Source organism: Rhinopithecus roxellana, chromosome 13 (genome assembly GCF_007565055.1).
Source record: "Rhinopithecus roxellana isolate Shanxi Qingling chromosome 13, ASM756505v1, whole genome shotgun sequence".
In the NCBI taxonomy this organism is placed as follows: domain Eukaryota; kingdom Metazoa; phylum Chordata; class Mammalia; order Primates; family Cercopithecidae; genus Rhinopithecus; species Rhinopithecus roxellana.
In genome coordinates, this window is record NC_044561.1 from 52489881 (window position 1) to 52545008 (window position 55128).

At 44.8% G+C, this 55128-nt stretch overlaps 1 protein-coding gene and 1 pseudogene across 2 annotated transcripts; one reads left to right on the top strand and one right to left on the bottom strand.

Annotated features, from left to right (window-relative positions):
* The first annotated feature begins 3556 nt into the window (after positions 1-3556).
* LOC104678539 lies at positions 3557-5064 on the top strand (annotated as a pseudogene). The gene has a single exon (XR_004052656.1). The product of XR_004052656.1 is annotated as a Down syndrome critical region protein 9-like (transcript).
* A 332-nt stretch (positions 5065-5396) lies between these two features.
* Positions 5397-50670, bottom strand: VPS26C (VPS26 endosomal protein sorting factor C). The gene is made up of 8 exons (XM_010383795.2): positions 49797-50670; positions 21822-21965; positions 19781-19930; positions 14575-14655; positions 13589-13663; positions 10049-10199; positions 9492-9644; positions 5397-7589 (listed from the first exon to the last, which is right to left on the bottom strand). The coding sequence occupies exons 1-8, from the start codon at positions 49851-49853 to the stop codon at positions 7507-7509; spliced, it is 894 nt and encodes a 297-aa protein (XP_010382097.1). The 5' UTR covers positions 49854-50670; the 3' UTR covers positions 5397-7506.
* Positions 50671-55128: the final 4458 nt, after the last annotated feature.

Sequence of the window (55128 nt, forward strand, 5' to 3'; positions counted from 1 at the left end):
AGATTTGTTTTTCTCTCTTTTTATTTTGTTCTATTAAAGATCTGCCAACTGAAGTAGTCTTTTCAAAGTACCAACTCACGGACAATGAATTTTCCAGTGTTTTGCTTTCAGTTAATTGTTGCTTTGACCATTATCCGTTCCTCTTGAATTTGTTCTTCTAGACTTCTCATCTGAATGTCTAACTCATTAGTTTTCATTTTCTCTGGTGCAACACAGATTTAAGACTAGGAATTGTCCTCTGGTTGCAACGCTGGCCAAAGTGCAAAGCTTTTGTTATAAGCATACTCATTTCCACTAAAGTTTTGGTTTCCTCCTTGAAGTATGTTATAAAACTTACAAGTGGCTATACTAAGTTTCATTTTTCTTTTGGTATTAATTTCTAATCTTATTGTACTGTGGCATAATAGATTATGTGGCTTGGGCAACTGCTACTTAAAATTGTGTTGTGATTTTTTTGTTTGTTTTTTGAGACAGAGTCTCGGAGTCTCGCTCTGTCACCCAGGCTGGAGTGCAGTGGCACGATCTCGGCTCACTGCAAGCTCTGCCTCCTGGGTTCACACCATTCTCCTGCCTCAGCCTCCTGAGTAGCTGGGACAACAGGCGCCTGCCACCACGCCTGGCTAATTTTTTGTACTTTTAGTAGAGATGGGGTTTCACCGTATTAGCCAGGATGGTCTCCATCCCCTGACCTCGTGATCCACCCACCTTGGCCTCCCGAAGTGCTGGGATTACAGGCATGAGCCACCACGCCCGGCCAATTGCGATTTTCTTTGTTGCTATGCATGTAATTGATTTTTGCAGTTTCCATGGATTAAAAAAGATGTATTTGCTACCAGATATAAAGGAAAACGGTGGTAAAAGTACACTTACTTCTTAAGTTTATCTTTTTTATGTATGGGATTTTGTTTTTTTTGTTTTGAGACAGAGTCTCACTCTGTCATTCACGCTGGAGTGCTGTGGCATGATCTCAGCTCACTGCAACTCTGCCTCCTGGGTTCAAACAATTCTCATGCCTCAGCCTCCCAAGTACCTGGAATTACAAGTGTGTGCTACCATGGCCGGCTAATTTTTGTATGTTTTTTTAAGTAGAGATGGGCTTTTGCCATGTTGGCCAGGCTGGTCTCAAACTCTTGGACTCAACTGATCCACCTGCCTCAGCCTCCCAAAGTGCTGAGATTACAGGTGTGAGCCACTGTGCCCAGCCATGTAGGGGATTTTGAATTTGACTTTGACTTGTGTTCTCTTAATACATTTTGGTGTCGAAAATTGTTTTAAAACAAACATGAATATTTAAGATTTTAGTTTTTTGCTCCTTTCTCTCACCTTTCCGCAGCTAAGCCTGGGTGCGTCCTTTTTTGGTGTATCATGTGGCAGTACATCTGGGCTCTTGGCCCAGCCTCCCCAGGTGGCCCCATCAGAGGCTATACATCTGTAGACAGAAAAGCTGGTCCTCTTCCTTTCACTTAAGACCCAGAGGTTGTGGTCTAGTTCTTGAAGGTCTAGTCCTTGACCCAGGTGGGAGACAGTGACCCTTGAGAAAGGAAGTGACCACACCCTACTTTATGGGGCCTTTGCTGACCAAACCCTACCTCTCAGTAATGCTTTTCTTTTGAGTTGCTTTCTCCTTAAGTCTTCATGCTCAGCCTCCTACCACAGCTGGACATTTGTAAAGGGAACCAAAAACATCTTTTGGGGAAATGACTGTTGATGCAGATGACAGTAAACCATAATCTTTTGGTATTATCCTGACCCTTGGTCCTGATCAAGCACTCCCCAGAATCAGACAAGATCTAAGACATAGGTACAGATTCTGTCTTCGTGCTTTTCTAAGTACTTAACACCTCCACAGCATATGTCTTTTGTATGTTATACACAAGACTGTAAGGAGACTGGCTGGGGTTGGACGTGAAAAGCCCTACAAAGTCAATCCTGGCAACCTGGATGGGGGTCTATCCAAGGAATTCCCATCTTACCAGTGACATTCACAGTAAAGCACAGGGGATCCTTGCTGAGTTTTAATTCCTCGGTCTGCCTTTCCGCATCTTTTGAGTGATATACTCTAATAATTTGACTGCATTCTGTGTGAGGATAGCTGGATCCACTTTGATTCTACAAATTAGGTGCCCTTCTGTTTCTGAGTAATGTCACATTCTCTGACCACTGTAGCCACTTAAGATAGTCTCAAATATAACTTTCTGTGGCCACGGTGGAGAAGATACTGACCCAGGACGCTTATTCTCACCTTCACCTCTTCGACTCACATATGATTTTTTTTCCTCCCTACCAAAGTGGTTAGTTTTGACAGCCTTTAGGTTGCAGAATTGTTTATATTCGAAAGAAGATCTTACCTTCACAGAGCATTTTTTCCGGGCAACTGTTCTGCTTTGTAAGTTTTTAATATCTACTCTTATTTGGAGTCCCAAAATGAGTTAGCTTGGGTAGATCTCACAATGAAAACCGATTTCTTTGCATAAAACTTTATTCTACCTTTTTGAAAACCTGCTGGAAATGATGAATGGTGGCTTCAATAGCAATGGTTCACGAAGAACTGATCGCGTCCCCATCAATGAGGTCTTACCCATGGCAGAGCAATGGCGATCTACCGTAATTCTTGTTGGTTGTAGTAAGTTGGGGGAATATCAGGCCAAGAATCAACAGAGCTATGTGGCTTAGGCAGGTCAGTTTCTCTGTGCCTCAGCCCGCTCAGCTGTGAGATGGGAATAATAAACACCCCTCAGAAGGTACTGTGAGGTCACTCACTAAAGGACATTTCAGTGCTTTGAACGGGTCTGGAACATACCCCGGTATTTTTACTCTACATAGAAGAAATCAGTCCTAGAATATAATTAGATCAGACTTTCTGGTCCTTTAATCATTCACCTCCTTCCTAAACTGGATCCAGCTGCAGATGACTGCGTTAGTCTCAGGACTTCATTTTCGTTTGACTCAGCTGATCAAAACTGAGACCATTCTGAGGCAGGAGAATAGGGTCTGGAGGCAGTAAACCCAAGGCCGATTCACGCCAACTTCCTAGAACTAAATCAAAAGGAAAACCCCAACTTTCTACATCCAAGTAACAAAAGGACCAGAGGCTACTCCCTTTGCAACCCCCCTTTTTCCACGTGGCAGATAAGAAACTCTCAGTACCTCTGATTGGTCCCCTCCCACAGCCAATGAAGCTGTTCACAGGTCAAGACTTTATTTACATAGGAGTATAACTTTGTAACTTCAACCTCTGATTGGTTGCTTTCTGCAACTAATCAGATGCATAGGGTATAGCTTTATAACTTCGCTTCAGCCTCTGGTTGGTCCTCTCCTGCAACCAATCAGACTGATTATGGTCCACTACTTCATATACATAGGGTGTGCACCAAGTAACCAATGGGAAACCTCTACAGCGTATTTAAATCCCAGAAAACTCTGTAACCCGGCCCTTGAGCCTCATGGGCTGCTCCCACCCTGTGGGATGTACTTTCATTTTCAGTAAGTCTCTGCTTTTGTTGCTTCCTTCTTTCCTTGCTTTGTGTGTTTTGTCCAATTCTTTGTTCAAGAACGCCAGGGTGACAGTAACAATTCAAACCATGAAAAAGGTAACAGAGCCCTTGGGACGTCTCAACATGAGGTGACACAGCCAACCTGTGATGCATACACGGGAGCAAATGCATAGAAAAGCTTGTCAATGACACAGCAAAGTAAAACCCAAATGAAGCAAGGTGAAAGAATGGGCTGCACAGCAGGTAAAACTGCACCAAGTTACAGACTGCTCTCCTGGGATGGAACGGTGGGGAGGAGAGCAGAGGGATGGACAAGCGCCTGGCAAGATGGATTTCTTTCCCCAGGCTGCTAACGCTACTAACACTTCCCTCCTCACAAGGTCGCTATAACAAGGTAACATACAGCACTCAGAAGACGGCCTGACCCTGAGTAACACTAACGTTCACATGACTGGACTCTCAGACCAAAATCAATAGCTGGTATCTACTGAAACTTCAGCAAGGCGAAACCAGGGGAATGGCGCTCCTTTGAGTAGAGCAACGCGCATGACATCACATCCTCCGTAGGGGTAGGCTCGGGCCTCACTGGAGCAGCACTTCCCGGAAGAGCCTAGGATATTCGGGGACCGCCACCCGACAGCAGTCCAGGCCCCCTGGCGCCCAGCCTGCCGCCCTGTTGCAGCTCTCATGCCAAGACGTGCGCCTAACGGCAGGGATTCCGGCGGTCATGATTTATTCTTGGCGCTAAGCTGCCGCCTCTCTTTTCTATCACCACCGAGTAACGCAGACCCCACCGTTTCCTTCCATTCTCAGTCAAACGCTCCAGCAGCTACAGGGGCGCTAGGTTGTGCGGGGGCTGCACCACCCGGCCCCAGGCTTTTGAAGCCACGCCCGGGCGCGGAGGATGGGCAGGATTTGCCATGTGAACTCTCGCGCACGCAGGCTCCGCGCGAGTCCCGGGCGCCCAAGCGGGAATTCCCTTCCCCGTCACCAGCTCCAGGGTGGGGTCCCCCGGCTGGGGAGCCCAGACCCCGGCAGTCCAGCAGCCTATAAGACGATCCATGTCCGCCCTGTAACTCACCGCGCTGGGGATCCGCCTCCTCCCGCCAGAGCAAGGGCGTCGTCCTCCCGCGTATGCTGCGCAGGCGCGCCCCGCCTTCCCGGTCACGTGCTACAGTGCTCGGGAACGTGATCACGCCTACAGCCGAAGAGGCTGGGAAAATGCTGCCCTGTCCCTGAACAGGAAGCGGAAGCAGGAAGGAACTGAGAACACTGGCATCTGCTGCCGCCCTGAATCCGCGTTAGCATGTGGAGGCAACCTCAGCCCCCAGTTTTTTAAAAAGGTAATTCGGATTCAGACCCAGGAATTATGGTGAGGATAGAAATGGACTGGAAGGTTCCTTCCCCTTGCCCACCAAGACTCCAGAGCAGGTGGGTTCCTGATGTCTACTCTGCATGGAGCCCTGGGCTTTCCGGACCTCCTTACTTTTCCTCTGAACTCACAGCACAGCTGAGCCAAAATGTATTCCTGCCAAAACGGGCATTTCCCAAAAGAAAATACTGTTTTAGATTCATTGTTCACAGCCTCTTTCCTTCGTCTCCCCTTCCTTTCCTCATCTCTTGCTCTAATTGGAGAATTTGACAACTCTGAACCTCTGACCTTGAACCACCCCAACTCCAGCAAGCCCAGGCAAGAGTGGGCCAGTTGCAGCCCAAGGTAGCCAAACATGTGACTTTTGCTTAGTAACAGACCATGGAGAGGTCAGACCAAGAAGTGGAAGGAAGTGACTGGCCTGAGGCCTTTGTTTGGGCCACTTAGGGTTGAATGAAATGATAAAGGTATAGCCACATTGGCTGGAAGCACTTCAGGTAATAATTACTCTCTAAGGAAAGCAGTCATCATATTTATATCCATAAAATCAGTTTATTAAAAAGTTACATAGCAATATACATCCCAAACCTTTTCTCAGAATTGTCATTAGCTTTTTAAATTCATTAAATATTTTCATCTCATTAAAAATGGTTTCTTCCTTTAAAATTTCCCAGAAAGTGTGGCCTCTGTTTTCTGCTACTCAGTTTAAACACATCATCAGAGATAGATAATTAATAATGTCATGTGAGCATAAAAGGAGATTTATAAACTAGAAATGTATTTTCTGGGAACCAAGTTTCAAGTGACTCAGATGAAGCCCTTGGATAAAGCAGTGCCTAAATCAGGCTTGTTTACCCTTGGCATCATGTGACCAAACACTGTTTCAGGATAGTGGAAGTACAGCTTGGGAGGCCTTTGGCCTGAGCCTGTTTTGCCCAAGCCCATCCAGAATGAAAAGTACAAAGGAAGGCTAGTGTGTATGCAAAGCAGCATGGCTTATTTTGAGGTCCTATAGTTGTGGGCCAACAGAACAGTGGCAGGATCTGAAGGAAGAAATGTATTGCAGCAGACCATCTCCTTCAAACCACAAAGGGAGACTGAGGAAATGCTGGCTTCAGGCCAAAAAACCCTGGCTCAAAACACAGCTTCCTCCAGTGGCTCAGGGGCAGACCAAGTTCATCAAGTCAAGGACCTTTTCCTGCTACCGCCTTGGGGAGAGGGGCCTTCACCAGCCCGCCCTGCACATGGGTCTCTGCCGTTCAGAACCTACCCAGTAACAACAGCAGCAAACATCCATGTTTTCCCGTTATGTAACTTAGGAAACTGTTGGGCACAGTGGCTCACACCTGTAATCTCAGCACTTTGGGAGGCCAAGACAGGAGGAACACTTGAGTCTAGGAGTTCAAGACCAGCCTGGGCAACGTAGGGAGACCCGTCTACAAAAAAATTTAAAAATGAGCTGAGTGTGGTGGCACTCACCTGTAGTCTCAGCTACTCAGGAGGCTGAGGGGAGGGATTGCTTGAGCCAGGGAGGTTGAGGCTGCAGTGAGCTGTGATCCCGCCAGTGCGCTCAGCCTGGGCGACAGTTTGGAAGACTCTGTCTCTCTCCCTATATATGTATATGTTCAGGGAAATGGCAGCATGAGATTTTATGGCAGTTCTTGAGATTTCAGAAACACTTCAGCACCAGCCAAATCCCCCCATGAGAGCAAGGAACACTTTTCCAGTTGCCTAAACATTTTAAAGTTACAATGAAAAATGTGAAAAGAACTACAGAGGCTGGGTGTGTTGGCTCACGCCTGTAATCCCAGCACTTTGGGAGGCCAAGGCGGGTGGATCACGAGGTCAGGAGTTCAAGACGAGCCTGGTCAAGATGGTGAAATCCTGTCTCTACTAAAAATACAAAAATTAGCCGGGCATGGTGGCAGTCACCTGTAATCCCAGCTACGCAGGAGGCTGAGGCAGGAGAGTTGCTTGAACCTGGGAGGCAGAGGTTGCAGTGAGTCCAGATCACACCACTGCACTCCAGCCTGGGTGAAAGAGTGAGACTCCGTCTCAAAAAACAAAAACAAAAACCAAAACCAAAAAAACCTACAGAATAGAGCAGGGGTGGAAAGAAGTCATGCATTTCCAGTGGCTAGCACTTTGCGCTCTGCCTTGGCGAGTATGTGCAGACTCCCTGGCCATCGAGTGCGCCTGCAGCCATCCTGGATGTCAACTGGCCACAGACCCTTTGCTATGGGGAGTCCCCGGCTCCATCCATTAGCAAGTTGGAGAGAGGTTTTATTTTGTCCCCATGATCCCACACTCCGGCAAAGCTTAAACTGCTGTCACAATTGTTTGTACCTAAAAAGGCACACAGAAGGCAAGAGCCACAGTCAGTGTTTTTTGTGAAATGGTCTTACAAATAGCATTAAGAAATCTTGAATTTCAAAGAAAAGGTCTGATTAGAGGTGCCTGTTGGAAGCAGAAGCCTCAATAAATGAGGAAGGAAAGTTAATTTGAGGGTCTGTTTCATTTCTGATACAGAATAATCACAAAAACAAGTATATGCCGCTGGCTGTAGCTCCCCTTAGGATTTGGATAACCAGCTGGATTTCCAGATGGCCACTCCCGTTTCCTGTGCTTCCCTCCTCCGGGCTATATCCTGCAGAGCTTCAGCGGGAAGTTCTCTGTGATGAGGTGGTCCGGGTGAAGCAGCACCACGATGTTAACCTCAAATTCTGAGATGAGAAAAGAGAGTGGGTTTATGCTCACGGTCACTGAGCAGCAGAACCACACGCCACCACCACTGCAGGTGCAGGAAGCTCTGACGGCGAAGGAACACCCGCTGCGGGTGGGTTTCACTGCTGTCCCCTCAGCACCACCCCGACCTTTCAGCCAAACCAGTGGAGATGACTATGCTGATGTCTGACTACCTCTGTCATCTTTCTCTAAGTGAATTTTTGTCCTCTCATCTTGGAACATGAGTGATCAGGCTTCACCAGCTACACTTTCCCTGTCCCTTTGCTTTCCTAAAAAGGATATTCTAGAACCCTTTCAATTCATTTGTATTCCTTTGCCTTATTTTTACATTTCCCACGGTTCTTAATGAAAAAGCAGACCGTGAACCGGCCCGTAGCTGTCTGGGCCCATGTCCCCAATCCCCAGGTGAGAAACAGTCTTCAGATTGGATCCTATTCACCCATCACCTTTCAGCAAACAGGCTTCCTTCTCCACCGACCCTTCAGCTGCTATGGGTGAGTGTTGTTGATCATAACAAAAGGGGTGTGTGTGAAGAGGAAGCACGTGAAGACAAATAAGCGCCATGTCCTTCCCCAGTGTGACGAGGGGTGGCAAGGGCACCATGTGGGCAGAGGGCACCCTGTGCCGAGCCCCACCCTGTGGCAGCTCAGCTGCAGAAGGGGCCTTGGAGTCAGTGCCCACCTGTGGCTGGGGTCTGCAGGACAACATCCTCGTGTGGGCGTGTCCACCTCTGCCCAAACATCAGCCACGAGAAGAGTTGGCCACCAGCAGTGCCCAGCCTGTCCCTCCTCACTTTATTGTCACTACATTAGAGCCCTCTGGGTCCTTCTTCCCACCACTCCCTTCAATGGGTTCCCCATCTTTCTTGGTGTGCCCCCCGGGAGGGTGGAGGGTGTGGCTGGAGTGGACAGAGAGGGATGCGCAGCAGGCATGAAAGGGAGCTGGCAGGGGCTTTCCTTTTCAGCAGGAAAACAGCTGCATCGGAGCCGCCATGCTTCCCAAGCCGAGTGAGTTCCAGTCTCGGGCCTGACCATGCATTTGAGGTCACTTGCACAGAGTTGGAGGGACACGCAGAGGTGCTGCTCTTGATGCGGACGCAGTGCTCATTCCTGACCTCCAACCTAGAGGTCCCCGAGCCTTTCTGAATCACTGTCCCTTCCTACTGGGTCTCTCTGTTCCACTTCTTCACAGTGTCGGGTGATCTCCCAATTAACATGATTCTCATTAAGATGGATGTACCATTAAAATATTTACAGGAAGAGTTAAAAACATGGAAATGTTCATGATATAATGTTAAGGGGGAAAAGGCAGAATATAAAAAGGTGTCTGTGAGCTGATTCAGATCCCATGGTTACAATACGAACACACAGGTTCACGGAAACTCACTAGAGGCACCCTGGGCTGCAGGGCTCCAGGCCTTCCTGCTGCTGAGTGCTCGCTCTGGGGTTCTCACCGGCCCTGGACCTTCATTCGGAGCCACCCTCAGCAGCCACACCACGTGGTGCCCACTCGTGTGAGTTTTCTTCATGGAGCTCAGCGTCACCTGCCCTTGTCTACACTGATGTGGGTCTGTGTTTCCCCATGTGACGGTGGAAGTTCCACAAGCACCAGGACCGCCTGTGGGTGTGTCCCCTGTCCGACACAGCAGCTCCTTACCGAGGTTTTGTTGAGCGGCCGAAGGGCAGCAGGCTTTGAGCTGTGTGGTCTGCAGTAGGCCCTGGCCCTGAGGGACCGAAGGGCAGCAGGCTCTGAGCTCTGTGACCCACGGCAGGGCCTGACACTGAGGGACTGAAGGGCAGCAGGCTCTCGGCTATGTGCCCACAGCAGGCCCTGGCACTGAGCGGCCCTTCCCATGAGGGCTGGAGGCGAGTGCCACTTACCCACTTTGAAGTTGGTGGTCTCCAGCGTCGGGCAGGTGAACAGCCTGGGGAAGACCATGTAGATGGGGACAGAGAGGCCCCTGCACACGTCCCCGTCAGCGATCTGAATGTTCTGAATCTCCGTGGCGTCGCGGGCATAGCCTTCTGCACACCCTGGGGAAGGGAGGCCACATCACGCCATCAGGGCCAGCAGAGGCTGCGGGTCCATACCTGCACTGGCACCACCCCCTAGTCTGCTCCAAGAATCCTCCAGGGTCCCCTCACTTTCCTCAGACACTCAGTTACTACCATGAACAGCCATGCTCTTACTTTTGCTTCCCCAACATCCCGTTTCTAGAGTCAGGGTTGTGATCTGCTCTGTTGCCCAGGCTGGAGTGCAATGGTGCGATCTCAGCTCACTGCAGCCTCAGATGGTCTTCCCACCTCAGCCTCCTGACTAGCTGGGATTACAGGGGTGCACCACTGTGCCCGGCCCCCAGCATCCTCTTAACTACGGAACTCGAGGGTGGCAGTCGAGGGGAACAGGCAAGCGCAGGGCCTGGTGGCGCGGCCCTCACCGCATGTCTCCACGCGCACCAGCTGCAGCTCCACGCTTCTGATGGCGGCTTCCGAGCTCTCCACCACCAGCTCTCCTGTCAGCGGCTGCGTGATGACACAGTTTGTTGAGTTGAGATGTCCTCGAAGGAGAAATTTGGGAAGCAAAGCTCTCTGAAACAAAATGAAAACAAATACCTCAGAATGCAGGAAGCGGGGGAAACTGCTCCATACTTTGGTGTAAATAAAACCTGGAAGCGAAGCTGGGTAGTGGTTATACAGTCCACCAGGACCGTCTCACAAAACGGGAAGAAAGGAGCAAAGTACTGAAGTCTTGGACATTACCAGGCTGGGTTATTCAACAACTCTCTACATACATATGGCACCTGACTGACACTCCCTGTACAGAGAATGACTCAGAACCATCCTAATTGCCTAGACTCAGAGCTAGAAAGCTCCTTCTTACCAAGAAATAAGATATGAAAAAGTCTGAGGGAGTCGCCATGGTGTTCAAGACAACCTGACACACACACGGTTTAAAAAAAAAAGTCCCGGCCAGGCACAGTGGCTCAAGCCTGTAATCCCAGTGCTTTGGGAGGCAAAGGCAGGAGGATCACTTAAAGCCAGGAGTTCAAGAACAGCCTGTGTAACACAACAAGACCCCATCTCTAAAAAATGTTTTAAAAATTAGCTGGGCAGGCTGGTGCACACCTGTAGTCTCAGTTACGTGGGAGACTGGCATACTACTGTCCAACAGAAACATAATGCAAGCTGCAAGTGGAAGCCACGTGTATAATTTAGAATTTTCTAGTAGCCACATTAAAAAGGTAAAATTAACCAATATATCAAAAGTGTTATCACTTCCACATATAATCAATATCAAAAATATGAATGATGTTTTACATTCTTCTTTTCATCCTGAGTCTTTGAAATCTGGTATTTACACGTCCATCTCATCTACGTGGTCTAGCCATGTCTACAGGGTCAATGATGATGTGTGGCTGGTGGCCACCTGACCAGGCAGTGCAGCTCTGGACCTGAAAAGCCTGGGGCTCTGGACCTGGCAGTCCCCAAAGGTACAGACCTCTGAAAAAATGTCTGCATTCAAGATGGAGCTTTTATTTGTTTATTTATTTTTATTATAAACATCTTTAGAGACAGGGTCTTGCTCTGTTGCCCAGGCTGTAGTACATGGCTCACTGCAGCCTCACCTCCTGGGCTCAGACAATCCTCTTGTCTAAGCCTCCCCACACCCAGCTAATTTTTACATTTTTCTTCTGTAAAGACAGGTTCTCACTATGTTGCCCACGCTGGTCTTGAACTCCTGACTGTAAGTGAGGCTCCTGCTTTGGCCTCCCAGAGTGCTGGGATTACAGACATGAGCTACTGGGCCTGGCAAGACAGAATTTTAAAAATAACTAAGAGAAGCTATTTGTGTAGAAAAACAAAAAGCAGTAGCAGTTCACATTAAAATGCTTTTAGGCGACTGATGAAAAGGACGGCTTTCAACATCCAGCTCAAGATACTGACTAAACAATCATTGTCCCTCTCCACCCACTGACATGATATGAACATAGACAAATAAACCTATACTACTTTGCATCTGAGCTCCAGCCTTCCTGTAGTTCCTGTAAAGCTATCTTATATCCTTCCAATAAATCTCTTTTCTACTTAAAAAGCAAAACAAAAAGCCACTAGTGGCATTTTGTGAATAAGCAATTTTATTTTATTTGCTTTATGTGTTACTTTCTTATTTTCCAACAATAAACATGAATGGTTCTGTCAAAAGAAAAGTTCTTTACGTTTATAAATAAACCTATACCTAGAAAAGCCACAAGGAACGCCCTGTGGGGACCACCCAGTGAAGCGCTTCTGTGGGACAGAAAGTGGACAGACAGTCTGGCTCCCAGGGGTTCAGGGCACCCGTCTTCCAGGTGGCACGGGCCCGGTGAGAGCAGGTACACTCAGGGGGCGCGTGTGGTCAGCCTGCCATCAGGCGGGGCCTGCGAAGGGCAGTCGGCAGGTATCACAGGTGAGCTCAGCAGACGGGGGAGCTGCCACAGGCTGGCACCGCAGCTTCCCACAAAGGGGATCTCCCAGGCGGAAAAGCAGACTCGGGGCAAGGTAGGGCAAGTGTCCCGGGTCATTCACGGCCGCAATGCAGACAGCGAGCCTCTGGACTCAGGAGACGAGCTGCCCACAAACACCCCCGCCACGTGCCACACCCAGGGCAGAGCACCTCTAACGAGTGTGTGCTGAGGACCAGGAGAACAGGTTGTCACTGGGGCTAAGGATACAGCCTCTTCAGTAACACCACACACACTAGATCCTCTTTCATAAATGTAAACTGACAACCAAGGATCAATACACATTTAAGGAAAACAAAAGCAAGAAAAAGACACACGCACTCGACAAGCAGAACCAACCCCTGAGAAACAGAATCAATACAGGAAACGGAGATGAAAGGCCCCTGCATCCGTAACGGCAGCAGCAGCTATCCTGAAGAAGAAACGGTGTCCAGAAATGAATCACATTACTGCTGAGGTCAGCGCTTCCACAGACAGGCTACAGAGGGGTGGGAGGCGGGAGTCTGAGTGGCCCACTGGGGTCGCATGCCCTCAGAACCCGGAGAAGCAAGACGTGCAGAACAGACAGAGAGTGCCTTTCCTCCCTCACCTGTCTGAAAGGCTCCCCACGACACACGTCCAGCCTCTGAGGGACAAGGCCGATGACCTCCCAGGGCCCAGGCCTCCCAGCTTATAGTTAACTTGATCCTAGTCACTGTGGTCCAGACAGCAGAATAAAGAATTACAGGAAGGCTGAAAAGTTCCATCCAGGAAGACCTACAGGACTCCACTGTCTAGGGGAAATGCATGGCAGTGGATGAGAGGGCAAGATCAGGGAGGCCAGGGCCAGGCAGAGTTTTGAACGGGCCCAAGTTCACCGCGCAGCTCGAGTGACCAGCTGAGACTCCACTAGGGGCTGCCACTGAGAGCCAGACAGCCCTGTCCTGACGCAGGACGTGGGAGGACTGGGCCAGCACTGCCCAGGCGTCTGTGTCCTCACTGTACCTGCCCCGGCCGTGAGGCGTCCACCACGGAGGCACTGCGGAATCTTTAAAAAGCAGGTGCTGCCCGGCCTCTGTCAGGTGGGAGTGCTAGGGGAAGAAACTGCAAACTAAACCTCTGTGGAGGATGACAAGAGGCCAGGGGGCCGGCGCAGGCTCTGGCTAACCATGAGCAATAAAGGGGCATGGCTGTGTCACGGGCAGCGGGGGATCTTGGGGGCCTGTGATGCAGTACAACTGAGGGAAAACGGTGATATGAATTGACATATACCCCTCCCTGAGAAACTCTTCAAAAAGCAGTCTTCTTTTAAGCTGCTTTTCTGAGCTTAAAAAGGATATCAAATTGAAAATACTGAGTAATTTGGGTACAAATAATCAGGAATCTCTGCTGGCTGTGACGTGATTTCCAAATAAAGACCACCCCGGCAACAGCCAGTCCGTGGGGTCTGGCTGCTGGGAAGATACCCACAGCATTCATCTGCGCAGGCTGTCTTACCTCTTTGACGTTCTGTAAGGTTTCAGGTGTAATTGTGAAGTCCACGGGACTGGGAGTAAATTTCCCCTTCTGAGGCTAAAATGAGAGGTGAAACCGAAATCAGTAGGTGAAGGCCAAGAGTTCTGCAGGCCAAACAGCTTGTCCCTTTCCAAAATGAACCAACGGCAGCCTGGCGATGCAGGAAGCACGGGGGACTAAGAGGAGCATGCCTGGGTCCCGAACACAGTTCTGTCAAATTTCCCCATCTCGCTGAAACTCAGTTTCCCCATCTGTAAAATGAGGGGAGGGATGTCTTAATCTCCAACGTGCCTTTCAGATTTGGAATTTTAAAATCAGATCTAAGGAACAGAGCAGTGTTATTGGCAAGTACTTATTTGAAACCTCTCAGCACAGTGGCCCTCCAAAGGGCTCTTCACACCTCCCAGATGGTCCCACTTCACAGACGAGGAAAGTGGGGCAGAGAGCTCAGTGACCTGCTCAGCTCAGTGGTAGAGCTGGGAGGCTGAGCATCAGGTTGCTATTAGCCTCTGAGCTATAGAGCTGTCTACCTGAAGAATCATACCTATAAAATAATTATAAATGTTACCAAAACAGCAGTTAACAGTGATCACCTCCACATTACATAATTTCAGAATCTATCGATACAGCCGAGCTTCATGAGAGCCTGCCTGGCATCTTTTATCCAGGGGCTGGGATGTAAAGGGCCACTCTACCACCCAGAGAGCCGGGGAGGAAGGGTCCTGCCCGATGTGCTGATGTGGAGTCCCTTTGGCCCGCGGCCTCAGCTGGGGGACTCCGGGCCAAGGACAATGATGCACGTGTGATGCTCATGCCACTGACTGCCTCTGACCCAGGAGTCTCTTGTCTTCTGCCAGCACCCATGAAACAGTAAGAGGCTAAATTATTAGCTTGTAAATAGGGTAAAATCTTAGACCCCCCCAGGAGATTCCTATCATCAAGCACCAGAGTCCCCGAGTGAAGCTTACAGCGGAATGAACGATAAATTCACAGGTCTTTGTCAAGTCCTTGGCCAACAGAGACCGCCTCATGTCGCAGCGCAGTGTGTACTAAAGGGAGAGTTGGAGGAAAAAGGTCATTTTAGTGGGATCTGCTTTCATCTCGGAATTATATTCAAAGAGACAAGTCAGTCAACATATTTTAGAGAAATGTTGTACAAACAGTGTCTTATAGAAAATTAACATACATAATACATAATAGGATAATGTTCAAAATAAAGGCATTTCTATTTTTAAAACGAACCACTTTAAGGTTATTGTTCAATCTGTTTGCACAGCCGTCCTGCAGTTGGACCCACTGGCAAACAGGTGCACGGTCCCACCCGTAGCAGGAGCAGGCTGGCGGGACAGAAAGGGCAGGGTGCTGAGGAGCAGAGGCTGGACCAGATCCCATTGTCTACCTTATTGTGCAAGCCCAGACAGATACACAACTAGTCTGAGCTTCGGCTTCCCTTCTGTAGAATGGGCTCTCAATACCCACCTGCAGCGAGACTCCAGTGAGATCATGTGTGACAAGCACTTAGCACAGGGCTGGCAGACAGCAACGCCTGGAACATAGCAGCTACTTTGTCAGTGGGATTAGAAAATCCATGCAGTAAGGACTGCAACCCTGGGATAGTACCCAGCATGTCACAACCCTTCCTTGCTGGGCACCCACTCTGAGTGCAGAGCACTGCCCTGGGCACCAGAGCCAAGCTCAAGGTCACACCTGGTCCTCAGGGAGCTTCTAGTTTACTGAATATGCAGTAACCCACTCATCCATCAACCAACTTCCACAGGGTCAACGCATGGCTAATCTTATTTACTGAAACATCTCTGAGTTCTCTCTCCACCTGCCAACACTCAGATGTAGCCTGCACCTCAAAGAAAAAGTGGGTTGGAGAAAAATGTAGCATCGCGCTTGCACCCTTGCTTTTTTAATGTGGCAGAGCCACGTTCCATTTCTCTGCTGTCCCTAGGTTCGTTTTCTGAGCTGGTTGCTACCAAGGTGCCTACTGCAAGGTGGGCTCTATTCCCCCAAGGGGAGCCCCACTGCAGAGCTGGATTGAGCAGGCTTTGAATGGGGACTGTTGCTTCCAATCCCTGTCCGTGAGCTGAGAAAATGTTTAAAAATGTGATTCTACAGCAAGATCACTGTTGTAATGCCAGTCTTAAAAAAAAATCACATAATCCACGTTTAATAAAGTTAGCTGTGGTTTTAATCATCCAGGAAAAACTTTAGAATTATGCCAAAAATAATTTTCATAACTGGGACTCTATGCATAACTGAATCTTCCAAGAAGCTATATTTGTATGAAAAACCTGTCCACATGAAATAAGAAGTTACCATATATTTAAGGTACTACTGGGAGAGTAAAACATTGTTTAAAAGAATCATCCCTTGTCTGCAAGGATCTTTATATAGAATATATATACAACATATATATTATCTTTTTAAGATGGAGTCTCACTCTGTCGCCCAGGCTTAAGTGTGGTGGAGTGATCTCGTTTCACTGCAACCTCCACCTCCCGAGTTCAAGCAATTCTCCTGTCTCAGTGTCCTGAGTAGCTGAGATTACAGGCACCCATCACCATGCCCAGCTAATTTTTGTATTTTAGTAGAGACGGGGTTTCACCATGTTGGTCAGGCTGGTCTTGAACTCCTGACCTCAGGTGATCCACATGCCTTGGCCTCCCAAAGTGCTGGGATTACAGGTGTGAGCCACCGCGCCTGGCCTAATTTTTGTATTTTTAGTAGAGACGGGGTTTCACCATGTTGGCCAGGCTGGTCTTGAACTCCTGACCTGAGGTGATCTGCCCACCTTGGCCTCCCAAACTGCTGGGATTACAAGCGTGAGCCACTGTGCCCAGCCCTGTCCACAGTTTTAAAGTAGACCCCTATAAAAGGAATTTTTAACTTTGACTAGGATCTCTAGTGCTGAATATACAATTTCAGCAGACATATTTTATGTTATAGTATAAACTCTTGCTAGCACAGTTACAAGAGTAGAACAAGCCTAATAAAACTTGCCTACAATTTAAATTATTGTAAAAAAAAGTAGTAGTTGCACAAAGGACAACTCCGGAAGACTGATGATTGTATGAAGTATCCAATAACAAAGACAAAAATGAACGCAACGTGACTGAGAAGAATGTCAAGCCCTTGATCTAAAAAATGACAAGCAAAGCAAGCCTCTGGAAGTCAGGAATGTAACACTTGCGTTTTATACATATACATATATGTGTGTGTGTGTGTGTATATATATGTGCATATATATATATATATTTTTTTTTTTTTTTTTTTCAATTGAAAATTTTTTTTCTTAAGAGATGAGGTATTGCTATGCTGCCGAGACTGGACTTGAACTTCTGGGCTCCAGTGATTTTCCCACCTCAGTCTCCCAAGTGGCTGGGTTTACAGGTGCACGCCACTGCACCAAGCATGTCTATCTTTTAAATCCTTTATTCTGCTTTATGATTTTTACCATTTTACATTGTTACGACACAATTTAATTTATAAATGAAAACTTTCTTGGCATATAATTTAAGAAAGATGATATTAGGGTTTAGCAACAGAAGTTTCTATCCAAAGAAATGTGCCTATGCTAACCTTTAGAGTAAGCGCAGTACGCAGTGGGGGCCGAGGAGTGCTGGTCTGGACCCGCAGGCTGAGGCTGGCCCGTGTGACCACAGAAGCCGCTGCCCTTTCTGGGCGGCACCTGCTCTACTATAAAACTGTAAGAAAAAGACCTGCCAAATAATGGCATGAATGAATGACTGGATGAAGACAAATTTTAAAAAATCATAATCTTAGTTTTTCTTAAGTTTATTTTCTCAAAAGAAGCAAAGACAAATTTCAATATGAATCAAGAATTAATCAATACTTGAGAATTTTTACAAATTCCGATAGGTGTACAAACGTTAACTGTAATTACAGAGATGAACGTCCTTAGTTTTTGGAGATGCGCAATAAGGTATTTTGAGATGAAGTATCAAGAGTCTGAAACTAACTTTAAAATGATTTAGAAAAAAATACAGGTGAACAAAGATGGTAAAATACTATTAAGTGCTGAATGACGATAAGTGTGATAAGCTCATGGAAATCAGAGGTTAAGCTAAGAAATCTCTTCATTGTTAGAAATCTGTGAGATAGTTGGGGAGGTACTGAATTCCAAATTGTAGTACTCTGAGGTTAACCCTCAAATGGTAAAATCTGATGATGAAAAGATGAGGGTAGGGGCAATTATTCCCTTTACTAAGGAACTGACCACCTGTTAACTCTCCTATATATTTTAAGTAGCCTCCAATTTACACATAGCTCTGCAGGAACACAAGCACACAAGTTTTTTGTTTTGTTTTGTTTTGTAGAGACGAGATCTTGCTTTGTTGCCTAGGCTGGTCTTGAACTCCTGAGTTCAAGCAGTCCTCCTGCCGTGGCCTCCCAAAGTGCTGGGATGACAAGCGTGAGCCACTGTGCCTGGCCAGCACATGTTTTCTATGTGTATCTGAACATCTGTCTTGGCAACATGTGGAAAAGGATGGGGTCTCCAATTTGACTTTAAACAAATTCATCTGCTTTCGGTAAGTCTTGCTAAACGCAGGAGTTAACAAATATGGTCACTGAAAACGTGATCTTATTCCAGTTTCTAATGAACATATTCTTGTATTTTTAAATAAACCACATTAAAGAACTATCGTGCAGATAAAGCAAGTCGATACTGATTCTGGGTAGATAACAAAAATAATTTTCAAAATGAAATGTTCAAGATATCTTCAGTATTGCCAGAAAGGCATTTTCATTCAGTTTCTTTCATGGTGGAAAGAGTCCCAACCTAGAAAGCTGATCAGAAGACTCCCGCCCACACGCCAGCAATTGGCATTTGTATGGCTACGTCAGCAGCTTCCTCTGAATCCAGGTACTACTCAGTCATCACTGTTGCTTCCCTGGGGTTGTCCAAAGCCTTTGGTGCTAACAATAAAGGACTAGGAACACTTTTTTTCTTCACGGAAAGATGTACATCACACTACATGTGTTTCTTCTGGACAGGTATCTTAGGCAATTCATAAAACTCACATACAGATGAATCTTTAAACATTCACAGGGGTTTGAGGTGCTTTTTTTTTTTAATTTTTTTTTTTTTTTTTTTTTTTTTTTTTTTGAGATGGAGTCTCGCTCTGTCGCCCAGGCTGGAGTGCAGTGGCCGGATCTCTGCTCACTGCAAGCTCCGCCTCCCGGGTTCACGCCATTCTCCTGCCTCAGCCTCCTGAGTAGCTGGGACTACAGGCACCCGCCACCTCGCCTGGCTAGTTTTTTGTATTTTTTAGTAGAGATGGGGTTTCACCAGGTTAGCCAGGATGGTCTTGATCTCCTGACCTCGTGATCCACCCGTCTCGGCCTCCCAAAGTGCTGGGATTACAGGCTTGAGCCACCGCGCCTGGCCTTTATTTTAAAGGTTCTATTATTTTCAGCAGGAGAATGTATCTACTAAGGCCAAATTATTGACCAAAACTTAATAAATCAAAAAAAATTCCCGACTTTCATCCCTGCTGCATATAAGACTGAAGAGTTTTGTCTCATCCAGCAAGAGAAGTGCTGCAAGGCTGCTATCACAAAAGTATCTTTCTTTCTGCCGAATAAAGGAAAGGCTCTCTCACCCCGCGTGGACGCCACACTGCTCCTCAGACAACAATAGCAGACTGTGAAAGACGCCCTTAACCAGCAGAGGTAGACAGGAAGTCATGAACCCACTTCCTCTCATTGACAAGGTTTGTTCAATCAAGAATATCAGCCTATGTCAAAGTAGTAGCCTTTGGGTGTTAAACAAAGAGATACTTACAAGTATAGAATAGACAAGTTAATGCTAGTGTCAGAAAGAAGTTGGGGCATATCTGTTACCAGACAATAAAAGCATCCCTTACAATGTCAATGTGGCCTGAAAAGAGCCCAAAAGAAACAGAGGAAAAAGAAGTTAGAGCATGAGTGCTTTGAGGCTCCCATCAAAAATAACGGCCATACATAAAATGTATTTATCAGAGAAAAATGAGAAATTAACGTAGAATACACATGAGCGGTCTCGGGAATAAACACAGTATTAAATTCTTGGGCCCATCGACTAATGTTGAGTGAAAGAAAGGCCACACCGTTTTTCAGAAGAAAACTTGTGAAGTCAGGCGCGTGGGACTAGGAAGCTCTCACCTGAATGTTGACAAACACGCCATGATACGTCTCATACAGAACTTTGTTACCCTTCGCGTGCAGAGGAAATTCAAACGGGATTTCTGTTTTGCCGCTGGGAAACTTCCCTGGCTTCACCATTTCTATGGTGCTGTTGATAATCTGGATAGGCTGTAAACAAAAATCAGTTCAGTCCATCAGCATGCCCTTGGAGATGTCCTTTCCAATTACAGTGTCTACTAATAACCTTCTGAAAGACACAGCACCCTGACCCGCTGGAGCCTACCATCCTGCTGTCTTGGGCAGCTCTGTGCTGGGTCTGGAGATGAACAGTGACTTGGCTCTGTTTTTTAAGACTCTGGCACAATAATGATTGATTTACAACACGAGACGCACAGGTGCTTGATACACATGGGAACTGAACTGATACATCCCTCTCTCCTCCCCAGGTATCTCATTTAACTGTTTTAACAACCCCGATCTTCAGGATCAAGAAGCAGACCCAGCACAGTGAGGCTGCCTGGCTAACAGGGCTGACCTGTGAACCCACGGCTCCCCCTCACCCAGCCCCGGGCTCTTCCGGGCAGCACTGCCTCTGCTCCTGACAGCCCACCAGCTTCCTCGGAGCCTTCCTGCTGCAGCCGCTTGGGGAGAGCAGGCCTTTCCTCCAGCCCTGAGGCCTGCACAGACCTCCTCAGCTGGGCCTCCAAGGAGAAGCAGGAGGGTACTAATATTTGGAACCTGCCTTCAAGGCAGGTATTCATGCTTTTTAAGTATTTATAGTTTAACATGGCTCTGAGAAGACCCATGACTTAGGAAGTGAATCTCTTAAGTACTAATGGATTAAAATAAAATTGTAGAAAACACAGGAAGCCCCTAAATCTGAACACTGTGAATGCACCTTTCTCTATCTTCACTCTTCTCCCCGCAAAATTTAGAGTTAACATGTCCTTCAGGAAAAGGAAACTATAAGAAGAGAGAAAGAGATTACATTCTGGAACACAAAACTCTACCCTAAATGACAAAAAGAACAGTTACTTACTCTATTTTCATCTTACCTTAGTGTCCAATCAACAGTAGCATAGACACAGCTAATAAAATAACAGTTTTGATTTTGGAAGGCATGTAACGTAAGCCACAGGCACAGCTTCTCAGAAGAGCTGTGATTTTTTTTTTTTTTTTTTTTTTTGGAGATGGAGTTTCTCTCCGATTGCCCCAGCTGGAGTGCAATGGTGCCATCTCAGCTCACTGCAACCTCCGCCTCCTGGGTTCAAGCGATTCTCCTGCGTCAGCCTCCCAAGTAGCTAGGATTACAGGCACACGCCACCATGCCTGGCAAATTTTTTGTATTTTTAGTAGAAACGGTATTTCACCATGTTAGCCAGGCTGGTCTTGAACTCCTGACCTCAGGTGATCTGTCTGCCTTGGCCTTCCAAAGTGCTGGGATTACAGGCATGAGCCACCATGCCTGGCTGTGATCTTTTTAATGGCTGAAATTAATACATTTATAGTTCTCCTAATCCTATTTATCAAATGGGAATATAAGCAGACTTTCAATAACAGGATATACTCAGAAACAAAGTATCTCCATTTTTGCAGGTTGTTAAGTAAATATCAGAAGTATAACTACCACCATCCCTTGCAAAACAACAACAGATAACAATAAAGGCACACAGCAAGTGAAACCCACCATAAACACGTCTTTTTTAAGAGACATGGTGTGTTGCTCCATTGCTGAGGCTGGAGTAGAGTGCTGTGATCATAGCTCACTGCAGCCTTGAACTCCTGGGCTCAAGGGATTCTCCCGCCTCAGCCTCCTGAGTAGCTGGGACTACAGGCACACACCACCACACCCAGCTAATTTTTAAAGTTTTTAGAGAGATGGGGTCTTGCTATGTTGCCCAGACTACTCTCAGACTGGGCTCAAGCAATCCTCCCGCCTTGGCCTCCCAAATTACTGGGATTACAGGCCTGAGCCACTGCACCTGGCCCTGAGCCACTGTGCCCACCCGAACATTTCAATATTAAACTAAAAACTTGCAATCTAAGCATTCTTTCTTACCTTAACAGAATTATAAAAAGCTTCAAACACACCCACACTTTTGGCACTGAGCTGGAGGTTTACAGTTCCTTCCATGGTCAAAGACACTCCCTGATGTTGGACTGAATCCTTACTCGATATGACCACCACGCCGGAGAGCACTTCCTGAGAGAAAAGATAGCCACCAATCAAATTAGCATGCTTCCTTCATTCACCTTGTTTATTAGCAAAAGTAAGTCTCCTTCACAATCAATTTGTTTACAGATCCAGACATTCACTGAGACACCTGGATACGAGGGTGGAGAAGGCCCAGGCCCTGGTAGGGGCCAGGTGCCCACTGATAATGACATGGCAGCCTGGACACACCTGACGGGGAGCACCAGAGTGTGGGGATGAGAAATCTCATCCCATCACTGCCTTTCAGACATGTCTTCATTTCTGGTTGGGGAATCTCAACAGATGTCTGAGTTCAAGAGTGCAAAGAGAAGGGCCAGGGCAAATGGTAAGTTCCCAGCGATATCACGCATGGGCATGGATGCTGTCCCTTCAAAAGGAACACAAGAACATAAAACCCTGTTCATTAGGCTCTTTCTCAGTAGCACTGACTAAAATGACAGCACATCTGCAAATGCATGAGTAACTGAACACAATGGTTAGCCTGGTATCCTTTCTGCCCAGAAATGCCTACTGTGGGCGAGATTGGAGGTTATTCATGTCATCCATGAGGCAGCAGCATGCCACCTTCCGGAAGGACTGCCCTGTCCTTGTAGTTCCTGCTCACACCGGGAGGCATCAGTGCCTCGATTCCCTTGGTTCACACATCGTTGAAAGACTTCACAGCAGATCATCTCTGCATTTATCTGAAGGTAATTACTGAGTAATAGATTACGGATAGTAACTACATTCGCTATTGGAGAGCAGTTTCTTCCTGTCACCATAGAACTGGACAGTCTCAATTTGTTACAGGGGCTTGAGTGGAAGAGGAAGTTGAGATGATGAAATAGCATCAACCAGAACAGAAAGGCTGAATCCACAATCCACACAGAATAACACATCTCAGGCTGGGCGTGGTGGCTCACGCCTGCAGTCCTGGCACTTTCAGAGGCCAATGTGGACAGGTTGCTTGAGCCCAGGAGTTTGAGACCAGCCTGGGTAATATAGCGAGACTCCATCTCTACAAACAATAAAAAAAATTAGCTGAGTGTGGTGGTACCCGCCTGTGGTCCCAGCTACTGGGGAGGCTGAGGTGGGAGAATTGCTTGAGCCTGGGGGGTTGAGCCTGCAGTGAGCTGTGACTACGCTACTGCATTCCAGCCTGGGTGACAGAGCAAGACCCTATCTCAAAAATCAACAGTAAAAATAAAAATTGGCCTGCAGATCAAACCATTAAAAAACATCTGTCCTACTGGTGTTTAAATCTGCTTATCTTTTTTTTTTTTTTTGAGACGGAGTCTTGCTCTGTCGCCCAGGCTGGAGTGCAGTGGTGCGATCTCGGCTCACTGCAAGCTCTGCCTCCCGGGTTTGCGCCATTCTCCTACCTCAGCCTCCCGAGTAGCTGGGACTACAGGTGCCCGCCACCACGCCCGGCTAATTTTTTGTATTTTTAGTAGAGACAGGGTTTCACTGTGGTCTCGATCTCCTGACCTCGTGATCTGCCCGCCTCAGCCTCCCAGAGTGCTGGGATTACAGGCGTGAATGACCGTGCCTGGCCTAAATCTGCTTATCTCTTATTTCTTGTAGTTATCCAGTGAAAAATTTTTACCAAGTTCTTTCTTTAACTTGAATTTTGGAAGCAAGAAATGTTCTATGTCCCTTAAACGTGCTATTTTGTTTTTGGTTCCACTCCCCAACCCAAAGCCTTGAAGTCTAATGAAAACAAACACAATCATCTCCATTTTAAGCAATCTTAAGAATAAAATGAGTTCTCTTTGAATTCTGCTTAAAATGGAGATGACTGTTTGTTTCAATGTTAATGTTTAATGTTTAATTTACTGCTCCTAAAAAATTCCTAAGCAGACTTAAACAAAAATTCCTGTGAAGTAACTTAAATTCTAAGTTTAATTAACATTAATTCTATTAATTTTTTGTATAGCCCAGATTCAAATGGAAATTTAATATTAAAAATTTAGGCCAGGTAAGGTGGTTCATGCCTGTAATCCAGCCCTTTGGGAGGCTAAGGCAGGAGGATCACTTGAGCCCAGGAGTTCGAGACCAGCCTGCGCGGCATAGTGGGACTCCTGTACAAATAAAAAAATTTTTTAAATGAGCCAGGCCTGGTGGTGTGCTGAGGAGGCTGAGGGCGGGACGATCACTTGGGCCTGGGAGGTGAAGGCTACAGTGAGCCATGACTGAGCCACTGCACTCCAGCCTGAGTAACAGAGTGAGACCCTGTCTCAAAAAGAGAAAAAGAAATTTCAATCCACTAGTATATTTTTAAAAATTTACTTGACAAATATGTCCCACAAATAAATGAGACAACATAATTTGTGAGCTTTATCAATTAAACAACACAGTAGCACTCGAGGATGCTTCCGTTCCTATGTAATCATAACACTTTCCAGTCAATCTCACGGGAACAGATCTCTGGGTCTCACTGATTGGCATATTCTAACTATGACATCAGTAAAGCCGTTTTCTTCCTTAATCCCTGCAGCACAGGAAGAAAAAAGTAGTGACATACCTCGGAAGTAAGCAGAGTAAATATTTTATGACTCAAAGGATTCTTTCATCATTCTTTCAGTGAGACACAATATAGTACAGAAAATACAAAATTAACGTTTGTAGATAAATTAGATATTCTTACAATATACAGGTTTATTCAACTCCTACCAATGAAAGGATAGGGAATTAGCCACCTGAGGCCGAGGAGCCAAGGGATTTAGAAACAGAAGACCGTTTAACGGAGAGGCAAGATCTGTCTACACAATGCCGGATTCATCCTGGCAGAGGAAGACAGGATACACCAGAATAACAGACATTAAGGAAAACCCGAGATCTCACCAAGAACTTCTCCCTCAGATTTTTGTCTAGACTTTCACCAGGAAGACATAAGATTCATGGCTCCAGATAGTACTAATACCTCGTCCAACATCACAAGCAGAGGCCTTCAACTGGGAGCATGACTACAAAGAGGGACCATTCACAGACTGGCAATAAACCCAGAAAGTTACACTGAAATCGTGCGCAGGGTGCTACCGTTTTGGGAGAAGAGCCGTAGCTTTTGTCTCATCATCAAGGAGGTGCCTGGCCTGGGAAAGGCCATGTTGTCAAGTGGGAGGAGGAAGAGGGGCAGCCCCGTGTGGTGTCCGTGCTCATCACAGAAGCCAGCACAGACGCTGGGACCCACCCGCATTAGGAAGAGTGGACCCCTCTTCAGGGTGAGAAAAGAAAAGAGCTTTCCTTTGAGGAATGTGAATACTTTTACGTTATCTAGTCCAGAGACACTGAAATGAGACGGTAGTCCCGTCCTCCCCTTCTCTGGGTTGTACTCATCTCTGGAAACTACCTGCTTTTGCCCCCAGCAGCTAAGCTATAAATTACCTCAATCACACCACATCCGAGACTAGAGCCCGCACCCTAGAGCTCAACAATGGAGAGCCAATCGCCCATCGATGTCATTTCTGTAAGCCAATGAGAATTCCTGACAAACAACTTTTATCACCCCACTCCCTGTCCCCCTTTCTTTGCCTTAACAACCTACTTGTAACACAGGTGAATGGAGTTCATATCCAAGGTCACTGAGTCCGTATCTTCTGCGCAGCTGTCCTCTCTTTTGTTCACGTCAGCTCTTTATTATACTTTGTGCCTCAGCCTCTTTGTTTTAGGTGGACGGAAGCGATGCAGCCAAGAACCACACCACTCAGAGTCTGCTTCGAGGGGGCCAAGTCCCTGCCCTGGAGGAGCTAAATCTGGAGAGAGCCCTGAAGCTGCCCATCTTCAACCTCAGCCCAAAGACCAACCTGGGAACAAGCATTCCAAAGGCTCCTGGCCATCCTTGCTCGTCTCAGCTCTGCTGGCTCTCACAGCAGAAACCACTGGCAAGTTTGTTTAAAGGGGGGCAAAAGCAACCACAGTTTCTAACTTTGTATTCTCTTTTTCTCCTCATTCACTCTGTCACCCAGGCTGGAGTGCAGTGGCACCATCTGGGCTCACTGCAACCTCTGCCTCCTGGGTTCAAGCAATTCTCCTGCCTCAGCCTCCCGAGTGGCTGGGACTACAGGCGTGCACCACCACGCCCCGCTAATTTTTTGTATTGTTAGTAGGGTTTCACCAATGTTGGCCAGGCTGGTCTCAAACTCCTGACCTCAAGTGATCCACCCGTCTCAGCCTCCCAAAGTGCTGGGATTACAGGTGTGAGCCACCATGCCCAGCCTAACCTTGTATTCTCTAAATGTAAAAGGCCACTACCAAACTATACAACTCTTTTTCTTATTTGTTTTCTGGAATAAAATGCCAAAACCATAATTGGGACTCTGGATTTGAAAATGGTGGCATCAAGTCAGCGATCCCCTCTTGGCTTCCTGGAAATCACCCAAAGAACAAGAACCAAAACCACCAACTGCATTTTCGGCAAAGCAAGGAGACAGCTAAATACCATGAAATAGGTGAAAAGAGCTGTTAAAAGAAGTGAAGACTGAGCAGGGGGACATGTGATGAAAAACGGAAACAAGGCCCCCGGCTCTGCAAATGTGCTTCTTCTGGAAAGTGAGGGTACACCTGGGAACAGCTGAGACCACACCCAGAGAGGCATCCTGTCAACCCGCCCCATGCTGGAAGCAGTCGGTCTCTGCAGCCGTGGAGACAACGAGCCCCTCTGCAAGGTGCAAACGCCCTGCAGCTGGTTACTGCATGGGTTCACGCAAAGTAAAGATGAAAGAAACTCACACGTAAATCCTCTGGCTATTAGAACAATCCAACCAGCCTGTTCTAGGAATAAATTCATCTCCTGCAAGGAGAGGTTAAAAGGAACCAGCAGAGGAGCACATGACATCTAATGGATTAAAACATGAGAGTGGGAAGGGAAAGGAAGGAGGGGAAGTGAGGAAGGAGAGAAATACCAGCGGCAGATGAATACGAAAGCCAGATCAGGTCACTATTCTACTTAGATTTTTAAGCAGCTCGCTGTCTCACGCACACAGTAAGAGCCACAGTGGCCTACAAAGTGGGACCCACCCTCTCCTTACCTGACAGCCCTCATGTGGGGCCCTCTGCTCCCTCACTCCTGCCCTCGCCCCCTTGCCACTCCTTTCAGAGGCCTGCACATTCCAGCCTTAGGCACCTGCCCATGCTCCTTGCTCCACCTCCTTGTTCTTCTCAGATACCTGCAGGGCTCGGTTCCATGAGCCCACATTTAAAACTGTACTACTCCCTCCCTAGCACTCATTATCCCTCCTCCCTGACTGCACTCTGTGACACACCTTCCAAAATACGACAAAAGTGCCTCCCTATTTTATTTATTGTCTGTCTCCTGCCCCTGAACATAAACTCCACCAGGGCAGAGTGACTGGCAACAGTATGCATTCAAAGAACACTTACTAAATGAATAAACGATCATTCACCAGAAAAAAAATCCATACCATCAAGCAGATGAAAATGGTGAATGTGCATTTCACCATGAATTTTTAAAGTCCAAAGAGACAGTTGCTTCTATAAAGGATGAACACAAAACAGAGCTATAAGAGCTCAGGGAGGAAATAGTGAGGCAAACGGGAGAGATAAAAATAGAGGAAAACTCAGAAGGGGAAGGAAAAAATCAAACCACCATAGAAAATAAAGTTAAAAGGGTCTAAGGATATACGCAGGGCAGAAATGACAAAATCCAAATAAATTAAATGAAAATTTAAGAAAGAATTCAAAAAGAACCACAAAGACAGAGATAAAATTGGAGACGGGTGACAAGCACACATCTGTGCCTAATTAAGTTCCAAATAAGAAAACTGAAACAACGAAGCAGAACAAATATTTACTGTGATAATTAAAAAAACACTCAAGGGCAAAGGAATTAGGAGCACTCGATGAAAATACTCTGTAGCAAAAGTGTTCTTATTAAAAAAATATATCCTTTAGGAGTCAGGAAAAAAGATCAAGTCACTCATAAGAGGAAAAGAAACCATATTTCTCCATAGCAAAATGGAATTCAAAACGCAAGTAGAATGATACAACAATGCTCAAGGAAATGAAGTGTGACCCTAGAATTTATACTCACCTAATCTGTCATTCCAATGTAACTGAAAGTTTTAAATGTGCAAAAATAAAAAAAATCCAACCAAACTAAAAAAACACATATACCAAACAATACCATATAAAAGTCTTTCTTGAGGAATGTACTAAATAGTAAACTATAGCTATCCACAAGATGGCTAGAAAAACTATGTCAAAAGCAGCAACTGTGAGGATTAACTCCATTTAATTGTAAGAAGAAGACTGAGATATGTGATGATTATAATGAAAGAAGAGAATGCAAAATATAAGTCCTGACAATGTAGAATGTAACTGACACTAGTTGGGAGACTAAGAGAACTAGAATCTAGGAAGTAGTAAAATGTACATGGCTTCCCCATTTTTGACAGTTGGGATTAAAAATGTATTATTCAAACCATACTTCCATACTTTTTTTTTTTTTTTTTAAAGACAGGGTCTTATTGTCGACCAGGCTGGAGTGCAGTAGTGTGATCATAGCTCACTGCAACCTCCACCTCCCAGGCTCCACTGATCCTCCTGCCTCAGCCTCCTGAATGGCTGGGACTACAGGCACACACCACCACACCCAGCTAATTTTTGTATTTTTTGTAGAGATGGGGTTTTGCCATGTTGCCCAGGCTAGTCTTGAACTCTTGGGCTCAAGCAATCCTGACATGGCCTTCCAAAGTGCTGGGATTACAGGTGTGAGTCAGTCGCACCTGGTCTACACTTTTCAGTATGGTAGCCGTGAGCCATATGTGACTATGGAAACTTAAACTTACATTAATAGTTAAAATTCAGGTCCTTTCATTTCAAGTGTTTAATAGCCACACTATGGCCAGTGGCCATCATAAGGGACAGAGCAGATAAGTACATTCACATCATCACAGAGAGCTCTACTGGACAGTGCTGATTTAAAATTAATAAACCAAATAATGTCATACAAATAAACTTAACAAGTAAACAACAACGAATACTGTAAGTGACTAAGATCAGGTAGTAGAGGGAAGAAAGGGAAAGGAAAGAGGAAATATGCTAATTTACCATTGTTCACAGTAGGAAATTAATAAATAATGTCTAAAATGTGAAGATTCAGGTACAATAAGAAGTTGCAAGGGTAACAGTTAGAACAACAGAAAATCATACAAACATAAAGCAAACAAGACAGACTGTAGAGAGAAAGATGTTTCAAAAGCTACTTAAAAACACATTCCCCCTCAACCAAGCAGGAATGACAGAACTAATGCCAAACATATGCCACATTAACAAATGAGCCAAATTAATGCCTATTCAAAAACAGACATTAATATTATATTACAAGGCAAAACTCAATTTTATGTTGTATGACAGAGAAGCACCTAAAATGGCAGGGGTGGAGGGTGGATTTGGAAAGGATAAAAAAGAAAGGATAAGCAAAGGCAAAGAAAGAAGGCATGGATTGTCATCTTAATATCAGACGATACTGAATTCAGAGAATGAAGGATTAAACAAGACAAAGGGTACTTTACAATTCTAAAGGAGCACTCGCAATGAAGACTTGTGAGGCGGGGTGTGGTGGCTCATGCTTGCAATTCTAGCACTTTGGGAGGCCGAGGCAGGAGGATTGTTTGAGCCCAGGAGTTCAAGACCAACCTGGGCAGCATAGCGAGATCCTGTCTCTAAAACAAGAAAAAGACATGTGGTATTATTATATTATTATCGGATCAAAAAGTGTCAACATTTGTAAAGCAAAAACTATAGGGAATAGATTTAAGGAGAAACTGAGTAAAAGAAATTCGTTGTGGGAGATGTTAATTTACAGATCATGACCAATAGAGTAGACAGAAAGAAACGAGGATACAGAAGACCTGCGTTACATATCAACAGGGTATAATGAACTTCCACACACAGATCTCTACACCCTGAAAACAGAGCATATGTTCTCTTCAATGTCCATGATATACTTTTAAAAACTGGCCAAACTGATCCCTTAATAAGTCCAACAGGTCTTTCTTCAGGGCAGGGGGAAGAAATGCAAATTATTAAATAATCTAATCAAAAAGAAAAACACAAATATCCAAAGTAAGAATTAACAGGCAACTACTAGAAAAATTGAGGTAATTAAAAGATAATACTCAACTTATTCAACTATATGTAAGTAAATTTGAAAAGCTAAGTGAATTATTTTTCTGGGAAAATATAATTTATCCAAAATCACTCCAAGGGAGACATGAAATCCAAGCAAATCAATCATCATAGAAAAAATAAAGTTCTAAATAAGGTCCCCAAACCTGACAGCTTCACAGGAGATCATTCCCTGAATTTCCCTGTGTAAAGAACAGAAAATTCCAATATAAAACTATTAGAAAGCAAGGAACTTAAAAAAAAAAAAAAAGCAAACATAACAATGACAGCAAAATAAGACAAAAATCTACACACTCAGAGAGACAGTGAGAGAGAAAGACAGGAGAAGAGAGAAAACTAGACTATTCTCATTTGTAAATACCAGTGCAAAGGTCCTAAATAAAATATTAGCGAATGCAATCCAGTAGCAACTTAAAGCAACACTATACATAACCAAGTAGAATTTAGTCAAGTAATATAAGCATAGTTTAATAAAGAGAAAACTAGTAGTACAATTCATATTAATAGCTATTAAGAGAAAAATTATATATAGTCATCTCCATAGATGCTGAAAAGGCATTTGATAAAATTTATGCATTCCTCATAAAATTCTTAGTAAAATAATAGAAGGATACTTCCTTAAAACGACCAAATATATCTACCTTACCCAAAAGCCAGCATCAAACTTAATGAGAAAACAAGATATCATCCATTTAAGTCAGGAATAAAAGAAGGATGTTCACTATCCTTCGATTAACGTTCTGCAAGTACTAGTTAATACAATAAAACTAGAGAAAGAAAGAAGTAATTCAAAGGGAGAAGGTAAAATGATCACTATTTGCACATGAGTGTATACCTAAAGAAACCCAAGGGAATCCACTGAAAAACTACTATCAAAATGAAGAGAATTTCAGAAAAGATGGCAGCTGGGTACAAAATTAACATAGAGAAACCAATAAGTATCACATATAAACCAAAAACTAGTGAGAAGATACAATAGAAGAAATGGCCTTATTTTCAAAAGGAACAAAAAGTTAAAATATTATAAGCCAATTTAACAGGAAATGTCTAAAACTCCCAGATGACAAAACTTAAAACATGCCTGAAAGCCACAAAAGAAAATCTGAAGAAATGGCAAACCATGCCGGACTTTGAGTAGGAAAGATTTAACACCCTTAAAAAGTCTGCTTTCCCAGAAGTAGGTTTATAAAGGCAACCTCATCTTAAAGAAAATACCACCACAATTGTTTTTCTTTTTGAGGGGGAGATGGTGGGAGTGGGAGGGATACACTAGACAAGCTGATTCTGAAGTTTATATGCAATGATAAATCCGAAAAGAAGAAAATCGGAGAAGCTAGCACTGTGAGGTATTACGATGCTACTATAATTTACAAAGTGTGGTACAGGACACATGTTCAGACTGAAAGATCAATGGAACAGAAAGTCCAGAAATAGATCCAGATAGTATAGGAAGCTAATATTTGATAAAGGTAGCATTTAAAATCCATAGGGAAAAGAGGGACTATTCAATAAGTGATATCGGAAAACTGGCCAGAGAATTCGACCAAAAAAAATTAAGTTGGGCCAGGCGCAGTGGCTCATGCCTGTAATCCCAACACTTTGGGAGGCCAAGGTGGGCAGATCACCTGAGATCAGGAGTTCGAGACCAACCTGGCCAACATGGTGAAACACCGTCTCCACTAAAAATACAAAAATTAGCCAGGCATGGTGGTGCACGCCTATAGTCCCAGCTACTCGGAAAGCTGAGGCAGGAGAATCGTTTGAACCCAGGAGATGGAGGTTGCAGCGAGCTGAGATTGCGCGACTGCACTCCAGCCTGGGTGATAGAGTAAGACTCTGTCTTAAAAAAAAAAAAAAAAAAAAATTAAGTTGGACCATACTGAAACTTTTTGTGTATGACAAATGTAGCAAATACTGAACTGTAAAAACTGAAATAATAAAAATTTTGGACAAAACTATAGAGAATAATTTTATCATATCAAAGTGGGAAAGGCCTTTCTATGAATGACTCAAAACTCTGAATAAATATGACTACAAATATGACTATGAACAATATTGCTATATAAATGATATACTAGGTAAAATATCTACAACTTAATATAACAAATTAGCAAAGGGTTGATTTCCCTAATATTTTAAGAACACCTAAAAGAAATCAATGAAAGGCCGGGCACGGTGGTTCACGCCTGTAATCCCAGCACTTTGGGAGGCTGAGGTGGTTGGATCAGGAGGTGAGGAGTTCAAGACCAGCCTGGCCAAGATGGTGAAACCTCATCTCTACCAAAAATATAAAAATTAGCCAGGTGTGGTGGTACATGCCTGTAATCTCAGCTACTTGGGAGGCTGAGGCAGAAGAATCGCTTGGACCTGGGAGGCGGATGTTGCAGTGAGCTGAGATCACGCCACTGCACTCCAGCCTGGGCGACAGAGCAAGATTCCATCTCAGATAAAAAAAAAAAAAAAGAAATCAATGACAAAGATAAATCACTCAGAAGAAAAATGAAGGCCGGGCGCGGTGGCTCAAGCCTGTAATCCCAGCACTTTGGGAGGCCAAGACGGGCGGATCATGAGGTCAGGAGATCGAGACCATCCTGGCTAACATGGTGAAACCCCGTCTCTACTAAAAAATACAAAAAACTAGCCGGGCGACGTGGCAGGCGCCTGTAGTCCCAGCTACTCGGGAGGCTGAGGCAGGAGAATGGCATAAACCCAGGAGGCGGGGCTTGCAGTGAGCTGAGATCCGGCCATTGCACTCCAGCCTGGGAGACAGAGCGAGACTCCGTCTCAAAAAAAAAAAAAAGAAAAGAAAAAAAAAAAGAAAAATGAAAAATAATGGGCAAATGATCTGAACAAAGAGCTCACAGAAAAGGGAATGCAGATTGTTCCTAAACACAGAAAAATATGCTCAATCTCAACAAAAATATGATAAATAGCAATTAAAACAAAGATTTTAAAATGTCATTACATTGTGTTGCCAGAGGGGAGGCAACAAGCCTTCTCTGCATTGTTGGGGATAACCTAAAATGTTGCAACCTCATGCTGGCTATTTGGCAAGACCAAAAACATTTTACCAACACATGAGCCCGGCAGATACATGTGCAGATGTGAGATGACTTATGAACATAGTTATTCATTGCAACACTGTTTGTAAATAACAAAAGATGTCCACAAACTAAATTCCAACAATAGGAAAATTGTGAGTTTTCTTTCCACAATGTTGTGGAGATCATTTACATTAGTACACATGGGGGTGCAGGGCTAGTTTCCTTCTTTCATCTTAAGAACTGACTCCTTATTGCATATGAATCAGCATGTCCAGTCTATGCCCCTCACTCCCATACATTCTTTTTCTTTTTTTTAATTTAAAAGCTGTGTATCGCACCATTTGTGAAAAAGGGGGAGAAAAAGCACATTTGTACATATTTACTTGTAGATGCATACAGTATCTTTGGAAGGAATCACAAGAAATTGATAGCTGTGGTTGCCCCACAGGAGAAGCGCTTGATGAATAGGGTGGGCGAGGCAGGGGGGTATCTATCTTGAAATTCATGAATGTTGAACCCTATGAATTGATTACCTATTATAATGAATCCATTTTTAAATAAAATCTCAGAGTTGGTAGCCTTTAGACCTTAATGTACAAAGTTCTAAGCCTCTTAACTTTTGATAACCCACGAGCATAACAGTCTCGCCTCAGGAAAAGATCTGAAGATTTTGTGTTAAGAAGTCACATTTCTTTGGGTTCTTTCTTATTTTGGACTTGAACACAACTGCTAGAGAAGTAAAAGCCTCTTAATGCCTCAGTCATTCTCTCTGCAATGCTTTTCATAAATGGTCCTGGCAGTGTGATGCACCGTGACAGCCCATCTTCGTTCCCCACAGTCGTGTGCATATATCTAAACAAGGCCTTCCCTCCTAAACCACCTGAGATTCTTCCATCTCGTTTAATCTAAAGATCCGGTACACCTATAGTGAAATGCCTTTTTATTCACCAATGAGGACCAAATGTACTTCGCAGTTAACTAACATGAAAACAAAACACCAAGGAAGTTACTGAGCTGGGTGGGAAAACATGAGTGAGACAACTGCTTGTTGAAACACTCTACCCTTTCTTAGCAGCACCGAGAGGCCCATTATGATTAGAAAGTGGAAATCAGAAACATTTAAGAGATTTCAATTTGTTAGGTATCCCCATCTCCACTATTTAACTGTTTTCCATCTTGTTTGAAAAACAGGATAAACAATCCCCAGATAGTTCTCCACATGGTAAGTAATGGCCAATATTATGTGGTATTTACTTAAGTACATGGCTTACGTACCTGTGCTGCCAATACAGAGTTCCTCGTACAGAAACAAACAAACAAAAAAACTAAGACAATGCCACTCAGCCAACCCATTCCTAGAGTTTAAAACCCAAGTGAAATGAAAGCTATGTTCACACAAAAATCATGCACAAGTGCTTCTGGCAGCTTTATTCATAATCACCCAAACGTCTTCTACAGATGAATGGATGATCGAACTGTGATACACCCATGCAAGGGCAGATAACTCGGCTATCAAAACGAATGAACTATTAACACACAACTTGGATGAATCCGAACGAAATGCATTAGGCTAATGATAAAGCCACATTCAAAGGCTACAAAACACATAACCATATTTATGACATTTATGTGACATTCTGGAAAAAGCAAACTATAGGGACGGAAAACAGGGGCTACAAAGGAACATGAGGGAATTTGAGGGGTGTCAGATCTGTTCCGTATCTTGAATTGTGGATGGCTACAGTCTCAAGGAACTCTACACTGAAAAGAGTCATCTACTGTTTGCAATTATACCTGTTTCTAAAAAACACAGAAATTATCATGTATAGAAGGAAATACTTATATTACTTTCTGGACAATTGAGTCATATTCTAAAATTGATTAATGTTTAAGTAAAATCTATAAAAGTCAGTTCACTAGCAATGAAACTATAACAAAATAACAAGACGTCAATTTACATGGCTTACGTACATGTGCTGCCAACATAGAGAAATAATACCATCATTTGACAAATTGTTTGGCATGCTTGCTGTGTCAGACACTGTTTTAGGCACTTGGACATGGCAGGGAATACAACAGGTGAAGCCCATGCTCTGGGGGCTTTAGTATCACATTCTGGGGCAGAACCAACATGGTGAAACATAGCTGGTTCCTTCTAAGTATGGCATAGTATCCACACAGGCATCAATACCAAGTAAAATGGGCTGACAAAAAGCATGCTGTCCAATAGTGTGGTGTGAAACTTCAAGATCTGAAACTTCTAGCTCTGAAACTTTCTTGAGAGCCTGGAAAAGAAACTGAAACCACCGAATAAAAGTTTAGAAGAAAGGGAAAAATACTATTCACAAAAAGTAAACATTAATAAATGTAAGTATATGCAGGGTCTTGAGCAGCAGAGTATGAAATTCTAATCGTGGTGTGTTGTGTGGGTTCAGGAGTTAGATAGTACATATTAGTCAAATTATGTTAATACAGACTACCTGATTTCAGATTTCAATATAGATTGAGCATCCCTAGTCTGAAAATCTGAAATCTGCAATGTTCCAAAGTCCAAAGCTTTCTGGGCGCTGACATGACATTCAAAGAAGACCCTCACTGGAGCATTTCGGATTCTGGATTTTTGGATTAGGGATGCTCAACCATTAAGTATCTACAAATACTCCAAATCTGAAAAAATTCCAAAATCCAAAACACCTCTAGTGCCAAGCATTTCGGATAAGGACTGTTCAAGAAATAACATTCAAACTTGTAGGTTTACAAAGTTGACACTGGTTTGGAACTATTGGCATAAGTGCATGTAAAGACTCCAGACTATAAACCAAACATTTAGGAGGGCTCCAATTACAAAGGAGCCTGGAGTTGGCATAATTATAGGCCAAAGTAATGACCGTGGAACACAGGCAGTCTGCCAAAGATTCGCTCTGTAGAGTCAGCCCACACTTACATAATGAACAACCCAAAGAGCCATTAGACTGAAATCCCAGTCAGAGTGAAATCATGTATGAATGACAATAGTGCAGTGTTCAGTCCAAGCCAGGATGCAGGCAAACCTCACAGTAGAGGACAAGAGATGAGTCTAGCAGCAAATGAGGCTGACAGTCTAAAGGGCCCTAGTTAGAAAGCAAGAGCACAGCTAGGTGGGGTGGCTCGCACCATACTCCCAACCCACGTTGGGAGGCTAGGATGGAGGATCACCTGAAACCAGGAGTTTAAGGCTGCAATGAGCTATGATTGTGCCACTGTGCTCCAGCCTGCGTTAACAGTGCGAGACCCCATCTCTAAAATAAATAAGTAAAGAAAGAGCTCAGGCTGGGTGAAGTGGCTCACACCTGTAAGCCAGCACTTTGGGAGGCTGAGACAGGCAAATCACCTGAGGTCAGGAGTTCAAGACCAGCCTGGCCAACATGGTGAAACCCCATCTCTACTAAAAATACAAAAATTAGCCAGGCATGGTGGCAGGCACCTGTAATCCCAGCTACTTGGGAGGCTGAGGCAGGAGAATCGCTTGAACCCGGGAGGCAGAGGCTGCAGTGAGCCGAGACATTGCATTCTGCCTGGGTGACAAGAGCGAAACTCCGTCTAGGGGAAAAAAAAAAAAGAAAAGAAAAGAAAAAAAGAGCTCAGCAAAAAGAGCACTGTAGGGCAGATCATATGTTAATGAAGCAGTACGGAACAGGGTCTCTGCTTCAGGTTACTCCAGGGTGGACTCTGGGGACAGATCACCTAAGGCTGCCCTATGAGACTACTGTGAGATGCGGAGAATGTCATGTGGTTAATTCTGGGAATCGTTCATGGGGCAGTAGAGGAGAGGGGGCAGAAGACATTCTTTTGTATTAGTTGCATTTTCCTAGCAAGTAAAAACACATATTTTCAATTTACAAAACAGGTTTTTAAAATCTGAAACATACGGTCAAACTATCATGACTGTATTTTTTTTAGATTAGAAAAAGCTTATTTTTTTTCCGATGATTAATGATGAATGGGATTTCTGCCCATCGGCTCCTAATTTTCCACCGACAGGACTGCTGCTCCTTTCCCAAAGATGAAGATTTGGGTTTCAGAGAAATTGTCTTAAGTAATTCTTTCTAATAAAACAAAAGAAGAGCTAATTTTGGGCTGACACGATGCCTGGCATGTAACAGTAAAACCATAAACGTAAATAAGACACTGTCATGGGGGAACCCTAGTGAGGATGAAGGGAACTCCGCCATCACTGCAAAGCACGTGAGCCAATGCTACCTGCCACCAGAGACCTGGCCAACAGATCAGAGGACACACAGCAGGTATAACCCTCACAGCTACCCAGAGGTCAATTCTGTCAGAGCATCAGTAATCCAGGGTCAGGACAGCTTGCTCCTATCAGAAGCAGAAGAGCCATAATCTCATGTTGTCCTTCCCAGCTCAAGTTCCCAGGACAAGCAGGACAACAGTGAAGGTCTCCAGAGCTCAACAGCTTTTGCTGAGACTGCTAGTCTAAGAGCCCCAGCTGAGTAAAATTCTCAAGGAGGAAAATGGCAGAAAGTATCCAAGGATAGTCAGTAAACTGGTGGGTTTTTTTGGCTTCAATGCTCCAGTAAATAAAGGCAAAATATTTAGAGCCTCATTCTAGGCACTGCAATTTTTTTTTTTTTTTTTTTTTTTTTTTTGAAAGAGAGGCTGGAGTGCAGTGGCACAATCTCAGCTCACTGTAACCTCTGCCTCCCAGGTTCAAGCGATTCTCCTGACTCAGCCTCCTGAGTAGCTCGGATTACAGGTGCCTGCCACCACACTAGGCTAATTTTTGTATTTTTAGTAGAGACAGGGTTTCTTCATGTTGGTCAGGATGGTCTTGAACTCCTGACCTCAGGTGATCCGACTGCCTCAGCCTCTCAAAGTGCTGGGATTACAGGCATGAGCCACCATGCCTGGTCCTAGGCACTGCATTATATCTGAAAGCTGACAGAACTTATAAGTTTCAACATAGGACCAAATTAAATAGGTTGGCATGAAAAACTTCAACCTTGTTGCCTCTCGCTGGTCACGACATCCTATAACTAGTACTTTACAAGAGAACCACTGGCCCTAGGCTTGTGAAGACACCTCAGCAGCCACTTTGGGATGTGAGGAAGAGTCAGGGAAGGCAGGGAGAAAACAGATATTCTCACTTAAAGTCGAACAGCTCTGCTTTTATCTGTTTATAAAATAAAGTATTTTAATATGTATTATTAAAATTGACATATTAGAATTTTATGTAAGACTTCATTTAATAAAAGGGTTTCGTTGCTTTTTTGGAAAATCTTTATCCTAAACAATGTTCATTTTATTGACCTATTTACATGAGGAAACAACCATTTTAACTTACCAGATGTAAGGTAAAATATATTTTCTATCACCTTGGGAAAGGCACTATTTCTCTGAGCCTGGATTTTTTTTCTGCCAACAAGTGACAGCACAAGCTCTCCATTAGAGACAATAAAAAGCCCAAGCAGTTTTTTCATGGCTGCTCGCCATATAAACATGTCCATAAAGTGTTCTTGTAGATAAGTTAGAGGACAATAAGAAGTATTTTACAAAAATTCCATCTTTACTTATTTATGTTTGTATGAAAAATATCCAGGACATACTTTTTTCTTTTATTCGTGGTAATAAATTTAAGTTTTACCATTTTATAATTTTAAAATGTAAATATGGAGTTGGGGCATGGTGGTTGGGAGGCTGAGACCAGAAGATCACTTGAGCCCACGGGTTTGAGACCAGCCTGGGCAACATGTTGAAATCCCGTCTCTACAAATAAAAAAATAGCCAAGCGTGGTAGCACACCTGTAATCCCAGCTACTCGGGAGGCTGAGGCAGGAGAATCGCTTGAGCCTGGGAGGTGGAGGCTGCAGTGAGCAGAGATTGTACCACTGCACTCCAGCCTGGGTGACAGGATGAAGCTCTGTCTCAAAAAAACAAAAAAAAGCAAATATATGTAAAAAGAGGAAGTGCAGTTTCCCAAAATGAGGTCTGTAAATAACTGATCTAGAAAATGCTCTGGAAAAAATTAAAAAGGATCAGGTTCCGAGGTCAACTGACCTTTCCCTGAGCTCTGGACAGCAAACAGGCAAGGTTTTCCTCTGAGTTTCGGCCATAGGGGCTTCTCGTGGGCGAGCCCCTGTCCGCAGGTGACGAGTGGACCAGTCACTTCCGAAGCGTCTGGCCTGTGTGCTCTCCGGGACGGGACGCAGGTCAGCCCACCTGGCCGATGGCTAACAAGTCAGTCTGTTTTCTGAACGTAAGCTAAAACCTAGAAAAATAACTGGTTGGGGTGTGGGTGTAGCCACATGCAGTAAAAGCACTGCCTGTCTGTATAACAACCACCTGATGGAAAAAGAAACGCGTGCAATGGGGAGCATTACGACGTCACAAACTCCAGTGTGGTTGAAATGAAAGCGGAAAGCAAATGGCAAACGGGCTTCCCCTTCCAGCTTTTCACAACCCTGCCTTGCTCACGGTCAGCCCAGAGCAAGAGCGGAAGAGAGGACTGGAAGGGAGGGAAAGGAGTGGGGAGCGAGGGCACCAGAGGCGTGGGAGGTTGGGGACAAAGGGGCAACAAGGGCAATGGCAGTCACGACTTCCCAGGATAGGGGACGGCTGGGACCGGCGGAAAGTCCGCGTTAGCTGGATTGGAAACCGAGTCCAGACAGAACAGATGGGCTCTGTTGCCTCCGGGTGGGGCACCAAGCGGGGAGCGGGGCCACGGGGCAGGGGACAGTGAAGCACCGTGCAGCGCCCACCAGCCTGCAGCGCCCACGAGCCTGCGCTACGCTGCTCCAGCTGGCCAGTGTGTGGAGGAGATGAGACCCTCGCCAAGAGACTAAGCGGCCACAGCAGGGTTGCTCACATACCCCCATATCGTTCACACTAGGAGGTTAACTGCCGTGAGATCTGCCTGCAGTCAGACAAAAACCTGTTATAGCTAAACGTTGCCCAGCGACTTCAGTGAGTGCCACTGACCCGGGCGCCTCCGCCCCGGGGTCCGGCAGCAGCACCGATTGCGCAGGAGGCGCCCTGCAAGCATCCTTTCCTGATCCGTGCTGCGGTTCCCAGGCAGTTGCAGCTGGCTCACAGAGACTGCGCACGCAAAACGTCTCCATGCCCTGCCATTCACCTTTCGACATACAGAGCCGCCTTCCAACTTTTAGTGATAAAACCCGGCGCCAAAACGAACACGCGATGTTACGTGTGTTACCTCTGCGCATGCGCTGGGCATTCCTCGCACTCCCGAACCTGGTGAACGCGCGGTGGGGACCCCAGGCTTCCGTGCTTTCGCTTTCCCAGAAGCTATGTGTCCTCAGTCTACATATTGTTACCTGGAAAATAATGTTTTCTCCTTTTTCCTTCCTTTGTTAACAGGCAGAAGGTGTAGGCTGCAGGTTTCGGGCCTAAGAGAGAGCATGGCTGGAGACACAGCATAGACTCCTAGATGAGCATAGACTCCTAGATGACATAACGGAGATGAGCGTCTGCGTCGGGGACTCGGCATTAGGAGGAGGCAGAGGAAAAGCCCACCACCGTGGCTGAGGGAGATCTGGCAAGCAGCTTGCAGGGGATGAAGGGTGTGCGGAACAGGCTGAGACCTGTCCAGTGCCGAAACACGCCGCTGTGGTCAAGCAGGCTTTGCCACTGCTCAGGCCCAGGCTCGTACAAGGTTTGCGGCAACAAACACCAAGTGGAGAACTGCATGAACACTTTTTATCGCATCCCAGTTTTCAGACAATCTCGGATAATTCTGAAAATGCTTCTTATGCATTACATAAGAGTTTAGGTTATGATTTAGCAGACAAGCTTTTTCAGGAGAATTAGGTTATTAGCGGAAAAAGAGCGCTACTTAAAAGTTTGGATGACTGTATTCCTAAAAGGTTCATACCTCTCCAAATTATCTTAAGATCTCTCCTAGCAAAGATTTAAATTTTTATACCCTGAGTCCTTACAACAAGCATTCACTACAACTGATCATTCATTTACTAAGAATCCAGCAGGTTAAAGTACAATACTTAAGCTTAAAAAAAACCTAGCATTTTAGCTTTGCAATTTTTCTTCATAATAATGAACTCTCATATATAGAGTTTCTCCTTTTCTTTTCACAAGAAATTACGGGCATGCCAAATTCAGGTAGTACTGAGGTTCTTAAGGTAACGGTAACAGTGCCAGTGTATAAATTTCTTCTCATTGTAACCTGGCTATGCTGGGGCGTAAATCTCTTATTTACGTTTTTCACAACCATAATATTTAACAATGTCATTTTCATGAGTACATGTGCCAGAATTTAAGAATGTAAAACATTCTGAATTTGTAAAAACAAATGCATTAAATTTACACTACAGAAAGATTTACTGCAGGATTTTTCTAACCAGTAAGCTCCCCTACGGCGTTCCAAGACATAAAGTAATTTACAATGCATTTGAGTCCAACTTTTTGATCAAGAACACATCTACTGCACTAAACAAAGGAGTTGCAGCAATACCAAAATCACCCTCGGCTCTCAGGGCCAAAAACGCTGTCTGCTCTGTATGTTCTCCTTGGTCGCTGACTCTCCTTCCTCCAAGTAGACACAGACAGTGGGCACATATTTGACAATCGGTGAAGCATCTGACAAGCACTCATTATGCCATTTGGAGGGTGTACTAATGTAACTAGCGTTGTGGCACACAAAGGGCAGTTCTAAGGGTGAACAGACCTTGGAGCATGGAAAAAAACTTGACAGTGCCACCACCTATTACTGCGGTCCCTACGAGGTGTTGGAAGCTAGGATAAGTGTCTTAAAACATGATCTCATTTAATTTTCAAAATACAGCCTTTGAGTAGTATCATCTCTATCCTACAGATGAGAATTAAGACCTGGAGAAGGCACACAGAATCCTAGATTTAGGAATAAAAAGACGCAACTTCAAATATTTGCTCTCATCTGAACCACAAAATGGGGAAAACACCACCTCTTAACAGTGTATGGAAGGATTAAAGCACTCTGGGAGCTGGAAAAAGCTGTCCTAGTCTACCTAATTATAAAACAGTGTTAGTTAGGTATTTCCATGGGAAATTTAATCTTTCACTGGAAGTATGGAATTAGGGAATTTTTAACACAATTCCTGATTATCTCATACCATACACAGGTCTTTGGAAAGAGAAGTCAAGTTTTTAAGCCAGGCGTGGTGGCTCATGCCTGTAATCCCAACACCAAATTTGTCAGGCCAAGGCAGGAGGATTCCTTGAGGCCAGGAGTTTGAGACTGACCTGGGCAACATAGCATGATTTCATCTCTATTTTAACAAATACTTAAAAAAGAAGTTTTCTATCCAAGGGGAAGGATGCTTAGGGAGAAGGTGCCCCAACAGCAATGCTGCAAGCTTGGAGAAAGGGTCTATATTTGCGATGAGCCACAGGAACTAGGATGAAGACCATGGAAAAGCAAACCTTGGAAAATTTCCTATCATATTCCATTTCCGAATCAGACAGGAAACCATATTTATAGGAATTCTGGAATCTCTACTCCCAATTTATTTGAATCATGATCTTAGGAATGACTATTCTAAAGCAAACACAAGTAATGGAGGGTGCAATGTGTAGCTCTGGGGCTATGTCAAAATAAGAATAAATCTTACCAACATCTGTCTGGAATCGATACCCAGAATATTATTTATAATTATGAAGCAAAACCCGTCATATGCCTACAATACCATAGTTTCCCCTTTCTGATCAATGCATTTATAAAACTAGCAGTCTTACGCATTTTTAAAAATGTTTTAAGGCTTCCACTCATCATTTAATAAAGTTTTTGAGCACCTATTAAGTGGCGAGTACTGCCAGGCCCAGGAATACAAAGATAAACAAAACCAAATATTTTAATTGAGTGGACTAATAGAACAAAGTCACTACAACAGAAGGTAATCAGTGCAATGACAGCAGTATACACACAAAGTATTTGTAAACTATTGCCAGTTACTACTAAATTATAGAAAACATTCCCATGTTATTCTGTTCACTTTGTTTCCTTTGCTGTGTAGAAGTTTTTTAGCTTGATGTGATCCCATCTGTCCATTTTTGCTTGGGTTGCCTGTCCTTTTAAGGTATTGCTCAAGAAATCTTTGCCCAGACCAATGTCCTGGAGGATTTCCCCAATGTTTCTTTTAGTAGCTTCATAGTTTCAGATCTTAGATTTAAGACCTTAGTCCATTTTGTCATTCCCATGTTATTCTGTCTTTTCCTGACAATTAGACTTGATATTCCATTATCCCATCATAATCTAATTTTCGTTAGTTACTCTTTTTGTAATTCTGCTTATAAGAAATTTTCTAAAATTTAAATATTAAAATTAGGATTTTTTATAAGGCTATGGGTGACAAGAGTTGTTGCTATAACAGAAACTGAAGCACACATTTCTAAACAACTCATGTCAAAAAAATAATGGAAATTACAAGATATTTTAAGTTGTACAATAATAGAAAATACCACCAATCAAATGTTGTGGGACACAATTTTCAGACATGGCAGTGGAGCATTATCTCGGGGTCCTCTGACATTCCCACAGTGCATGAGGTTACTAAACCATGAAACCTCATCAGGGTCCTTTGGAGCAGTGTCTTCTCCCAGAATCTAGGTGAAGTGATCCTACTTCCACTCTCCTCTCCAGCAGGACGTGTGGAGGGTTACAAGGGTTTGCTTTACAATAATTCACTCATCTATTAAAAACAAAAAGAAACTTAAGGTACGAAGTACTACTTTAGAGTAGTACTTAGTGCGAAATGTCTGCATTTTTAAAAAGGAGGCTACAATTCAATATGCTAAACAGCCAACTTACAAAGTTAAAAAAAAAAACAAAAACAGAATAAACCCTAAGAAAACAGAAATATTTTGGAAAGACAGTCAACCTAAGTCACATTAAAAAACTGCTCTTGCTGCCAGATTAGATGAGGATGAACAACTATAAACACCTGGTCAATCAAGTAAACGAAACAGTCTACAGGACACAGATTGCATCCCAAATGTCTACAAGTTCTTGTTCACTAGGTTTACATTGCCTATTCCTCATGACTGAGACCAGCAGCGCATGGTGGGCACTTAGTTTAATACTTGATTTTCAAACTAGATTCTAATGCTTACTTTTCAAAACTAGATTCTAATGCTTAGTTTTCAAAACTAAGTTCGATGAAGCTCCAGAAGGCCCCCAGCTTCTCACTTTTCCCCCTAGATGACTATACCCTACTTTATGCTCCTTCATACACCACAGATGCTCTTATTTGAGCACTTGATCATCTTTTTAATCATCTCTCATTTTATATATTTGCCTTTCTCTATTAACTTATAACCCTCATGAGATCAACAGACATTGGTTGAATGAAGTTGATTAAATAATATAAAAAAGAATGGGACTGATCAAAATGTTAATATGAAAAGGTATCCAAGATAAAGGTACATTATTAAGCAAAAGAACAAGTTGCGTGTGTGTGCACACGTGTGTCTGGAACAGTACACAAACCATCAGTGAATACGTCCAAGGGCAGAACAGGGGGTCAGGAAGAGTAGGAGACTTGACTTTTCATTTTACCTTCTTCTGCAGCATGTTACTTTTTTTTCTTTCTTTTTCTGAGACAGAGTCATGCTCTGCTGCCCAGGCTGGAGTGCAGTGGTGTGATCTTGGCTTACTGCAACCTCCACCTCCCAGGTTCAAGTGATTCTCATACCTCAGCCTCCCAAGTAGCTGGGATTACAGGCGTGCACCACACCCAGCTACGTTTTCTGTTTTTAGTAGAGATAGGGTTTCGCCATGTTGGCCAGGCTGGTCTCGAACTCCTGGGCTCAAGTGATCTGTCTACCTGAGCCTCCCAAAGTACTGCAATTACAGGCATGAGCCACCACACCCAGCCGGGATATTATGTTTTTAACATGTCATGTATTATATTTTTTAAATGCTTCAACTATAATTTTTTAAAAATCATTTTGTCAATATTTTTTCTTAAAAAAAAAGGTCAATTTTAAATCTAAGTATAACTTAGGTTTCTCTGGTGTCCATAGAATCAAGCCATTTTCAGATGCTTCCACAACTAAGATACTGAAAAGAACAATAACAGAATCAGCATATATTCAAAGTAGAAGACGTATCAGTCTCTTTTTATTGAAATATCTCAATGTTATTCACAGCACTACTAGGAAATGAATAACATTTTTATATTACAAATTCCTCCATTTTGCATAAAAATGGCCAATCCTAGGGAGGCAGAATAATAGTGCTCGATGGACATGCTTTGAACTGGAACTGATCTGAGTTGGAATCCAGACTCGGTCATTAGTCGGGTGAAGTTCTTCAACTTGTCTAGTTGGGTTATGAAATTCTTCAACTTGTCTAAGCCTCCATTTCCTCATTAGAAAAATGAGAGTGGTACTGCCTGGCTGTCAAACCCTACCCAAGAACCTCTGCTGGAACATAAGCTTGCCTTATGTGCTTACAATGACAAACACGTTTCACTTGAATCACTCATGACCTCAAGCCTGGGATAGTACTGCTTAGAATCAGGCTAAAGTAGGTGGCAGCCACCTCAAGCAACCCAGGAGAATTGTAGGTGTAGTGCTCTGGCAGGCCCATAGGTAAGTCAAATCTTTGGTAACTGAATCTTTACTGTCACTGTTGAGATGTACGGAGAAAAGAGGAAACGTGTATGCTATCAGCTCCATTGCAGCCAGCTAAGGGTGAGGAGGGTAGGAGAGAATGGCCGCTTCTCCCACAACCACAGTGCGAACTAGAAGTGACATATGCACTGCCTGCGGTCAATGAGGCCTCCTGGAGGACCAGACAGCAAGGGTCCTGCTACATGGGGCTTGGAAAGCAGCCATGACAGTGCTGGCTGCCTACTCCACCTGCCCTGAGTCACAGATCATGGAGTCTAGCACATGAGTCATGGGCACCCATGTCAGAGATTTTTGTCAATTGATTAATTAGTTTAGTAACTTTCTCTTTTCTGTTGCCTTTTTAAAAAATATAGCAATGCTTTTCTTTTATATTCACCATATAATGTTTCCTTTAAAATGCATGTAAGTGTAAAAAGTGACTGAAGGTTGAGAGAAGCTGCCTTCAGCCATCAATTGCAGATTCTGTTCCTGATACTAGCATCAGAAGATGTAGTCTAGAGGGACAGAGCTGACTCTGTCTTCAACTCTGAGACCCGCAGGAAGTGGTCCTGGCTGTGGATGACTTCTGCTGGGGCAACTTTATCATTCCATTGCTTGCCTCTTTTCTAATGTACTTTTCATTACTTGTATCATATTTATTTATTTATTTATTTATTTTGTTTTTTTTGAGATGGAGTCTCGCTCTGTCGCCCAGGCTGGAGTGCAGTGGCCGGATCTCAGCTCACTGCAAGCTCCGCCTCCCGGGTTTACGCCATTCTCCTGCCTCAGCCTCCTGAGTAGCTGGGACTACAGGCCCTGCCACCTCGCCCAGCTAGTTTTTTGTATTTTTTAGTAGAGATGGGGTTTCACCGTGTTAGCCAGGATGGTCTCAATCTCCTGACCTCATGATCCGCCTGTCTCGGCCTCCCAAAGTGCTGGGATTACAGGCTTGAGCCACCGCGCCCGGCCTCGTATCATATTTAAAACCACAGAAGATATCTCAGCATCCCAGCTAGAGTAACATTTCTGAAGAGAATGTGCTAACTTGTTAATGAAATAATGAATACTAAAGTTAAATGCATACAGTCTCCTGTCACTGCCCTCCCACTGTTATTTTGAAACATTTTTAAGCTCCAGAAAAGTTATGAAACTATAAAGTAGTGGAAAAATCGGAACCGTCATACAGTGCCGGTACACTGTGAAGTGGTGCAAGACACTTTGGAAAATAATTTGGCAGCTCTTCAAAAAGTTAAAGTAGCTCAGCAAAATCCACTCCTAGGTATATACCCAAGAGAAATAAAAATATCCTCTCACATAAAAACTTGTACTACAAAGTTCATAACATTATTAATAGCGAAAAGGTAGAAATAACTCCAATGTCCATCAAGAGATGAGTGGTTAAACAAAATATGATCTATCCATACAATGGAATATTATTCAATCATAAAAAGGAATGAGGAACTGACACATGCTATGACAAGCATGAACACCCAACATTACTCGAACTAAAAGAAGCCTGTCAGTCAAAAGGGTCACATATGGTACGATTCCATTTATATGAAATGTCAAGAATATGCAACTCCAGAGACAAAGTCGATTTGTCACTGCCAGGGGTCAGGAGGGAGAGGGAATGAGGAGTGACAGCTAATGGGTTCAGGGTTTCTTTTTGGGGTGAAAATGTTCTAGAATTAGATCGTGGTGATGGATGCGCAACTCTGCAAATACATTAAAAAACTACTGAATTGTATACTTTCAAAGGGTACATTTTGTATTTTAAATTATCTCTATAAAGCTGTTATTTTTAAAAAAGAATACAAAGGCCCATGTAGCTTTTAACTTCATTCAGCAATTGTTAGTATTTTGCCACATTCACTTTCTCTTTTTCTCCTATACACACATGTGCAGAAACATATGTGCACAGTCATGGCTGGACACTTTGACCCTAAATACTTCAGCATGTGAAGTATTCTCCTATATAACCAAAATATTACGCTGGAGAATTTCAACACCAATACACAACAATTATAGTCCATATTCGAATTTATATTTTATCAGAAATTAAGCATTCTATTTGGTTCTCATGTCCCTTTAGTCTTTTAGTCTAGAAAACTTATCTCGCCTTTATTTTTTGACATTGATATTTCTGAAAAAACCACGCTACTTGTTTCACAGAATGTCCCTCAATTTGGATATGCCTGATTGTTTCCTTATGAACTGACATGGATTAAACATTCTTGGCAGGAATACTACACAGCTGAGTTGTGACTTTCTCGGCACATCATGCCAAGGGGTACCCAACGTCAGTCGTCTCATTAGTTGTGGTGGTAAAGTGGTGTTCATTGTTGTGCTTGGCTAGAGTGTGACTACCAGATTTCTCCATTATAAAGGTACCTTTTTCCCTTTTGATTTTTTGAGACGGGGTCTCACTCTGCGGCCCAGGCTGGAGTGCAGTGGTGCAATCTCGGCTCACTGCAGCCTCTGCTTGCCGGGTTCCAGCGATTTTTCTGCCTCAGTCGCCGGGGTAGCTGGGATTACAGGCGTCCGCCACCACGCCCGGCTAATTTTTGTATTTTTAGTAAAGACGGGGTTTCACCATGTTGGCCAGGCTGGTTTCGAACTCCTGATCTCAGGTGATCTGCCCGCCTCGGCCTCCCAAAGTGCTGGGAATACAGGCGTGAGCCACCGCGCCAGGCCGGCTTTTTCCCTTTGTAATTAACCATCAAAGGGATGACCATTTGAGCTTGTGTAAATACCAGGTTTCCCCAGTTGTCTTTTGCCCAAAAGTTTCAGCATCCATCCAAGACCTTTGTCTGGTACTCTGTCCCTTCTGAGATTACTTTGCATTAATATGACCAACCACTGCTATCAATTTTATTCCAAAGAGTGTTGGGGCTGTGATTTCAACCCTAGCTGCACATATATCACCGGTATCGCCGAGAGTGGAACCTGAGCAACCATATTTTAAAATTCCTCAGGGTGGGCCGGGCGCGGTGGCTCAAGCCTGTAATCCCAGCACTTTGGGAGGCCGAGACGGGCGGATCACAAGGTCAGGAGATCGAGACCATCCTGGCGAACACAGTGAAACCCCGTCACTACTAAAAATACAAAAAACTAGCCGGGCGAGGTGGCGGGCGCCTGTAGTCCCAGCTACTTGGGAGGCTGAGACAGGAGAATGGCGGGAACCCGGGAGGCGGAGCTTGCAGTGAGCTGAGATCCCGCCACAGCACTCCAGCCTGGGCGACAGAGCAAGACTCCGCCTCAAAAAAAAAAAAAAAATTCCTCAGGGTGACTCATTCTGATGTAGAGTAAGGGTTGAGATTCCCCGAGTCTGAGATTCCCCGAGTCAGAGGAACCTTACAACACCCTCATTTGCAAATAAGGACACTGAGGCCCAAGGAGATTGAATGACTGGCCAATGTCAAAAAAACCTGTGAATGGCAGAGTCAAGACTTTATTTGTTTATACTTGCATTTTAATAGCCAATCCTTTATCTCAGTCGAAGAATAAACCAGAAAAAGGAGTAACTTCGTGGTATGTTGTTAAAAGTGACTGCCACTTAATATATGCTGCCGCCAGACACACCCATTACTGCTTCCAAGGTTAGTTTTAGCTTTCGTTCATTAGACCTTTGCGGTCACCTTACGAGAAAGGGAAAGGGGGGTCTGGTCGTCAACTCCTCTGCCCTTAGCGCTCACTGCGGGAGCTCAGGCCTGAGGGCCCAATGCCCACCGCCGGGTATTCAAGGGGCCAGATGGTAAGAGCTGCAGCCCCGGAGCCGGGCGCCTGCCCTGCACGTCCCGCAGATGCTTCGGCGGCGCCTCCCGCGGGGCCCCTCGCAGGGCAGGCCAGCCTCGCGCGGGAAGCACCTGGCGGGGACGCACCTGGCGGGAACGCACCCACCTGGCGGAGACGCACCTGGTGGGACAGCCCTGCCCCGCCTAGGGACGCGGGACGTGTGCAGGGCGATGGAGACAGCGGAACCTGCAGACCCGCCCAATCCCACCTCCACCCCCCAGCCCCCACTTACCCCGGCGTGATAAACTTTATTCGCTCTTTTAATCTTGATGTCCAGGGCCGTTCCCATCTCCAATTCTCCACAACAGCCACTTCCGGCTGCGCGTAACCCCAGGGAAACAAGCGGCGCCTCGCCCCTCTGTTCTGGGCCCCGCCCCTTTCCCCCTCTCAGCGGGCGGAAGCTCACGTGACCTCGCACCTACGTCACACACACTCCCTAGCTCTGAGAGGAGAACGCCCCACGCCTTCCTCCTTCCGGCACAGGAGCGGGCCTTAGTGCGGGGAGAAGAGCTGTCACTCTTCATCCCGCCCCCTCCTGGCGTGAAAGGCGGGACCAAACTTGCCCCACCCGGAATAGTCTTATGCCGGAAATGCTCCTTTTCTTTCTGGGTTAGCTGAGGGAGGGAAGAACTCTCCGCTCTCCCGGCGTGCCCCGCGGCCGGGGGCGGGACCGAGGCCGTCTCTCCGACGCAGCCTGCGCAGGAAGCTTGATGCGCCCGTCAGTCTGTGCGGCGCAGAGGGGTAGCACTGTGGATTTGTCTTTCTGGAGGTTATAACTTGGGAATGCCTGTCCTCCTCAAATGTCCTTAATCTCAACTGTAACCCTCTACCGCTTTCTCCCTGGGGTTCTGAAGAGCCGGGGCCCCCTTGTCTGTCCGTGGCCAGGCGCCGTTCCCTGCCTTTCCCACTGGAACGGTTCCGGTCACCCTCAGGGATGCAGCCCCTGCGCGCTCGTCCTGCAAAGCGCTGATCGGCTGGCGGCTCGGCTGCCCAGCGTCCCAGCGCCAGCCGGGCCTAGGGCCAAGGTCTCGGGAAGCGCCAGGTGACCTCGCTCCGCTGGGAGCCGCGGCATTGGGTCACCCGCCGGCCGGGCTCCTCAGGCCGCGAGGGATTGTGGGTGTTCCCCAGGCGCATGTCCTGGAACCGGGTATTAAATATTCAGGTCCGTGCGCCCCGCGCTAAAGGGTGGAAAGGCACGGCCCGCAGGCTCTGGGGCTTGGAGATTGATTCCAAATGAAGGACTGGAAGCTGAAGTGAATCTGCCTATTCTTATTCCCAGCAACAGCTGACCCCAGATATAGTTTGTGGGGGTGGGGGGCGTTACTGCAGGGCAGGGCCATGCACTGTTAACATACTTCGTTGACTGAGTTAAAATCTCTTGTAAATGTTATAAATGAGGATTTTGCCAGTAAGCAGAAGGTCTGATTTCATTTTGGCGTGATTTAATTAATGCAGTGAAAAGTGCTTTTTGTTTAAATTCTTTGCTTTTTGTTTATTTGATTCTGATAATTGTTTTTAAAAGTGCATTACTTTTGGGATGACATCAGAAATTATTTGTACAACGATTGCAAGAATTAGTATCATGAATGCCTCCCTCTTGAGAATATAAAATGTTTTACAGGCCAGCAGTGATGGTACTGCAGCTACAACTGCTTTTGAAGGTTAAGAAATGGTATTTTCAAATATTCAGGTCTTGGTTTGCAGCTCCTCTCTGCCCTCAGGGCTTTGGTCTCTGCCTTGAATGTTTTCCTGGCAACTCAAACTCAGCGATTTTAGAACAATTCATTAGGGACTTGAAAATCACAGTCTAGTCTATTAGAATTCAAGAAGTGGATCCCTTTCCACTAGACTCACCCATCATTTTCAAATGGTAAAAAATCAATCTCAGTAGACACTGCAGAGAAACAGAAAAAGAAACACATGTATCCACATTGTATACTTGTTTTTTTTTTTGTTTTGTTTTTGAGACGGAGTCTCGCTCTGTCGCCCAGGCTGGAGTGCAGTGGCGCTATCTCAGCTCACTGCAACCTCTGCCTCCCGGGTTCAAGCGATTCTCCTGCCTCAGCCTCCCGAGCAGCTGGGACTACAGCCATGCGCCACCATTCCCAGCTTATTTGTGTATTAGTAGAGGTGGGGTTTCACCATGTTGGCCAGGCTGGTCTCTATCTCCTGACCTCGTGATCCGCCCGTCTCGGCCTCCTGAAGTGCTGGGATTACAGGGGTGAGCCACCGCGCCCAGCCTCCAATCGCTATCCTTTTAAATCTTTTCCATCCCTCACACCTTAGATGATACCGTAACTTTCTGGTCCATTTGAGTTACCAAAAATCAGACCTTGTTAAAGTGTCGATTTCATGTCTCAAGCGGGACCCTAAATCCCTTAGTGTGAGTGGGAAGGTGCAAAGAGTGGTTCTGGCACGCCGACACTTCCGAGCGTCTCTCTGCAAGGCCTGGCTTCTGTGTTGAGATAAGGAAGAGGAGAGAAAATGAGATAAATATCTCTTAACTGGCCACTGCTGAATTTTCTTAGTTGATTCCTGCTTCTCTTGGTAACTGTCGTTTAAAATTCCTTTCGCGGGGTACACATGGGGAGGTCGGGTGAAGCCTTCTCCCTGCCACACAGTTCCATGGGAGATCTGTCCCCAACTTGATCTTTTCCATCACCCCCCTGTCAGCACCCAGTAGTACACTCAGACTCTCAGGCAAGATCGCTCAGGACCATTTATCTTCGGCACAGGAAGGATTTGACCCAGGAGAAATACACATCTTTGCCACAAAAACGGGCTGGACTGAAGACCACCCCATGGCTGCTCCTCTTTCCCCTGCTGTCTCTCTTCAATTTTCTTGTTCCCTCTTGCAATACAGACAGGGATAAATTAGCAAGAGTGCTGGAGGAACAGATCTGCAGGCAACAAATATAGAATACCAGACTCCCCTTCCAGTAGGCCTCCTGATGGAGATTGTGCTATGTCCTTCCCAGCTACATCACTTCGCACCAGAAACACTGTCCTCCACAATACTGTCTCCTTTCGTTCCTTCCCCTGCCTTCCTGTACAGATAGAGAGGACTGGGGAAGTATTTGGTGGAAGAGGGGGCCAGATCTGCAGCTTTTTCTTAAGCCCTGGGGGAAGTGGCCCTAATTATAGGCATCTTTCATTAGGAGATGGAGTACTATGCCTGTAGTTTTCCATTGTGAGCCTAGTGCCAATTCTAAGACAACAGCAGAGGTCCCACTAAACATCCTTAAGTGGGTGCTAAGATTCTCTGCCCAGACCCTTCCTTCAGGACTGAAGGACATGTTCCCTGAGCTGCTAGGAGTATTGATCTCAACAGCTCTCAGCTAAGTCACTCTTCAAAGCTTTCCTTTAATGAAGAAAACTGCCTTGCCTAAGGTCATTCCCCCTTCTTGGGGGCAGTCCACACTTGACGATTAATCCATCTAGGATATACAAGCCTCTCCCTTGTCCCAGTTTAGGACAACTCTGAAGGACCATTCCATGTCCAAAACTCCCAGTATTAGGTAAATACTGATGTGTAGCAAATTAGCCCAATCTGTAGTAGTTTTAAATAACAAACGTCTCATGTCTGCGAGTCGGAACTCAGGAGAAGCTTCCCTGGGTGTTTCTGGCTCAAGGTGTCAGGTTCTTGCAGTCCTCTGAAGACCTGTTGTGGGCTGGAATATCCACTTCCAAGATGGCTCCCTCACGTGACTGAGGTTGGGAGCACTCACTTCCACTCCACAGGTTGCTTGAGAAGCCTCACAATATGGCAGCTAGCTTCTCCCAGACCAGTCAATCAAGAGAGAGTGCAATTAGGGAGCTGCAATGCCCTATGTGGCCAAGTATCTGAAGCACATCTACTTTTCTTCTCTTCATTAGAAGACAGTCAATAAATCCAACCTACACTTGGGAAGGGGAATTTAGCTCTACCTTTGGAAGGCAGGGTCAAAGAATTTGAGGACATATTTTAAACCATGACACTCCGCATTGAATCCAGCTTCCTAGGCCCAAACCCTGTGCACCTCTTGATCCTGGGAGCACCTCCCCATTAAACTTCCTGCACATTAAATCTCCATCTCATAGTCTGCTTTCTGGCAACCTAACCTCAACAATCCAGTTACGCTAGTTTCTTAATAACCCTCAAGACAATCTTATGATACAGGAATAGTTACTATTTCCTCACCTTACAGAAGGGAAGACAGGCACAGAAAGATTAATGTACTTGCCCGAGGTCATATAGCAACTAAGTGGCAGCCACCAATTCTGACTCCAGAGTTCACATAGGCAATTGCTGATCAATGCGCCACATACATGCACACAATAAACGCCTGGGTGCATAACAATGGGGAGCTCATGATCTTAATCAAAAGACTGGACAAAAGACTGCCAATCAAATGAGAAAATCCAGCAGAGGTGCAATGTCATAGTTAAAGGCAATCTTAAAGAAAGGAATTGGGGGTCACTGTATCAACTGATAGTGAAGATAGAGTATTAAAACTACTGCAGACTTACAAGGGATGTAAAGGACCTCTTCAAGGAGAACTACAAACCACTGCTCAGTGAAATAAAAGAAGACACAAACAAATGGAAGAACATATCATGCTCATGGATAGGAAGAATCAATATCGTGAAAATGGCCATACTGCCCAAGGTTATTTATAGATTCAATGCCATCCCCATCAAGCTACCAATGAGTTTCTTCACAGAATTCGAAAAAACTGCTTTGAAGTTCATATGGAACCAAAAAAGAGCCCGCATTGCCAAGACAATCCTAAGTCAAAAGGATAAAGCTGGAGGCATCACGCTATCTGACTTCAAACTATACTACAAGGCTACAGTAACCAAAACAGCATGGTACTGGTACCAAAACAGAGATATAGACCAATGGAACAGAACAGAGTCCTCAGAAATAATACCACACATCTACAGCCATCGGATCTTTGACAAACCTGAGAGAAACAAGAAATGGGGAAAGGATTCCCTATTTAATAAATGGTGCTGGGAAAATTGGCTAGCCATAAGTAGAAAGCTGAAACTGGATCCTTTCCTTACTCCTTATACGAAAATTAATTCAAGATGGATTAGAGACTTAAATGTTAGACCTAATACCATAAAAACCCTAGAAGAAAATCTAGGTAGTACCATTCAGGACATAGGCATGGGCAAGGACTTCATGTCTAAAACACCAAAAGCAATGGCAGCAAAAGCCAAAATTGACAAATGGGATCTAATTAAACTAAAGAGTTTCTGCACAGCAAAAGAAACCACCATCAGAGTGAACAGGCAACCTACAGAATGGGAGAAAATTTTTGCAATCTACTCATCTGACAAAGGGCTAATATCCAGAATCTACAAAGAACTCAAACAAATATACAAGAAAAAGAGAAATAACCCCATCAAAAAGTGGGCAAAGGATATGAACAGACATTTCTCAGAAGAAGACATTCATATAGCCAACAGACACATGAAAAAATGCTCATCATCACTTGCCATCAGAGAAATGCAAATCAAAACCACAATGAGATACCATCTCACACCAGTTAGAATGGCAATCATTAAAAAGTCAG

Bases quoted from the DNA above. Each gene is read 5' to 3' on its own strand.
- VPS26C (XM_010383795.2), bottom strand. From the start codon at position 49,853: ATGGGAACGGCCCTGGACATCAAGATTAAAAGAGCGAATAAAGTTTAT. The intron at 14,656-19,780 runs GTGAGAGCTTCC...CTCTCCCTTTAG, and splicing joins GCGTGTTTGTCAACATTCAG to TACACACTGCGCTGCGACAT. The intron at 10,200-13,588 runs GTAAGACAGCCT...ATTTTGTTTCAG, and splicing joins CCTTACAGAACGTCAAAGAG to AGAGCTTTGCTTCCCAAATT.